This window comes from Monodon monoceros, unplaced genomic scaffold (genome assembly GCF_005190385.1).
Source record: "Monodon monoceros isolate NGI ecotype Baffin Bay Population unplaced genomic scaffold, NGI_Narwhal_1 Super_Scaffold_9, whole genome shotgun sequence".
Taxonomy (NCBI): Eukaryota; Metazoa; Chordata; class Mammalia; order Artiodactyla; family Monodontidae; genus Monodon; species Monodon monoceros.
In genome coordinates this window covers 27,820,241-27,880,344 of record NW_021703786.1, presented here as the reverse complement: position 1 = coordinate 27,880,344, position 60,104 = coordinate 27,820,241, and the positions used below count along the sequence as shown (strand labels likewise).

The 60,104-nt window shown below is 51.2% G+C and overlaps 2 protein-coding genes across 2 annotated transcripts in view; both read right to left on the bottom strand.

Annotated features, from left to right (window-relative positions):
* The window catches only part of CYTH1 (cytohesin 1), a 78,485-nt gene extending 72,885 nt beyond the window's left edge, over positions 1–5,600 (bottom strand). The window contains exon 1 of the mRNA XM_029210808.1: positions 5,494–5,600. Coding sequence (XP_029066641.1) covers positions 5,494–5,515 — 22 coding nt within the window. The 5' untranslated portion in view covers positions 5,516–5,600. The remainder of the gene's footprint in view (positions 1–5,493) is intronic.
* A 10,023-nt stretch (positions 5,601–15,623) lies between these two features.
* USP36 (ubiquitin specific peptidase 36) lies at positions 15,624–50,301 on the bottom strand. The gene is made up of 21 exons (XM_029212258.1): positions 50,115–50,301; positions 47,680–47,842; positions 45,827–46,088; positions 45,115–45,336; positions 38,109–38,219; positions 37,349–37,451; positions 34,126–34,193; positions 33,592–33,662; positions 32,880–32,962; positions 31,596–31,707; positions 29,525–29,665; positions 28,826–28,926; positions 27,731–27,869; positions 24,663–25,328; positions 23,932–24,062; positions 21,777–22,364; positions 21,169–21,362; positions 19,343–19,444; positions 18,519–18,634; positions 18,002–18,153; positions 15,624–17,775 (listed from the first exon to the last, which is right to left on the bottom strand). Exons 3-20 carry the CDS (start codon positions 46,077–46,079, stop codon positions 18,022–18,024), a joined length of 3,333 nt encoding a protein of 1,110 aa, XP_029068091.1. The 5' UTR covers positions 46,080–46,088; positions 47,680–47,842; positions 50,115–50,301; the 3' UTR covers positions 15,624–17,775; positions 18,002–18,021.
* Positions 50,302–60,104: the final 9,803 nt, after the last annotated feature.

Here is a 60,104-nt window from a genome sequence, read left to right as displayed (position 1 = left end):
ACACACACACACACACACACACACACACACACACACACACACACACACACGTCCCCACCCTCCTCCACCACCAAGTAACCTCTATGTTTGCTCTCACATTGGAATAAGAAGGCGCTCTCCTTCTAGTTCTTACTGGAGAACTACCTAATCTTAAAGGCATGAAATACATAAGAAAAAACTCTATTTGGCAAGATGGTTTTTGACTAACACCCAGGACATTCAGAAAGGGGCAGGCTGGTATGAACGCTAAGATTCCACAGACTGAACCCAAACCAATAAAAGCCACTTAACTCGCAATTTCTCCCCTAAAGGAAACATTTTGTATCTGGCCAGAAGACAATATATGGGTTGAGAGATCTTCAATCTTTAAGACAAAAACTAAGGAAAGGTAAATAAGTGACTCTACAAATGGTCAAAATCTGACCCAAATCCCAATCAGAACAAATATATATTTTCCCCACGCTTAAAATATCAGAGTGAGAAAAATGTATATCAGCTGATTTAACAGAGGCCTTAAAGAAGGAGTTAATCTCAGGTAAATAAATAAAGAAACCATCATCTCATGTGAATAGCCAGGTCATAATACACAAATATGCAAAAGAAATTTTTTTTAACCTAGCTAGTAATTAACAGATATAATGAGGTGCTATTTGTAACCATTAAATTAGTTTAAAAAAAAAAAAGCTTTCATATGCTAATCCTCACCGGTGGCACATTTGCAGTGATACTGGAACACATACCCCCATACGTGGCTAAGAACAGGGTAGACTGATACAGCCCTTTTGGAAAGCAAATTGGCACCACGCATCAAGAATTCTCAAAATCGGGCTTCCCTGGTGGCGCAGTGGTTGAAAGTCCGCCTGCCGATGCAGGGGACGCGGGTTCGTGCCCCGGTCCGGGAAGATCCCACATGCCGCGGAGCGGCTGGGCCCGTGAGCCGTGGCCGCTGAGCCTGCGCGTCCGGAGCCTGTGCTCCGCAACGGGAGAGGCCACAGCGGTGAGAGGCCCGCGTACCGCAAAAAAAAAAAAAAAAGAATTCTCAAAATGTTTATATCCTCTGACATATTAATGTCACCCCTGGAAATCTACCCTAAAGACCACAAAACGTATAATTATGGTAACCTTATGTTCCAGATTTTCTAAGAAAGCCCTGACGTCATGTAATTGTATTCTTTTCAATTAACGCAAATCACTAAGAGTGGAACTACCCTGGAAACAATGAAAGTCATCAATATCATAGAAAAATGAAGAAAACTGGTTTGGCACAGGGTCAATCAGCAAAGTGTTCTAGTTTCTGTTTGGGATGGAGGGTTGAAGACAAAAATTCAAGCTCAATGAATGTTAACTTTTGCCACATGGAACCTGGTTCAATCTGTTATTCCCTCAACAGTTGCTGAGCTGCTTCTATTGGGTACCGGGCCCCAGGCTTGTTCTGGAGGCACAAAGACGAAACAGCAAATCTCTCTAGACGCCACGGGCTCCCATGCACCATCCTGCGGCAGCGCCCATGCGTGTCACTGCCCACACCCCACTTTAATCTTCTGAGGACGGCTGGTGTGCCTGGTTAAGATCAACATCTCCACTCTCTCAAGAGGCTTATTTCTTAAAGACCTCTTCTCCCTCGTGCTGCAGGATAGGGATCAGCCTGAAGCTAATAAAAGCCGAGAGGAGTTAAGATCCGTGTTTGAGAAGTAAAAGCCTTGAACGGCCCGCTGAGTTTAACGATCTTAAGAACCCATGCTCAGAAATTTCATTATTTTGTCAGAGTCATCACCACGAACATTTCCGATGTTACTACTAGATGGACCCCGCCCATCTCTACCTCGCGACCTGTCCTAAGAGAGAGGCAGGCAAACACACAGGCAACCTCTGGAGCAGCAATTCCCAGAGTCAGAGTCGTCTGAGAACCGGATTAAAGCTAAAGACTCTCCAAAAATGCACATTCACAGAAACTCTCACATAGAATCTCAGAGGGGCCTGAAAGCCCATTAAGGGGCAGGTTGCAGGTTAAAAATGTCTGCTCAAGTTCAGAGGTCACAAAGAGGAACAGAGTCACTGAGTCTTTTCTTGGGCAGGGAACCCTATGAAGGCAAAAATACCTCTTCCTTTTGCAAATGAGAATTGTGACATCCAGGAAGTACAGTCATCTAATAAGAAGGCAAAATGACCGGAAAAAAACACCTCCCAATTATTTCACAGTGTTTAGAAAGAAGCTGCCGGGGGATAAAGACCAGCCAGCCACAAGCATTATGAACATCTTTCTTAAAGTGTCAATTAAGCATTCAGAAAACCCCTAATTCCACTTTTTTCCAAAAAACAAAATAAGCTTTGAAAGGACTTTTGTTTATCCTTCCCACCCCCCCACCCCACATAGGTCTTCAGAGTACAGTTTATCATACCACATGTGTAGTGTGAACCACGCTGCGCTGGTCTAGTGAGTTAAGACCCTCCGAATAAACAATTCAGGATCACGGGGAGTATACAGGAGAGAGGGCTGACAAACTCAGTGGTGTGGTCTCTGGGTCCGTAAAGGACACCAAAGAGTATGCAGTCAAGAAAGGCCTTCTGGGGCTTCCCTGGTGGCGCAGTGGTTGGGAGTCCGCCTGCTGATGCAGGGGACGCAGGTTCGTGCCCCGGTCTGGGAGGATCCCGCATGTCGCAGAGCGGCTGGGCCCATGGGCCATGGCCGTTGAGCCTGCGCGTCCGAAGCCTGTGCTCCGCAAACGGGAGAGGCCACAACAGTGAGAGGCCCGCGTACCGCAAAAAAAAAAAAAAAGAAAGGCCTTCTGGTGAGTTTTCGAAATTCTCTTTCACTGAACAGAGAAACTCTAAGACTAATTCTCTTTCTTTAGCTTATTATAAATGAGCTATGTTTCAAAGGTTTTTTATACGAAGGTGGTAGCTTGGAAATCATAACCCATTTCCCCAAAGATACAATGTTAAAAACAGTACTAGTGTCCCAGGCTGACTCGTGAACCACCAGTGGAGGTTCTGAGGGAACCCCTGGACCTGGCATTCTATGTGCTTTATGAGTCCATAGCATGCACTTCCTTTTGAAATGTGGAATCTGAATAGTTGTCTTATCTTTTGAGGTAAATTCTCTGTAAAGCCTAGGAGAGAAATGGACAGTTCTGGAGACTAAGGCAAACCCTTAAAGAACTGGGAGCCTTATTCTTCAAATGATCATCTTGAGCTATTAGGTACTTTTTGTGTGGTAAACCCTATGGGTGGGGAAATCTTCTTTAAGTCAACATTTCTGGCTCCTCCAAAATACAAAGAACATGATTTTTTTTAATTGCATAAAGAGAAAGAAAGGAAGAACTTCTTCCTCATCTTTATGAGTGGTCAGCAGAATAACGGAGCCCAGAGATGTCCCTGTCCCAATCCCAGAACCTGCGAACATGTTACCCCTACATATGGTAAAAGGGGGATTACCACTGCAGAATCAAGGTTGCTGATCCTCATCCATATCCAGGTGGGTCCAATGGAACCACACGGTCCTAATTAGAAGAGGCAGAGGTCAGAGAGAAATGAGAAGATGCTACCTGCTGGCTTTGAAGATGGAAGGTGGCCACCAGCCAAGGAATGTGGGCAGCCTTCAGAAGCTGGAAAAGGTAAGGAGACGGACGTTCCCTTAGGACCTCCAGAAAGGAACACTGACCAGTAAACACCTTGATTTTAGCTCAGTGAGAGCAAATCTGGACTTCTGACCTCCAGAACTATAAGATAATAAATGTATGTTCTTTTGAGCCACCAAGTTTGCACTAACCTGTCACAGCCACCACAGGAAACAAATATCCCCTGCTTCCATTCACCCCGTCCAAGCACAAATTCATGCCACTGGTGGCAAAGCAGTCACTGTGTTAAAAGCAACCAGACCAACAGCTTCCTGCCTCGCCCGGTGGGTAAGAACACCAGAAGAGGGCACAAAGAAAGCCTGGCAGAACACTGGGATCTGCAAGAGATTAAACAGCAAGAGAAGGCACAGCGGCTGGCAAAGCTGGAGAAGGCTTCTCCCGGGTGGGCAGAAAGTCAGAAGCCTGGAGGAGCCAGAAAATCCTTCGGGACCAGCCAGGAGGTGATTTGTTTTCAATCACAGAAGAAAAGCACACACTACTTTTACTTGGAAGGTAGCAAGGGGACATCTGATGGGTACCCATCCCTCACATGCTCTGGACTTCAGGCCACAAGTGGTGGCCCTTCCCCTGTCTGCCACTCAGGGTTGTGGGTCATTAACCCACCTTTTCTGCGGTCAGTGGTTCCTCAATGACTTACTCATAAATAACAGAAAACCATAACAACATGCTTCACCTGTCTGCTTTTAACATACTCCATGACAAAGCTTGTTCGCTCAGAACTTAAGAAACAAACACCACCTATGTCAATTCGTCAATAAAGCAGGATTCGGTTCCCTTTAGCCACACAAGCATTTTTAACTGTGCTCTCTGTACTCTGCTACCAAACCACAAAAGTTCACCACTTGTTCTATCTGCCATTCTTTCATCTCTCAGGAATAAAACGTTAAATTAACTAAAGCATGTCACAGAACCTTCTAAAACCCCGGCGATCTGAAGCTATTTGAGGGAGGAAATGCCCTGCCGATGGCCAACAGTTCCCAGGATAAGGTTAGCTGGTGGAGGATTTGGAAACTGGTAGTTTTGTCAAGTTTTCCCTGTTTGTGTGATGTGATGACTATGCCGCGTCTCTGTGCACAGATGAGAAAGCAAACTTGCGTTTCTCCGCGTCCCTCGGGCTTCACCCGCAGGCGTTTTGGACCAGCAGCCCGTTCACACGGAACGGCGGGCAGCGATCGTCAACCCGGGCCTTGGAGTGGACGTTGGCCGAGGTCCTGGTCCCGATGGCACCCCCTGGTCGCAGCCTGTCCACTTCGGGTTCGCTGCCTGTGTTTTCTCATTTTCGTTTCTGAACAAAGACATGGACCCGGGCACACAACTTGCCAACACCTAAGGGGCCGGAAACTACGGAGAATGCCCGGGGGGAACTTAAGCATTCGCGGGGGCCCGCGGCGAGGCTGTGGGGCGACCGGGCCTGCGCCGGACAGAGGCCCGCGACCCCCTCCCGAGACCCTGGCCCCGAATTCGCGGCCCCGAGACCCTCTCCTCGCGAAACCCGCCCGAGACCCCGGCCTCGAGACCCTCGCGCCGGAGACCCCCGCCCCGGAGCCCCAGGCCCTGAGACCCCAGTCCTACGAACCCGGCCCCAGAGACCCGAGCCCGGCGACCCCCGGCGCCGACCCCGGAGACATGGGCACTCCGACGCCGGCCTCTCAGCGCCCCTCAGCCTTCAGCCTCAGGGCCCCGGGTGACCCCTGCCCTGCGGAGGTCCCCGCCCGGCCCGGCCGCCCTAGGCTCGCGTCCGGCACCACAGTCCCCGGGAAACGCGAGCCGCCAGAGGAGCGGCAGGACGCCGGGCCGGAGAAGGGAGGAAGCGAAGGAGAGGGCGTCCGCCGGCCGGGCCGCGAGCCGTACTGACCGTAGCTGTCGTCCTCGTCCATGGTGCCGGCGCCGCGTTCCGCGCCGGGTTCGCCGCTCGCCCCTGGACCCTTAGCTCCTGGCCCTGCTCGCCCAGCGCGTCTCGGAGCCCCGCCCCCGGCTCCGCGCCCGCCACCCGCCCCTTGCCTCCCGCGGGGCGCCCCGCCCGCCGCCTGCGCGCCCCGCCCGCCGCCTGCGCGCGCGCACACACACACCCCAGCACGCGGCTGCCTCCTGGCCCGCGCCTGCGCACGCGCCCGGCCAGGCCCGCGGCCCCGCCCTCGCCGCCCGCGCGCCCACCCTTCGGGCTGCGTCCTGTAGCCTGCCCGCGCCTGCGTACGCGCTCCCGCTCAGGCCCCGCCCCTCCGACTGGCCCCTCGACCCGAGGCCCCGCCTCATACCACGCCCAAGCCCGAGGCCCCGCCCCGGCCGCCTACAGGGGCGCATCGGGTTTCGGATTTTTCAAGGACGGCAGAGGCGTAGGGTACAGCACGGAGTCTGGCTGCCCACCAAAGCCCAAGGTCGTGTCCGGCCACTGAAGGGCAGGGTGGTCCTCGCTGACGTCAACCTCGCAGGTCCGGCCCTCCCCAGACTGCCAGAGACGGCCGGTCCTTGGTCAGAGACCAGAGCATTTGAATTCATTATTTCTGAGGTCTGAACCTTAGCACCGTGAATGTCATGAGCTCACTGCCTTTATACTTCCTTTTATTTGTCCTCTGAATTTACCCAGATCAAATTTTAAAGAGAGGCACCTCATCTCCCAGCATTTCAGGATTTGGGTGACCTTGATTCCTGGGGCTCTTAAATTTACACGTTTCTAGACTCTGCCTTACATGTTTTATTTGTCTGCCCTGGGCGGACCAAGCCCCTCCCACTGGTAAACTGAGCTGCCCTTCGGGGAGCATGAGCAATAGCTCTTCACCGGGAGGTGGGCACCTCTCCAATTTTTAATTTAGAAAAATCAAGGAAAATGCCACTTTTTCTAGCCACTTCTGGATGCATACACTCTTTCTTGGTTTGGTGCTACCCCTAAAAATTATAAGTGCCTCAGTTGGAAGGAATCTCAGGATCACACATCACACAGGGATGGTCCAAGACCCCCCTGGGGGGTCATAACCCTGGACACCTAGCCAACGTGCTGTACCCAGGGGCTGCTGGAGAAGAGCTCAGCCCAAGGACCTGGCAATGTGCCTGGCAATGTCTCCATCAGGGGGAGTTGTGACCCTCCTCAGCAGCCTGTTGGGTGAGCCCTAAAATATGTCTCCCAAGAGACAACAAAGAAAAGTAATTTCCCCTCATGGAAAAGGAATAAATGAATGATGAAACTCTAGGCTTTCTTTCCAGATCTGCTTCCTATTAGCCTTGTGACCTGGGCAAACAGCTCAGTGCCCTGGACCTGTTTCCCACCCACACAATGGAGCCTCTGCCTATAAAATCCAGGCTTCTACCCAATATTGATCTCTGAAGTGACAGATCTGTCGTTGTCTTCCTCTTGACCTCTGCACATGGATGGATGGATGGATGGATTTCAACATATCACCCTAAGGGATCCTAATCTTTACATTCCATCAGGGTGCAGCTCTGGCCCACCCTTCTGGTGGCTAAGAATATTGTACATTCACAAACAAATATCCCTCTTACTCCGCTGAGCTGTCTGACCCAGCCTTTGGTGGAGAAGCTTGATGTCTCCGGAAAGTCTAAGAAGATGGTCTCCATTTCCTTAGGCAGGTGTTTCTTTCGAACAGTTCCAGGAATTAGACACTTCTCCTGTATAGATTGTTATCTTACTCCTAAAAGGTTGATTCTGGTGGACCTAGCCGTTTAATCTTCACTGATTTCACCTAACTCTTGCTCAATGACCAAAACTTGGGAAGAAAAGCAATTGAGGCCACAGGTTAATTCTCACTATGATCTGAACTCCCAAACCCAGTACCTTTGGATGGGAAGGAATACGGGTGTGAATGCTAATCACTTCAATTAGCCTGGTACTTAACTGTTTACAAATTCCCCTAACTTACATTATTTCATTACAGCAGTGTTTTCCAATGGCAGGCCCTGACTCTGAATGGATGAGAAACCAATCACCATTGGATGAAAGGAAGATAGAATAAGATAGAATCAGTGTCCATCACATACCATAAGGATAATGTTTGTTTTGGTTGTAGATGAATGCACTGGGTAGGGATGTAAAATGTACTTGACTGCAAGTCACTGTCAAAGACCCTCTGTTAGCTCACACTCCTGGCTCCGGGGCTTTGGTGAGCTGTTATCTCCATATTGCAGATTTGGAAACTGAGGCCCACAGAGGTCACAGTGTAGAATGGGAGCCACCAGGTCAGCTTCACTTGCTACTTGTGTCCTCAGCCCCTGGAGCATAGCGAGACCTCAAAGGGAGAGCCAGAGGCAGGGAGCAGAGGAGCTGAGAGGGCACTGGCCGTGGGTCTGGAATCTGCTGGTCTGCTACTTACCCCCAGACCTCTTCCCCCACGTCAAGAACTTTGAAAATGGGTCAGGGACTTCCCTGGAGGTCCAGTGGTTAAGACTTCGCCTTCCAATGCAGGGGGTGTGGGTTCGATCCCTGGTCAGGGAGCTAAAGATCCCACATGCCTTGTGGCCAAAACACCAAAACATAAAACAGAAGGAGTATTGTAACAAATTCAATAAAGACTCTTAAAAAATTGTCCACGTCAAAAAAAAAAATTGAAAAGAAAAAGAAAATGAGTCGGGGCTCCCTGCAGGCCTCTCACTGTGGTCTGTTGTTTTTAGTGGTTGATCCGCCTGACGAACTTTTTTTTTTTAAGTTAGTGCCTCCCTTCTGTCATCCTTGCCTTACATAATAATTTCAAAAATTAGAATGAATTAGGAAGGTTTTTGAGCAGAGGTAACCCAAAATATATTTTTTCTCCTGTGCTTATACTGTGATGTTTAAAACTTTTTCAGAAACAGTATTCAAAAAGGGACAGGTTACTGGGGTCCTGTCCCTTTCCTACAAGGGAGCACCCACAGGCTTTTAAAAGATTGAGCCTGGGCTTCCCTGGTGGCGCAGTGGTTGAGAGTCCGCCTGCCGATGCAGGGGACACGGGTTCGTTCCCCGGTCCAGGAAGATCCCACATGCCGCGGAGCGGCTGGGCCCGTGAGCCATGGCCGCTGAGCCTGCGCGTCCGGAGCCTGTGCTCCGCAATGGGAGAGGCCACAACAGTGAGAGGCCCGCGTACCACGAAACAAAACAAAACAAAAGATTGAGGCTTATTTCCGCATTTACCAATGTGAGACTATTCCCAAGCTGTATGAAGTGGAAAAACCAAGGACAGAACAGGGGTATATAATATATTTCCATTTCTAACAAAAATACATCAACATGTGATGTACATTTACATTGTACGTTCAGCCATTTGATAAATATTTGTCGGGGGCAGGGTGCAGTGCCGTGCCATGCGCTGTTCAAGATGCTGAGGACACAGCAGCGAAGAGAGCAGCTGGAAAGCCATGCCTTCTCGGGACTCCCAAACTAGTGGGCAAGCGTGGACTGTGGCTAACAGGGCACACAGGAGACTGGGGGCCTCCCTGCCTCTGGGAGGAGAGCCAGTTGCCAGGGAAACAGGAGTGGGAGACTCTTCATTAAATACCCATCAATACTCAAAGGGGTTGAATTGTGAACCCAAAAACCTAACCTCCAGTACCTGTGAATTGTGATCTTATTTGGAAGTAAGGTCTTTGCAGATGTAATCAGGTTAAGATGAGATCATTAGGGTGGCCCAAATCCAATAACTGGTGTCCTTCTAGGAAGAGGAGATTAGGACACAGAGACACATAGAGAAGGCCATGTGAAGATGGAGGCAGACACTGGAGAGGCCGAGCAATGCCTGGGTCACCAGAAGCTGGAAGAGGCAAAGAAGGATTCTTCAGAGAGAGTGCAGCCCTGCCAATACCTTGATTCCAGACCTCCGGCCTCCAGACGTGAGAGAACAAATTTCTGTTGTTTTAAGCCCCCCAGCCCATGGGACTTTGTTATAGCAGTCCTGGGAAATACACAGCTTTTGAATTAAACACAATATGCATGTATTACCTATTTTATTTTTTTAATTGAAGTATAGTTGATTTACAATGTTGTGTTAGTTTTGGGTGTACAGCAAAGTTCAGTTATTTATATATATATATATAATGTATATATTCTTTTTCATATTATTTTCCATTATGGTTTATTATAGGATATTGAATACAGTTCCCTGTGATATACAGTAAGCCCTTGTTGTTTATCTATTTTATATATAGTAGCGTGTATCTGCTAATCCCCAAACTCCTAATTTATCCCTCCCCCAAGCCCTTTCCCCTTTGTTAACCATAAGTTTGTTTTCTATGCCTGTGAGTCTGTTTCTGTTTTGATAAGTTCATCTGTGTCATATTTTAAATTCTACATATAAGTGATATCATATGATATTATTACCTATTTTAAATTAATGTTTTAAATAAGAATTTTAGAGGGGGCTTAGATATAAGATACCATGGTAAGGGACTTTACTATTACCTCTCTGTTCTTCCTTGTGCCCATATTTCATCTGGTTTCTTTTTCTAAAACAAATGATTCTGCTTCCTTGCCTTTCTCTTCTCCCATCAAGATGAGTGAGACAGCAGGGGGCCAAGTGGGCAGCGCAAACTGGAGGGTCTCGTGAGAAAGGGGAGGACGGTGTCCCCTCACTGCATGAGCACTGACACCCCCTCCATGTGCAAAAGGAGCAACTCACCCCGCACATGCTGAAGGAACACGGTCCCCTGAGGCCAACAGAACCACAGGAAGCACCACGTCCTAAGGCCTCCCATCCATACAGAATTATAAATGGCTACCCGACACCCCACTACTCAGAGCTCCACCAAGGCCAGGGCCGGGGAGGGAGGGACAGTTACCTCAGACAACACCTGCTTCACAGAAGAGGAATGGGCTCAGCTGGGCCTGCCAGCCTCACCCTCCAACTGCTACGTGAACCCTTCATTCTCCCTGAGACCAAGGTGAGAGGCTGACGAGGCTGACCAGCGGCGCTTCCGGAAGCCAGCCTCTGAGCCCTCCCCATGCAGGTTTAGACAGGTGTCCTCAGTAATACAAGACAGGGCCTGGGGGCAGCCCCTGCCAGCCCCGACAGCCTCTCCAGCCTGCACTCGGGAGGGAGGTGGTGCTGGGGAAGGAAGCGCGCTTGCAGACGCAAACCGAGCCGCTCACACGGGCCGAGGCTGGGGCATTGTCTTGCTTTGAAAACCCCCAGATTTTATTCTGCTAAAGCTTGCAATTTCTTCTGTGTGTGAATGGCACTTGAAATCTGTTTGTAATGGATCTTGATTGTGTCCAGCTGTCACAAACGGTTCCCCTGCCGCCCGACAAGACAGCTGGCCACGTGCCACACAGTCCAGGCTTTCACTTCAAATAGAGGAGCTAATGCTCCAGTTCCCGCCAGACCTGCCAAAATATTTTCACTTGTGAAAACAACAAAGGTGGGGGGGATGGGGGGTGGGGGCAGGGGCTCAGAGACAGAAGCGTCGGGAGGACGGCGCAAGGAGGCTTCTGGGCCAAGGACATCAACGGAGGTGGGCTGGCCGCGTTCTGAGAGGAGTCCAAGGGCACGGTCACCAACCACACCCCTGTCGGGCTTACCCCTTCAACCAAGACTTCCTGGGGGCCTGGAATTCGGGACTGACAGAAGGCAACACCCACCGGTCTCTGCCAAGGGGAAGTGCCTAACCGAGGCCATGTAAGGCAGGAAACAGCAGATCAGTACACGTAAGAAGGGAGAATAAAGTACATGAACCACGGATCATTTCTATGACTGTAAGAGCAAAAAACCACATCAAGGTGCATTTTAATAGTCCCAACAGTCAGCGCGGGATGATGAAGGCTGACACATCCTTTCAACAACACAGTTGTGACAGGTGCTGGGAAACCTGAGGATGGGAATGATTTGATTAGGGCTTTTTCTTTTTTGCGGTACGCAGGCCTCTCACTGTTGTGGCCTCTCCCGTTGCGGAGCAACAGGCTCCGGACGCGCAGGCTCAGCGGCCATGGCTCACGGGCCCAGCCGCTCCACGGCATGTGGGATCTTCCCAGACCGGGGCACGAACCCGTGTCCCCTGCATCGGCAGGCGGACTCTCAACCACTGCGCCACCAGGGAAGCCTGGGCTTCTTGTCTTGAAGGACTATCCTGGGGGCCAGGAAGGCAGACCAGGAAGCAGGTCCACTGGAGGTTGGAGCACTGGTTAGAAGACAATTTGAGTCCAACAGAAAAGTGGTGGCGACTCAAGCTGAGAGCCAGGCAGTGGGGACGGGAAAGAGAGGACTTTCCGGCAGCCAGGTGGAAAGATCAGAATTCTGTCACTGATGTGTGGGAGTAATGTGAAGGAGGTGCCGAGCGTGGCGGGCACGTTTCTGGCTTTGGCATCAGGGTGGATGGTGGGCCCCCAGCCATGGGAGGGACACAGGTGGAGCAGGACACAGGTAAGAGGAGGGCAGACAAAACAATGAACTCTGTCTGGGCCACAAATTTGCCAGTAGGATATCCAGGAAAAGATGCTCCTCGGGCTATATTGAGTACACAATGGGGAATATTGATCGGAGTGGATTGATTCTGGCTACATCTAGGTATCCAGGGCTCACCAGATCCAACAGATTTAACACTGAAGGGACAGAAAAAGAAGAGCTCTTCAGGGAGACGGGGGTGAATAGTGTCCAATCCTGAAAAGAAGTTGTGGCAAAGGCTCATCAGATTTGGGAACTGGGTCACTGAGCGGAGTGATGCGGGCAGAAGGCAGACTGAGGACCGTGGAGAAGGAAGCAGAGGGCAAATCGAAGCTTAGGTGAGGGAGAGGGTGGCTGGGAGGGGACACGGAAAAAACGGGCCTTTTTTGGGATGGCTGACACTTGAACATGTTCACGAGAGAAGGAAGGGGGAAGAGCGAGACACAGGAGGCAGACGGGAAAATCACTGAGGTGAGGTCCCCAAGGGGTGGAAGAGGTCAGTCTGGAGAGCACATTGAGGACCCCACAGGGGCTCCTACAGACCATCCCATGTAAGAACCATTAGATCAGAGCTGTGAGTGTGGTCCCCACCCAGCAGTGGGTTCAGCATCCCCTAGGAACGTGTTAGAAATGCAAATTCTCAGACCTCACCCCAGACCTGCTGAATCAGAATGTCGGGGGATGGGGCCCAGCAACCTGTGTTTTAACAACCCCCTGGTGATTCTGACCCTCTCTCAAACCCGGGACTAGCACAGCAGTTCTCAACGCCGGCCGGCCGCCCGGCAGAATCACTCAGGAAGGGTTTGCCCAAGCCTCACTCTCGAGAGTCTCATTTCCTTCACATTTGTATTAAATTAAATTAGTATTAAATAACTCTCCCAGGTGATTCTGGGCTCCGTGAGTGTTGGGACCGCTAGGTTAGAGAGAGGATAGACCACGTGGAGAGGGAGAGAAGTTGCTTATGGTTTTGGTTTCCTCGTGTTTCACTGTTTATTTTGCAGTGGGAGGGAACTCCTGCAGTGGGATGAAAATCATTTGCCAAGAGTAAGGGGCACACAGGCGGTGGGAGGGCACAAACGTGCAACAGCCACTAATGGGATGGGAGAGAGGGGCCCCCTGAGACAGAGCCTAATGAAGCATGGCAACCAGCTTTGGGCAGCTGGATGGTCCTCCCTGACGGTACCAGCCGGTCCTGATGCAGGAGCGGGGAAGGAAGGAGCCGGACGCAGCTGGGCTAAGCAGAGTCTGGGCAGCAGGGGCTCCTCCAGGCACGAGCCTGGGCTAAAGGGAGGAGCCAGTGCAGGTGACCAGCCATGAGGCCCGGAAGGCAGAGAGAGAACCACACCGCTGAGCTCCCACCAGGTGTCACATGACACATCCTCAAGCTGCCTGGGATTACCAGAACCTAGCTTCACCTAGGTCCCATCTACATGGAGGCTGTCCACGCTACCAAGACTGGGCAGGATTCGAACCCTGGCCTTCCTCACTCCATTGTACCAGCCAGCCTTTCACTGCTCGCTCCTGACTCCCGAGGTCGGCCAAGCTTCTAATGGATGGTCACCTGGTTTCCCAGGTTTCCTGCACTCTTTCTTAATCGGGAGACTCCATGCTCCCTGGTCACCTCCTTCTCACACCTGTGGTTCTCCCCATTCTGTTCTGATAACGCAGGCTTGGCTGCATCACAGCCTTGGAATCTGTCACCCACCTGCCTCTCTGGTATGACATGCCCTACCACTCAACTGACTTCCCAAGCCAGAGGTCTTCCCCCAGCCCTGAACCTTCCACCTTATGTTACCTTTGCTCTTGATTCCACCTCTGAATACCGAAGTGGCCCCACCTCTTCTGTTCCTACCATGTCATAGTTGCAGACATGAGCACTTCTTGGCCAGCCTGTTGGACTGGTCATCTTCACCTGTCTTCTCCACCCCCGCCCCTGGCCTGCACGCACACTGCCATCAGCCTTGGGTGTGTAAAGAGCGAATCAGACCTTGTAGACCCTTGCTGACGACACCGCAGGCACTCACTGTAATCCGAAAGACACACAAAGACACGCAAAGAAAGGCTGGCATGAAAGGTTCCTACCGAAATTATCAATGGAGAAACATCCTGTGCTTTTGCCTTGCCACCTGACAGGGTCGTTCAAGCAAGCCCAACCAGCTGGAGCCTACTCACCTGTCAACCCCCCATTCACAGCCTCCCCTCCTCCCCGAGGCCACACCAGGCAGAGCTGGCACGCCCTCCTCCTGGTTCCCACTGGAGCCGGCAGCTCTGTGCTTGAGACCATGGGCTGCCAGTGGGAAACTTGGCCTTATTCATCTTCTACGCAGCCAGAACCATGTTGCTACTGATGGGAACCAGTAACGACACGCAAAAGCTATGGTCTTGCTTGTATGACCCCTGTGCCCAGATTTGTAGTGGATCAACTCCAGCTGCCTCCCAGCCGGTGATGCAGAACCTCTGGACACAAGTTCCGCTGGTGAGACAGGCCCATGAACTACATCAGTCACCCCAAACTCTCTCCCACCTGCCGAGCACCCCCTCTGGTTTGGGTCCAGCAGATGTCTCACCTCACCTGTTCTTACTCTGCTGTCCTCATTTTGAGCTGTCTGGCCAACCACCCCCCCCACCCCCCCGCAGTGACTGGAATAGAGAGTCCCCGTGCCTGAGGAGCATGTTTGGGTGGGGCACTGTGGGGTGTCACTGAAGGGAAGGAAGGGGTAAGGAGCCGCGGAGCTCGGGCACCAGAACCCACTCAACGGAAACCTGCCTTTGCCTGGGACGACACTAGTTCCTGTCACCCACTCACAGGCACTGCTCCTGCCACCTGCAACCTGCAGATCATGGAGCGCTCTGCAGACACCTGTGCCCCCTCCTGGCCTTACCCCACTTCCAGGATGTGCGGTATCAGCCAGACCCTGCCCCTCCTGCTCCCGTCAAGCCTGACAAGAGCTGCAATGTCCACGTGAGTCCAAATTACACTCTGTACCAACACTGAATTCCAGTCCACACAGGAGACGAGTTTTCCTCACCGCGGCCTCCGGTATGTGGCCGGAGCAGCAGCTGGGCGTGCCCACTCGGGTCAGGGGAGACTGAACAGGCACTGACCACATCGCCGTGCCCTACCCACCGCTGTGCACAAGCCAGGCTCAGGAGGGGGTCCCCAAACCGGAGGCCTCGGTCATCCCTGCCAACTGTGAGGAAAACTCAGTTTAGCAAAACCTATGATTTCTCCCTCATCTTTCCCTGCAGAAGTCCAACCATTTGGTTCAAAAAATTTTCAAACAAACCTCAGTGGAATGATACTGTTTCCAAGTTTCAAGCTGGTGCTCACTGAAAATCACCCTCCAAGCTCAAGGAGTCACTTCAAAGGATTTCTCCCTTCTTAAATTCAAATAATGTATTAAGACATTCAAATAAACCTCTTTATTCCCCCTTTATTCTTAACAAAGACCTGTTCTAAGCTTTGCTGCACAGACTGCTAAAGGCACCTGACTCCCACTCACGGACAGGTGACCAGAAAGTGCCTGAGGCCAACCTCACACGCAAACTGGGACAGCAGACTGGGGTCGGGGTGAACCTTTTAAAAGTCAAAGGGGAAAAAAAACAAAGACACAGGCAGGACTCACAAAAACTCCTTGTTTTATTGCACCGAGATCTTGACAACATCTGGGGCCCCTCAGCCCCTGGAGCGGAGGTGCAGGTCATGTGCCGTGGACTTGACGCGCACACGGGGCCAAGGTGTGAGCAGGGCCCCAGCCGAGGGTCAGGGAGTGACAGGACCCAGGACCACTGGGAAGGGTGAGTTAAATTAGACCCATGTTCTAAGTCAACAAAGTCTAAGACTGCCACTATAGAAGCTTTATACACGGACACCTAGGATCTGGACTCGTTTTCTGGGCCTATCCTTTCCCTCCCAGTTTGGCCGATGATTCTCCGTGGGATGGGAGGACTTGTCTACTTAACAGTGATACTTAAATGCTGCAGGGTCAGGCCAGTGCTCATCCCTGCCCAGGAGAAAACGGGTACGTTCTCCTCAGGAAAAGCCTTTATAATTATATAGTGGAGAAAGGAAGAGACTTGTTTGGAGAAGAGGAAGAGAGAGAAAGGAGATCAATTCTGTGCTAGCAAACAACTGAATTTTTCTTTTTTCAGCTACAGAACATGTTAAAAATATGGTCGGGGAAATAGTTCACGCAGGAATGGATGTCAACATCTCAAGAGAGAAAAAAACCCTGCCCACGGAGGCACCTGCCTTCCCTCCTGAGATGACAAATGACAGAGCCACAGGGCACTGGGGTGGGCCCCTCAGCTTTGAGCAAGGTGTGGTTGACATGCAGGAATCAGTCCTCTGAAAAAGACAAAAAGGCTCCCAGGCCAGTCCAGGCAGAGCCCGGTTCCCATCTGCTGGGACCAGAGCAGCCCCAGCGCAGGCCACTGGTATTATTCTCCCCAACTTTTTAAAGAGAAATACAAAAACAGGAAGAAAAAAACATAAAGATCGACCCACATGAAAAAATTAACATAGCTCCCCGTATAAAAAATGTAACGCTTTTTCGATACCACCAGGATCCCCCAGGCCCCAGAACGAGCAGCAGAGCAAAGGGCAAGGCTCCGTGAGGAAGAAAGTGGGGGCCAGACAAGTGCATCGGGCCTCAGGCCAAGGAGACCACTCGAAGGACAGGACCAGGTATTGGTCCACTCCCACCCGAAGCGGTACCAAGAGGAGAGGAAGCATGGACATGCGCTGAGGGATAATCTTCAGATTTACTTCCATACCTTCTACCACTGGGACATGCGTCCTTTTTCTGGACAGTATCACCTCACTGAGGATTTTCCGTATTTATTAAATTATAAGTTCGCAGGCACAGCTTGAACAAGGTAAAAGAGTGATCATGATCTTCTCGAGTAATACAATCATCTAAATTCAAAAAGCACTCACAAAATTGAGCAAACAAAGCCAGTATTTGCATATTAGGGAGAGGAAACATATTGCTGATGGAAGCCACAGGCCTGGTCAAAAATAAATGTTTTATATCAAGTAGTAAAATAAACAGAGAATCTACCCCAAGACCACCACCTCAGTAAGGACCCCCGGGTTACTGCAGCTGCAAGGGAGGGTCCAGCAAAGCCACCTCGGAACAAGTAGCAGCCTGAGAAGCAGATGTGTTGGCACATCTTTTCGGCCCCCAACCTGCCCCACTACAGCCACCTGCTCTCCAGAGAGGGTCTAGAGTTTCTTGCAAGAGAGAGATGCACTGGCAGGGCTGCCCGCCCCGCAATTCCATAAAAGGGAGAGGCAGCGGCGTGGGGCCGGCCCGGGGCGCCGCCGACTCTCTGAGGCTGAACAGGTAAGGCATACAGAGCCCCCCCCCCCGAGGAAGCGGGAGGCGCAGGATGAGCTAGCAGTGCCAGCCGCCCGGAGTGGGGGATGGAGGGCCCGTCGAGAAGAGCAACTGGCTGCACGCCGTCATCTCTGGAGCTCGAGGTCACACTGGGAAGGCGCAGCCGTCGTCCTCCCTGCCGTCCCCCGCAGCCCCAGGACAGCATCACAGGGCGCTCAGCCCCATCTCAGGTCCCAGTTGCTGTGCTGCCCCCTGCTCTAAGAGTCCCCGTGTCTGTCACAGTGCGTGTTGTGTCACCAGAGGTCCTGATCCACAGAAGCCCGGGGCCTCTGCGGGCCGTCCCCCATGGCAGGCTTGGAGCCGACAGAGACAGCAAGTCCTCGGCAAGTGGCTCTTCAGTCCAGATAGACGGTCCCCAGGAAGGGACCGTGTCTCTGGAGGCTGTGAGGCAAAGAACATCATTCTTGAGGGAGAGAAACGAGACCCTAGGAGTCCCACCACCACCCCGGGAGAGCGCGTCCAACACAGGCAACGCCACTGACACGAGATGGAGCCTGGAAACAGCCTGGTCCTCAATCTGCGAGTGACCGGTGTGTGCACACCACACTCCACACCGTACACACCACAGCCCATGCACGACTGCACACACACACACGCACAAACTGACCCATCTTGACAGCTCCAAATTCAGCGGCGATAGCTGAGACTGGAAGCCTTAGCTGGATGAGTCACAGACCAAAAGTTCCGTCTACTCTGAAGTTTCTGGAAGGCGTTGAAGTTTCTTTTCTTCTCTCTCTTGAATTTTTTCAATTTCTTTTCCTATGTCAAGAATCACAGTGTCACAATTCCCAAAAAGGGCTCCCCCGGGTCCCGGGGGCTCCTTTCCAAGTGCTTACTTACGTGCTAGCACGAGTCTCAACGTGCGACCTAAACTAACAGATTGACACTCCAGTGACCCACGGAAGGTGTCCCCACGACCCCCACTTCACTGACGGAGGAGCAGGAGTGACTGGAGGACACAGGCTTCCTGAACCCGGGCAGCGTGGCTCCAGTCTCACCCTCGGCCACTCTGCAGTGCTGCTGCCCCTTCAAACAGCCCTGAAAATCCAAGTCCTCCCCAGCGCCCCCCGAGCTGAGCTACTCCGCAGCGCTCCGCCCCCGCCAGGCGCCACCACGCATCACACCTTCCCTCGGTCGAACTCTTCGTCCCAGTCGTCAATGACTGTGGCCATGCGGGCCAGCCTGCTGTCCTGAATGGCGTCCTGACTGACAGCTGACACCTCGCCGTCCCACGTCAAAACTGCAAGACAGACACTGGCATTGCGACCTGTGTGGGTACCTGGCTGCCCTGTGGATTTACTTCAAGGGTGAAGTTTACAAACTAGGCTGGTCTACTCCTAATTATTCAAAAAGTTTTGAGTGCCACCTTTTGGTGAAAATGGATACACAGAGAAGGAAAAGGGGAGGAACAGAGTGGTCTCCGGTGTGTAGGCCAGTCAGTGATCCCCTCACTTAAAAGCAAACACTGTTAACCCCGAATATTTAGTTCTTTTTAAGCCCATGCCCTCATTTGAGAAACAAAGATCTTGCATTCTTTCTCCGAGTCCGAATTAGAAAAATAATGTTCTAAATAAAAACTTACAGCATGAGTGCTGGATGAGTTTTTCGGTCTGTTGCCTGCCCCGACTCTGGAATTCTAACGCTTTCCCTGGCTGGCCTGCCCTGCCCTGCCCAAACACCCACGCTCTGCCCTCTCCCCGGCTCCCAGAGCCCAGCAGGAAGCTGCTCTGGATCCCCACCGCAGACAAAACCCGCCTGCAGGGCTCTTGATCCGCATACAATGTCAATGGGGTCAGAGAGGGTACAATAGACATGTACATTCCTCTTCCCATCTTCAGAGCCAAGCAATTCCTATGCACAAGGCTCAACACAGGAGGTCTTTTTCAGGCCTCTCTAGCTCCTCATAAGCCAACTGCAGAAGACAGAAGTCAAGTCTCAAAACCAGTACCTCTTCTCCCATAAGCTTTATCAGATGAATATTTGAGCAATTCCTGGACCACATCGGATTCTCTCTCTCTGTCCCAGGATACAAGGGGAGCCTGTCCCAGCCCTGCAATCAGAATAACATTTACATACATTAAAAATAAACCACCGAGGAAACACTCGTACACCTTTTATTTACAACAGAATTGCAGAACTTACTAATGACAAATTCTTTAGAGAATGTGTAAAAGCAAGCTCTTCCTGCCTGCCTGCCTGCCTGCCTGTGACAAGGGAGTTAACGATTATTCTTTCTCAAGAGAAGAGGTTATTGGTCCAAATCAACTCTGCAAAAGATGAAAACCTAAACACCGAAAACAAAACAAAAAACCTACAGGCAGCAGTGAGCCCTCGGTCTGACGGAGGAAGGGATAGGAGCTCCCAATGGAAGCTCCTCGCCTGCAGGGAAGGGGCAGAAACCCAGAGCAGTGCGAACTGGAGGGACAAGGTGCCGCCGCCACCACCACCACCGCAGCTTCGCAGGGCAGCTCCCACCTCCCTGCCCGCAGAGAGCCTGGCCAGCAAGGACATCTGCACAGACAGCACTGACCACCCCTTATCAGGGCTCTAGAAACGACGTCTTAGCTGCTCCTGGCCTCTGCCCAGTCCCCCTAACCACCCACAACTGTCAGAATAGACAGACTCACCTCCCTAAACACAAGCCTGACCTCATCTGTCTGCTCCGCCAATTTGGCAATGACCTGGTGCCCTTCAGGCTCAGTGCTCTGAGCAGGACAGCGTCCACTGTCTGCCCCCGGCCTGTCCCCCACCCCCTCTCCAGCCGCTCCTCAGCACAGCTCGGGCCCGGTGGTCACGCGGAGCCACCCGCAACCCGGGCTCTGGCCTCTTTAGGGTCACAAATGCCTGCCCCAATTTTGGGATCATGAACAAACACACGGGGTGCTGGGTGTGCCCGCCGCGCACTTCCTGCTCTGCACTGGGCGGAGAGCCCTGGGGCCCGGCAGCACCTCCCGCTTAGCTGACGTGCTCACAAAGTGACCCCGTCTGACGACAGCCGGTCTCTGCAGCCTTTTCTCCAATGACACACGGGCTGCCTGAAGTGGCCATTCCTCACTGCCTAGCGGTTAGTGCTTTTGCCGTGTAATTAATGGAATTCCGTGTTTATTCATGAATTCGTTTCTCCGGAGTTTGATAAACTACAAACCCATCCCCGGGAACCAGTGTGCCCCCAAAGCACAAACAGCAGAACCCAGACGATCCTTCACCTGGGGGCCCCTTCCTGAGGCGCTGAGGACCTTCTCTCCCCTCATTTAACAGACACATTCCACCAGGAGAGCCTGGTGAAACGAGCTGGCCCACTAAGGAAAAAGAAAACACAACGTGGACGAGGCGCTTGGTGGAGGCCTCAGCCCAGGCACGGCCACAGCACACAGAACCCCACTGCAAAAGGCCACACGATCTTCAGGAAGGCCGGCTACAAAGAGAGGCAGAGGGAGGTGAGCTTCTGAACCCAATGCTGCAAGTTCAAGTGGCAAAGAAAAACGCCAGGCTGGGCGGCCCAGGAGTAACTCCAGTGGGAAGGTTTAGATGGGAACACTGCGCTCACAGAACGTGTAAAGTTTACACGTACCCCATCTTTTCCTACGGGGTAGTTTGGGCTGAACGATCTGCCAGGTCAGGAGATCCGAGTGGGCAGACAGCTGGCACGAGGGCAGAGGTAAGAGGTCTTCCAGCGGGCCCCCTCCCAATGTACCGCACCTGCCTCTAGACGCACAGGGCAGGCTGGCTCCCACCCCCTGCTCCCCTGGCGTCCCCTCCCGGCCCAGTGCACACCTGTGGGGCCTCCGGGAGCCTGGCCATTCACAGCTGTCCCTGGCCTGCTCCCAGGGACTACAGAGCCCCTCTGGCCCTCAGGCTCATTCTCTTCTACTTCCTGCTGTGACTCCTGCTTCCTTTTTTTCTTTCTCTTTTTCCTTGGTGATGCTGCAATAGCCTCTGGCTGGACGACATCGGAGGAAGAGCAGCTCCTAGGAAGTCAGAGTTGACAGTCAGCTCCTAGCAAACTGAGGCCCAGATACCCCGTGAACTTTGGTGCATGTGCCTCAGCCCTCCAGAAGAGCCCCAGGAGACTCCACCCGAACCTGACCAGGACCTGCCCACGGCCACAGTCCAGAAAAGCACACAAGTGCGTTTTTAATCCGAGGCAAGTCCCACAAGGTGGACGACAGGACCCCAGCGCAGCGCGGCCCGGCCCGGGTCACGGGACCTCCCAGCACCTATGGGGCTGGCCAGGTCCGGAACGCTGTTTCCACTCGCCACCCGCCTGGGACACCTGACGATACAGTCAGGTCCCAGAGGGCCGGGCAGCGCCTGTATTTCCAGACAGCACCCACTGGGAGTGGGCTGTGTGTGAGCGGAGGCGCAGGGCTCCCTGCTCTCACCCACGCCGAGGTGGGTGGTCCCGGCGGAGGCCGTCTTCTCCGCCAAGGCCCTCAGCTCCCTGCCTCCTCCTCTTCCTGCGGCTCACGCGGTGGCCGTCGCTCACGCATCCCACGGGCCAGCCGTTCCCCGGCTGCTGTCCGCCCTCTTCCTCCGGTCTGCCCGCCGGCGGCTCCGCCCGACCCTCCTTTCTATGCACGGGGCTCCAGGGTGGCCCCGGCGTGCGCCCCGCCTGCAGAGCGGAGGCATCCGTGTCCCGCGTGTGCTTCCTCTTCCTCTTCCTCCTCTTCCTGGGAGGCCCTGGAGGGGCCGCCACAGCCGTGCAGGCCTCTGAGCCCTGGCCCTGGATCTCTCCCACGCGGGTCTTCTTCCTCTTCTTACAGAGACCCTGGGGGGGCTCGCTGGCCTCTGGCAGCTGGTGTGAGGGGGCCCGGAAGCCCCCGTTGACCTGAGGCAGGGGCGCAGAGGCGGGCGAGTGGCTCTGTGGGTCTGCTGTCCCGAGAGGTGGGGGGCTGCTGGACAGTGACAGGGAGTGGGGGCCAAGGGGGGGCTTCAGATGGCTGGATGGTCTCGGAGCAGGTGACACAGCCCTGTAGGGACAGTCAGGTAGTGAGGACAGGCTGAGCTCTCCCTGCCTGCCCTCCCTCGGCCCCTTCCCTCGCAGGTCAGGATTTTAAAAGACTTTCGCCCGTAAACCTCAGATATATGTACATTTCAGTGAACATTAGAAAATACATGCTAACAAATTCAAATCTTAAGATCAAAGTTAATAAAAATCGTTACATATCTCTTAGTTTCTTGTCACCAGGCAGTTCAAAGTACTTTTGCAAACCCTAATGTTTCAGATTCTCAGTACAAATGTGTTGGGAGGAAACCTCCACTAAGCAATAAATGTCCAGCCTCCACAAGTATCAGGTGTCTGAGCACAGGCAGTGAGTCTTATAAGAAAGGCGGCTATGAGCCTACGCCTCTTCCACTATTACCCTTCAAGGATTCTCCTCTGAAACTTGGGGTTCAGGAAAATCAGGGAAACAGACTTTTCAGTCAGATGATACAGCAAGACAAGTAAAGGGCAGGATCTAGAGCAAATCAAGTGAGACTCTTGGATCTCCTCCTGCCAGCTATGCGACCTTGGAAAAGTCAACTTTCCACTCTGGGCCACACTTTTCTCATCTGTGAATGTGTGACAATAAACCCATCTCCAAGGGTTGCTAATTAAACAGGACTGTCTCAACATCCTCTAAACTAGACAACAAGCTCTGATGGCAACACACAAACTGCACTACTACATCACGCTGCTCTGCGTTTTCTGGAATTAAAAAAAAGTTAAATGTCAAAGAAGCAAAGAAAAAGATACCCAATAAATGTCCTGGACGTTTAAGGACCTAGCATGTGCAAAACTCCCATGCCAGGACTGAGAGCGGGAGCAGGGCTGGACAAAGGGAACAGCGGGGCCCCGAACGAGGAGGGCAGGGAGGGCACGTTGGCGCCGCAGCAACGCCAAGCCCGCCCAAACCACCCCATGGCCTCGCGCCCCATCTTCCTTCCCTCCTTCCTCCCTCCCCAGCTGCCAAAGGCCTTGATAGCCCCTCAGCCTTCAAACAAGCCGTTTATCGGTAATTCTGGGCCTTTGGCCCTGGACTCACAAAGGAACACGAGCACCCCTGTACGGAGCGGGCCAGGAGGCGACAGCCCAAACCTCCAGGGGGGCATCTCCGCAGGAGCCTGAAAAGCTCCCAAAGAACCTCGCCTCCCGCAGCAGCCTCCGCAGCGCATGGGGGGCGCCGGCGTCCACTCGGGAGGCCCTCAGGGCCAGGGTGACAGACCCCACCCCACCCGAGATAAGCCAGGGAGCACGGCTGGGAGACACAACCAGTGCACAGGACCCTGAGCTCACGCATGGTCTGTTCAAACGCCCCCCCCTCCACTTCAGGGTCCTGTCACGGGGCTGGGGGGCCATAGGCAGATCAGCTCACAACACACGCATCACCACGAGCCCGTGGCAGACGACGGAAGATGAAGACAGAGTAAAAAAGCCAGGGCCTGAGAGACCAAGCCACCTCTGCCCCACTGAAGCCCCTTCAGCAGGAGGACAGAGGAGACACCGGGCAGACCTGTGTGCTGTCCCCACGGGGGAGGAGCGGCCGCCCTGCTTACCGGATTGTACTGACAGGCCAGGTGGAGGCGACGACGGGGTGAGTGGGTTTCCGGGGGGAGGTGAGGTCGGAGGATGGAGAGAGGGGAGGTGGACGGAGGTCATTGCCGGTTGCCCTCCGCAGGGTGCTGGCCTGTAGTTATTGACATAAATAAAAACTTGGTGCTCTAAAAAAGGTTGCCGTGAGTGAAGAGAAAAAGTAAAAATAAAATAAAAATAAAATAAAAAATAAAAGAGCCCAGAAAGAAAGATGAGAGGACAGAAGAACAAAAAAGGGGGTGTGAGGGGTGGGAGAATGGTAGAAGAAGAATCAGAAGTGTTTTTGGTTAGAAACAAAAAGGAAAAAACGAAGGAAGTTTAAACAAAAATCTCAGTACAACAATTACATCACGGAGCTTCGAGGTGCACACAGAGGTGCCAGCCAGCCCGTGTCCCGCGCGTCCCCGTGCTCAGAGCTCCCTGCCGGGGCCCGTTCCCAGAGGCTCCCTTAGGACATCTGTCCACAGATGGAGACAGAAGACAGCTGTGTGGCCCTGACCCTCTATCGGCCACTGGCCTCATCCAATGACAGAGATGCCACAACCTGCCTGCGCCTGGACAGCCCTCTGCCACCTAGGGACGCCCGACGTCTCAGCTCCTCGGGCGGCCAAATGCCCCTGTGCTGCCGCCCCACCCCCCAAACTACAATCGAACCCGCTCCCCAACCCCGACCGACACCCTCCCACACACCCACCTTCCTGGCAGAAAGGGCCAGCTTTTTGGCCGGTGGAGGAGACATGGTGTTGGCGGGCTCGGGGGAGGCGCTGCTCAGGTCGGGGCACTTGGCCTTCACCAGCTCCGCATCCGCTCGGGCCGGCAGCACCTTGGCGGGGCCGGCAGAGTGGGTTCCCTGAGAATCGCCAAGAGGGGCGGCTCCACTCTGGGGTGCCGGGGGGGGCCTGGCGGGGCCACCGCCAGCAGGGTGCTCAGGGCTGGAGCCCCTCCTCTCGGCGGCTGGGCCCTCATCACCCACCTTGGGCCCGAGCCCGTTGGCGGTCCTGGCGGCCGGGGGCCGAGGTGAGGTAGAGAGGGTGGCCCTGCCGTCCCAGGAGCTGGGCCTGCGGCCCTCACACCTGCTGCCGCCCAGCTCGCCGGCGCCGGGGGGCCCCGGGGAGGTTTTGAGCGGTGGGGAGAAGTGCTGCAGGGGGGCTGGTTTCTTGACTTTCTTTCCAGGCTCATCCAAAACAGTCGGCACGTGGGTAGGCGTTTTGCAGAGTTTGGGGGAAGGGGACCCCAGGGGTGGCTTGGGAGGAGTGTATCCATTCTGAGACTTCAGGCCCGACACAGAGCCATTCCTGGCAACGGGCACCCCGAGCTCTTCAGGGGTCTGAGGCTTCTTCATTGTCACAGGGTCTGGTCTCTAAAGGGGAGCAAAGCAGAGGAGGCGGTCAAAGCAGGAGGGAGCACAGCCGGCTGGCGGGGGCCCCACAAGGAGGCAGCAGGCAGGGGCTCTGAGGGGCAACTCTAGACAAATTATTTATACGGACACACGATACAGATACTGTTACTTCTTTTCAGTATCTTTTGAGTTGTGCACGTATGGGTGTGCCTCTTTATAATTATCTTTACTACGAAAGCAGTACATTTTCATCAAGATTTGAGAAATACAAAAAAATAAAAAGGGAAAAAATTTACCAAGTTCCATCACCTAAACATAACCCTCCATTAATAGGCTGGTGTCTTCTCCCTTTGGTCTTTTCTTCTGACACAGGTGCACAGGAGCATCTCAGTTTCACCATATGCCATTATCACCTTTGTACTCTGGCCCATCAACAAAGGTCTTTAATGCTTGACTAGCGACCATCTCATTGCATGAAGAGTTTATAAACCAGACTGGCTCCAGGTCTCCTTGACATGACCACTAAGGTGCTAAGTGCCCCATCCTTCTCCATAGCACCATCACAACTGGGTCTATGCCACTCACTCACCGAAATGCTCCCCGAGGCCTGCGTCGGTGCTGTTTACCACGACATGTCACCTCCACCCCCAACCAGATCAGGGTCTTAGAGACTATGTGCTGAAGGAATGGTCAAAAGACTGAATCTGGGGGCTTCCCTGGTGGCGCAGTGGTTGAGAGTCCGCCTGCCGATGCAGGGGACACGGGTTCGTGCCCCGGTCCGGGAAGATCCCATATGCCGCGGAGCGGCTGGGCCCGTGAGCCATGGCCGCTGAGCCTGCGCGTCCGGAGCCTGTGCTCCGCAACGGGAGAGGCCACAGCGGTAAGAGGCCCGCGTACCGCCAAAGGAAAAAAAAAAAAAAAAAAGACTGAATCTTCTTCTGTACTTAGTACCCCACGCTAATGTTCTAGAAGTGGCATTACTAGGCTGTTAATATTTTCATAAATTAGGATGCATACTGCCACACTGCATTTACGGTACTCTTGCCGGCAACAATTTTTTCCCAAAATACTTGCTAATTTGATACTATTTTGAATCACTTAAGCGTCCATAGCCTCTGCACAGGCAACAGACTGGTTTTACGTCACTTAGGTCATTATTTCTTCATTAGCATTCTTCCTAAAAGGAATACATCTTCCCACTGTGCTGCAAAACTGTCCACTTGTTGAGCATTTAAGTACATGGAACTTACACAATGTTACTTAGAGTAAAATAACTTTTGTGCAACTGCAGTGTATGTGGGAAGTTATTTTCATGATGAAAACACGCAGGGTCAGTGAAGAGGCCTTGCGGTGGCCTGACCAGGGGGTGGGGTGGGGGGCAGGGCGGGGGGGGGGTGCCGTGCTCGCCCTCAGGCACCCCCATGCCCGTCGCTGTTCCTCTGAGCAGCACCCAAGGCTTCTGGCTTTCCTGCTCTAGCCACAGTGACCACCACGTTTGCAACCAGGTCATGGCATGTCATTGCTACGTCAACTCTAATGCTTCTATTTCAGCTTCTATTTTCTTGAATGTTGGAAAGGAAACAGATTTGCATAAATGACTAAAACCCCTGTAGACATGTTTAGGCCCCGGCAGCCTGTGTTTGGATTTGATCTTCAGACTGAAGGGAAAGGATCACAGAAGTAGTCAACAGAGAGGGCCGTTCTATTTTTGAATTATGAATTATGTTATAAGGAAACTGCTATTATCTTATTAATAAAACTGAGTTCTTAACTTTTTTTAGTATAAAATTTCAAATACATACGAAAATAACTTCAAGGGTATTCCTTAATTGTTAACACTTTACCACATTAGCTTTCCTGCTCTCTCTCCTTCTGCCTATATATGTGTGTATGTCTGTACATATACATTTTCCTAACTATATGAGTTAAATTTCAGACACGACGTCCTTTTACCTCCATACACACCCACGAGTATTCCTAAAAACAAAGGACGTTCTCTTAGCATAACCACAGTATAATTATCAAAATCAGAAAATTAACACTGGTACAAACTACTCACATTTTTAGTATTAAAATGTGGGGATAAAATATTTTTTTCCCAGATGCTTAAGGCCAGAGGTTTGCTTGGGAAACCTGTCACTGCACTTCCGCGTGGCAGCTGCTCTAAGGTGGGGACACACTGGGAGCTCTAAGTCTTGATTTGCTGAGTCAGGTTTTCTCATCACTGTCCCCCTCTTCCTTCTCACCATTGTTGGCTCCGTGACCCACTTCAGAAAGAACGTGGAATACAGCAGGACTGCTGTCTGCACCCTCCTTCCATCGGGCCGAGCTCCCCAGCATGAAGAGGTCTGGGGGCTCCACGATCCCGAGAGGCACAGGCACGAAGAACGGCAATGATTACATCGATCCTCTTAAACAAGTACCTTTCCAGTCACTGATGAGGACGTGGTCCCATTGCTGATATTCTTCCTGGTGTGGTCTGGAACCACCCTGGGGTGGCTGGGAAGGGAGGAGGCTGTCCTGCAGATGGAGCCCTCAGGACTCTTCTTAGAGCCTGGAATCCTGTCAAAGGAAGAGAACAAAGTCAGGGAGTGTCTTACTAAAGCTGCAGAGGCTTTACCGAAACTGAGTGTGAGAAGGAATCAGAATACAGAAGTCAAGGTTACAATTCCATTCCAAAAAAAAAGGGCAGGCAGGGAGTTCCCTGGTGGCCTAGTGGTTAGGATTCCAGGCTTTCACTGCAGTGGCCCGGGTTCAATCCCTGGTCTGGGAACTGAGATCCCGCAAGCCACGCTGCACAGATAAATAAAAAAAGACAGGCAAAGGCAGAAAAACAGCCAGAGGGAACCATGACTGTCCCAACGTGCTTCTCTGAAGCTGACTTCGCCCTTAAACCATGAGAACTTACTACGCAGGCTGAGATTCTGCTCAATGTAAGCAAAGAGCAGATTACTCAGCTCTTCCGAGATTATTAGAGTCTCAGTCTATCAGAAAGCCATCCTGGAGCAGCAAAACACCTCCCTGCTCCACACCCTCATCTTCCAGGTCGGTGACAATCAGTCCCAAGAAGAGGCACCTTCCAAAGGCCTATACCCTCTGACTACTTAGCCTCTACCCCCTGACAACTACCTCACTGCCCACCGTGATCACTTTCCCCACAGAGGAAGGTCTGTACGCCAGCCGATAGCCAGATGGAACGCATCTAATTTGGGGCAATAATGTAACAGACAACCTTCCAATTTACATTCAAAGCCACCTCACTGTGGGGCAGATGGACTCCTGCTCTGACCTTCCCACAGGCTCTGGCTTTGACTCAACAGCCAAGTGGACGTGATCTAAGTGCCCTTCCCAGTGGCCGCTCTCCACTACACCTGACTGGCAGGAGGAGAGCTGCTCCAAGAGCTTCCCTCCTGCAGAATTCCAGTCACTTTCACGCAGGGAAAGGCTAGGGAGGCCGGTCAGGGCGAGAGCAGAGTGAAGACGAGTGCTCTGGGGGGTGGGGGTGGGGAGCCGGTTACCGCAGGTAGAAGAGGACGTAGGCCTGCTGGTTCAGAACCACCTTGATGTTGCTGGAGTGGACAAAGGAGTCGTTCATCTGGTACCACTGTCCATTGCTTGCCTGAGCAGCGCAGGGTGTGGACGAAACAAAACACAACGATCAACACTTCTGCGATCCTTACTTTTAACAAGGGAAGGAAAAAATCTTTTAGCTGCCACACGTACCCAGTGCTGATGAACTAACTAGCATTTTACGATTTCATAAAATGTCAAGTATCCCTCTAACTTTGAATGTGCCCCTGAGTGTGCTGGAGTCCCCCTTCCTCCCTGGCACCCCAAAAGATGCGAGCCTTCCTTGTGGAAGGCTATTTTGACAGGTCTGCTCAGCACAGCCTCTCCCACCAATATCTGGCCTTCTGAGACTTCTCCAGGGGGTCTAAGGACAGGGCACTGGCAGCAGCCCCCCTCCAGTGTCTCATCACAAGGCCAAGAGTGGGACAGATCCTGGTGAGGCAGGTTTAAAACACGTCTTTGCACTCCACGAAGAAACAACAACAGGACCTGGACACAACCACAAAACACGGCCACTTTCCACAGAATAAACATTCTGCAGAGGTCACATCTGGACTTGTGCAAACAGGCACCGCAAACCTGCCCCCCGGAGGTAGCACGCATACCACCACCTAAGACAGCCTGACACCAACACAGGAGCCACTGACCTTCACGTAGCAGTAATAGTGCCCGGCGTGGCAGCTATAGCCCGAGTGGACCAGGACAGCATACAGTCCGTACATGACAGGCTCACCATTACTCTGGGACATATACGGACGGATGTTCAGGAATTCCGGATATCCCACATCCTGTTTGAAAAGCCAAGGAAAAGGCAATTACAATTCATCATTGGGAGTAAGGGTCACCTTGCCCTCTCCATCAGCTGGTCTTTAACAATGTGGGGCAATGGGCACACAGCAAGGCTGAGGCGGGGGCCTCCTTTAGTCAGTGATTAAAAAAGCAGCAGAAAAGTGCAGTCTTTCTATGGGAGTTTCTATGAGAAACTCTTACTTTATTGTCTTGACAAGTGGTTTATGGTCTCCTGTCTTAGCCGTGCATCCCAATTAGTTCTCTCACTACCTGGGTCCCACATGTGAAAGGAGAAGAGTTGTTCATTCTCCTCCCTGCCACCATGCAGGAACACTGCAAGGGGAGTACAGGGGGACAGCGCTGGGAGTCAGGGCTTCAGGAAAACAGGTGCTGACTCCACACGGCTAATTGAAACAGCAGGTTAAAATTTTAATGGAGTAGCTCAGGATGAAGGTCATGCCATTATTTATTTTAGAAATCAACGATTTTTCGTAAGAAAATATTACCAAACATGACCTTTGAATGATACAGATATAACATACTTGCATTTCTGCCTGTGCACATACAGACTTTTAAAAAAATGAAGTACAGTGACTTCCCTGGCAGTCCAGTGGATAACACTCCACACTTCCACTGCAGGGGGCACAGGTTCAATCCCTGGTCTGGGAACTAAGATCCTCCATGCCGCACAGTGCGGCCAAAAAAAGAAGTACGGTTTACACAGAGTGAAAATAGGAGTACAGTTTGGTGAGTTCTGACCAGTGTACACTGATGGTAACCTACACTCCATTCAAGAGACAGACAGAGACCCAGAAAACCCCCTTCTGTCCAGTAAGTGCCCCCATCTCAAGCACCCACTGCTCCAAGTCCTACGGCAAGCGGTTACTTCTGCCTGTTCTTGGGCTTCATACAGCTGGTACCTGTTTGTCTGGATCAACAGAATGTCATGATATTAACCGACATATCTTTTCCTGTCTATTGACAATCTCAAAATCTCAAAAGCCAACACATCCAATAGGCTCAGGAGCCCCAGTCCAATCTTGCTAGACATGGGGCCGAAATCAAACAGACCAGTTTCTCAAACTGTGTCCTAATGGAAAACTAGTTCCAGGAGATTTTATGGCGGAACGTGAGATCCTCAGGGCAGAAGCAACACGACCTCATTCAGCACTGATTATCTCCCACTGATTTCCCAGTGCCTCACACGGCACGGTGCAATGTAAGCCCAAGTGTTAGAACGGAGGAATGAGTGACTCCCTCAGTAACTGAGTTTAGTAAATTCCCCTTGGAGATTCAAAATACGACACAGCTTAATAAAAGCTCTGAGAAGGTCTGCAATTAAAAAGAACTATTTTAACTTGGGCTTGGCGTTTCCCAAACTCGGCTGAACACAGAACACGGAACACTTTTTTTCAGGGTACCATACTACCGTTCTGCAGAACACCAGTTTGGGAAATGCTGACCTAACCACTACCACTGCCAGTGAGAAGGCTGAAAGCTCAGACAAGTGCCTCGCCCCAAACCACACAGCTAGGCTCTGCCAACCGAGAACACATCTCCAGGCCCTTATGAGACAAGGCATCTTCTATTAAAACACCACTGTGCAAAAAAGTAAATTATTACACTCCACAAAAAGGCACAGCCTGCAGCTGCACCTGCTTTAGAGACTAACAGGACATGGAGCACAGTGTTCATCACATTGATTCCTGGGCCACCCAGACCTTCTATAGCAGGAGCACCCCAAGCACAGGAAGATGCTGGGGAAAAAATGTTCTTGAACTTGACTGCATAATGATCCTTTAGGGATTTTGCAAAAATGCGGACTCCTGGGCCCTGTCTTCCAGGGATCTGAATCCACTCAATCTGGAGTAGAGCCTGGAATCTTTCAGAAAGCGCTGACCAAGCAGCGTGGGCGCTGTGAGTGCTCACCTTGGTGATCTTTCCCCCACTGAAGTTGGCAAAGCGCTTGAGTGAGAGTGTCAGGACGTTGGACGTCCTGTGGATGGTGAACCGCTTGCTGGCCGGAACCTTCTTCTTGCATCTGCGAGGAAGGGGAGAGGAAGAGCTATCAGCTCGTGCTCTGAGGACTGCTGTCCTCACACTAGGTCAGTATCAGAATATCAGGAACTGCACTTTAAATAAGGGGTCTTCTTAAATGAGACTGTGCCCTCTGCACCCCTAAAAACCAATCAACACCACTTAAGGAAAGGAAAGCTACGGCAGGGCCACCAGGACTAGAGAAAAGGTGGAGATTCTAAAGCAAAAACAAAGTACTTTCCCAATGAGGAGACTAAAGAAGATGCATGGAAAAGTAACTTTGGGCTATAACACAGGAAAAGCAAATTCGAGCAGATGTGGCCAAAAGATAAACAGGCAGGCAGGAAATCACCGAAAGCAAAGCCAGAAGACAAGGAAATGAAGGGGGAGAAGACAGAGGCAAAAGTGAACAGCTTCTAGAGCCAAAGGAAGTGAACTGAGAGGGAGAAAAAGCAGGGTTCAGGCACAGAATCATCCCCCTGAAAAGCATAGTGAGAAAACTTTCATTAGTGATTTACAGCTCTTAAATGACCTGGATATAAAGTAACACACCCACACACTGAGACTGCACAACCCTAAAGAGGACGAGGTCAGTCACAACTGCTGAAATGGAAAAATGCCGAGGACAACTCAAGTCAGAAACGGAAGCCACAGAACACGGCTTTTCGAGGAGGCAGGACGGCCTCCAGAGCAGACGGCCATGTCCAGTCACTCCACTTCTGTGCCTCAGTTTTCTCCTCCTGTGAAATGGGGGTAATAACAGTCCCTGCTTCACGAGTGAGTGCACGCGAGGCCCTCAGAACAGGGCCCAGCACGGAGTAAGCGCCACATAATAAACAGCAGCTAGGACAACCACAGCTATCCCTCCATCTGTATTGTTTAAAGGTTTTCAGTTTTAAGACACATCTACACCACTCAAGAATGTGGACAGTGATTGGGAGTTCCCTGGTGGTCCAGGGTTAGGACTCGGTGCTTTCACTGCCGCGGCCTGGGTTCAATCCCTGGTCGAGTACTAAGATCCTGCAAGCCGTGAGCCGCGGCCAAAAAAAAGAAATGTGGACAGTGGTCACCTCTGAGGGCGAGAGGGAGGGAGGGGACGGCAGCCGTGTCGGGTTAGGTGACATATTTTCTTTCTGGCCGGCTTGATCTTTTTGCCGCGAGCAAAACGAAACTTACTTCGCACACATATAGGCATTCTCTCCACTTAGGACATCGGGTTTCACAAAAAGTTCCAGGGCACGCACGATATTTGCAGCTTGCTGAGAAGGACAAAAACAGGGAATAGAACAAAGAGCGGAAGAAATAGGCTGACTCTCCAGAAATGCCGAATGTAAGGTCTTCTTCAGGCTGACGCAGCAAATCACAACATTTCACTTGCATAAGAACTGGCCTGCTAGCTGCCACCTTCTGGGAGTCAGAACATGGCAAAGGAACAGGGAGCCAGGCTGTTACCCCTCCTCTGTTGACGAGGATCACAGCCCCAGGGGTTCATCAAGGCCTCAGAGGGTCCAGTCCAGACCTCAGGCTGAGGTGAGCTCACCTCCTGCAGAGTTCGAGCAGGGAGAAAGGAAGGCCACTCCGAAATGCGCAGCCTCTGTGTGAAAGCTGCCCGCAGCACACCGGACCTCCCTGCTCAAGCCCTGCACTCAGTGTGGCCACTATTCATGCCTCAGGGCACAAAACTGCATTATTTTCCCCCTTCTTTTTGAAAAAAATAGAGCTCGCACAGGGAAATGGCTAGGAAGAAATACACGAAAATGTAGGACTCCAAGTATTTCTTTCCTGATCTCCCTGGATCACATGCCCTCATAGGTTTTTGTTCTTTGGGGTCTTTGCCCTCTGGCCTCCCTGTCCTAATGCAAACGAAACAGCATGACAGGGTCTATACCCGAATCTCCAGCGCCACATCCAAGTAGGGATCGTAGGTGTCTGAGACGCTCTTGCACACGGAGCACTTCACTGCGAGAGAACAAGGGGGGCAGTGGGGTGGGTGCAGGGCCTCCAGGGCACCACCCCCGTTTCCAAGTCTGAGAACTGGAGGCAGACCACCAGCTCACCAGCCCCCTGAAATCTTGGGATGGGAAGTGCTCAGGAGGAGACGAGGGCAAACCCCGAGGTGCCTTCCCAGCCTGGCCAGCTGCCCCGGGGTGCTCACTCCCACCCCAAGGGCAGCGGCCACATCTGAGCAACTACGGAGTCTGAGGAAAAGGAACACCACCCGCATCCACAGGCTCCTGATGCTTTGCTCCAAACCCCCTCCCAGGAACGGGGCCCCCAGCAAAGCAGCAGGCAGGGCTGCGGTGCACAAACCAGGCTGCAGGCCTCCTGGGCCTGGCGGGTCAGCCTGGGTACCAATACCAAGCCTTTCTGGTTAATACTCTAATCCCCAACAAGAAGGGGCAGAGAACATTTCTCCACTTACCTCGCGATCGGAGATAGCCTCCAAAAATCTGATGGACCAAAGTCGTAGCCTGCGTCTGACGATCCAACCTGCAGAAAGGCCATGACCTTCAGGGGGAGGACAGGGGCCAAGAAGCAGGCCGGCAGCCCCACCAGCCCCTGTGCCGTTACCCGCTCAGCGCGAGGATGGGAAAGGTCCCACCCGGTCAGCGGCAGCTCTGCCCCGAGGCCTCCGCACGCACTGACCCGCATGGCCTGCTCCCCACAGCAGCCGCCTCACCCCCCACGGCACGGGGAGCAAGAGGCTGGATGCACCTGTGCGCCACCCACCCCCGGCCCACCCCTCCCCGCACCAGCTCAGCCCCACAGTCCCTCGTGGGCACCGCACACGCGCACCTCTGGGAAAGGGAGCGCAGGGTGAGCAGGGACAAGCTCCCCCTCTGAACCCTCTCAGCAGGACAGCAGTGGGCACGGGCGTGGGCTTTAGGGTCCGGCAGACCTACATTCAAACCCCCAGCCCCGGAGCCGCGAAGCAGAGCTCCAGAGAGCACCTAGCGCAGCACCTGCACCCACAGCGACTCACGCAGCGAAGATTCTGGAAACAATACCCTACGCCTAGCCTCTGCTCCTGGTTTTGCTTGCAACCCACCGAATCTGACCCACTCCTCTGCAACTGTCCTGAGTCCCCGAGACCTCCGGGACACAAACGCAGCCACCCTTTTGGTCTTTTGGGCCACAAAAGCACTACATGGCAAGGCCCATTCCCTGCCGGGAAGAGCTTCCCCGTGTCCACCCAGGCCCCAGTCTCCTGCCCACCACCTCCTGCAGGTGCTTCTGCCTCCCAGGCGGGGGTGGGCGGCGGCGTGCGTGCTGCTAACCCAGCACCTCCCTCCGCAGGCGGCCACCTCCCACCACCGGCAGAGCGAGCCAGGCGCCCTGGTCTCAGCCTCCTGTTCAGGCCACACGACTATTCATGGCTGCGCTGCCCAGACGCATTGAGGAGTATAGCTCCAAAACACGTGGGGGACAAACAAAGGGTCAGCAGATCTTTATTCTGCACGTTAGGAAAAGAAAAATCACCTGCCACCTTCTATACTGTCACCACCACTCATCAAAGAAGGGACATTTTAGGTCCCCAAACCAGCAAGGACACAACCTCAGAGCAGACTGAAAGCCTCTGGGCGTCACGCAGCTGCTGAACTCCAGGTCGCCCCCGGGTCACCTGAAGCCCGTCAGGACAGGAGCCCAGAGGACCACACAGGACGCACCCTCATTCAGCCGGAAGCAGGGACAGCGCAGACATTCAATCACCCAGAAGCAGGAAAATAAAGCCAGATCAAAAAGTTATCCCAGACGCTCCCACCCAGCGCCCCAGAGGAAGGGAGGGAAAGGAGAAGGGACGAGGGGACCTGAGGCCTGTGCAGCACCTCCTGCAAGGTGAGGCTCCCAAGCGTCCTGGCAACAGGATGTGGCTGGGAGGCAGTCCCCAAGGCAGCAACTCGGCAGGAGGAGGCAGACAGCCTCCTTGGGGAGCAGGGGGTTCAGGGCAGGAGAACAAAGGGGAAAACCAGGGTCCTGAACAAGAAACATAAAAATACTGAGGCCACAAGCCCCTTTCTGCCCCCAGAGGAAAAGCTGCCCACTCCAGCGTGTGCTTCGCTGTGTGGCCAGAAGGGGGCGCCCGAAGCAAGAGCCGAGCGAATCGCCAAATCCTCGTGATACGGAAGCAAAGGTGGTTCCGGTAGAAAATGGTGAAGGAGACTTGACACCCTACCTGACGAGAATCAGCCCCCCGGAAGCAACATGAAGCAGGAGAAGACAGCGACACAAACTCCAGGCTGAACTGAAGACCCCAAACAAGCATGTGGGGGAGACGGAAGAACACCGTGAACACGCCTTAAAACTAAGATAAAATGACCAAAAGGAGGGAAAGTTCACTAAACTCAGGAAAGACTGAACTTCGAGGGACACATGGAGGAGGGACTCAAAGGAGATGGAGTGAGGGGCACAGGAAGCAGGGGTGGGGGGGTGTGCGGTGTGGCCGCGAGGAGGGGGCGGCTGAGACATGAGAACACCAACAACCCGGCACCCGAAAGGGCACCGTACCATCAAACACATAAAGCAGAACACGAGAAACATTCCCAGGCGTTAAGGGGAAAAAAGGGCCTTTAACACAAGCAAAAGCCATGCCATCGTGTGTTCCTGAGGGGAGAGTCACTTCCCAACCAGTGCAGGGTCACCAAAGACAGACCACTTTACCGGGCTACGGGTCAGGTTTAATGACATCAGAGTTTCATCCGCTGAAACAGAGGTTTCCCATCCTCATGGCTACAACTCAACTAACTTTCCCAAAGGATGTTCCAGATATGACTCCTGAGTTGTATTTCCAGAGTCCAGGACTCAGTTCTATTCCAAGCCTCGGCAGCACTTCCTGCCTCCTTTCTTCTCTCTGAACCCAAAAACCCAAGAATGATACAAAAACACTGTTGACAGTAGCTGTTTTACAAAAGGGAAGACTAAGCAACCAACCATAAATCCATCATGTGCATTTGTCTATGCTCTCAAATTTGGGCAGAGTGAAACCTCAAAAATCATAATCTCCTTACCCTCAAGTTTTCCTGCAGCCTTTCAAGTTCTTCCATAAAGACATTATAATTCCTACCATCCCCATCCTCAGTACCAAAATAATGAGGTGATTTTTAAAAGATGGGACAAGTCCCTGTCAGTAGCGTAAGATCCTCGAAGAGATCTATTAAAGCATTTCCCAGGACTTCCCTGGTGGCGCAGTGGTTAAGAATCCGCCTGCCAATGCAGGGGACACGGGTTCAAGCCCTGGTCCGGGAAGATCCCACATGCCACGGAGCAACTAAGCCCGCGAGCCACAACTACTGAGCCCACGTGCCACAACTACTGAAGCCCGCGCGCCTAGAGCCCATGCTCCACAACAAAGAGAAGCCACCACAATGAGAAGCCTGCGCACCACAACGAAGAGTAGCCCCCGCAACTAGAGAAAAGCCTGCACACAGCAACGAAGACCCAACGCAGCCAAAAATAAATAAATAAACATTAAAAAAAAAAAAGGCATTTCCCTCCATGAGTTGCTGGGACAGAGATGGCCACCACCTGCCCTGCAGCAGGAGAAGCCCTTTCCTGGGAAGCAGTGCGACCCCTTGCTGGAGCTTCAGCTCAGGGCCACGGGGCTAAGGTCCACAGAGGCAGCCTGGGGTGGGGGGAGGAGCGCGTACTTGGCACAGCCGCTCAAGCAGGCCTTCTGCATGGCGTCAATGGTGTACCGCAGAAACTCGTGTGCGTCCTCTTGGTTCCCAAAGCGGAAATGCCGGGCGATCTCTAAGGAGGAAAGGAAGAAGCATCAGGCCGGAAGGGAAGAGCTCCTGCCTGCTCTCCAAACGTCCCACTCCTGTCGGTCTCATCACCAACTCCTAGCAGACCCAGGACTAAACCCAAGCGAGGAAAAGGAGTCTGCCTGGCTTCCTACATCCCAGGTACCACCCTCACGGCAGTTATCTTCTCAGTGAGAAGACCTAAGGGCTTAAACCCTCTACACTTAACAGAAAGCACGAATGAACACCAAGCATTAAGGATATGAGATCCATTGATGAACTAAAGCTGGTTTTCCAGGAGCCAATACAGACCATGGCAGATTATCACCATGTCATCGCAATACAACTTACACCGGCTTCAAAAACCAATGAGCCCATCTTTTCTGCTAAGGGAGATATCTGACTGTCACAGCACATGGACACTGGTCTCTCTGACGTTGAGAAAAGGCCCCGCAGCCCTTCCTTACCTGCTCCCCACCTCCAGGCCCCTGACACACAGCTCCCGGCCTGGCCAAAGCCACCTGATCTTCAGGGCGGGGACCACCACCACCTGGTGTGGACTCCTCCACATCCAGCCCCAGGGCTCGCTTAGTCTGCTACACTCTGTGCGTGCAGCCTCCCGAGCCCTCCCTTCTGCCCCCCGCCAGAAGGAAGCTGCTCTTACTTCTGAGGTCTCGGATGAAGGACACGGGCTTGATGGCGTTGCCACTGTTGGCGAAGGCCTGGATGATGTGGTTCTGCATGACACATAGCATGCAGAAGCTTCCCTGGTGACCTGCGGGCACGGACAGGCGGTCGTGGTAAGGCGAGAGCTCCCAGGAGAGCTGACGACATGGCCTCCCGCCCGGCAGAGACAGCAGGAGCCCGACAGCCCGACCCAAGCCCCCACGCCGCCTGCAGCACCCGGGACCCGGTCTCTCCACAGTTGCGGGCTCGGCTGCAACCCAGACCGAGGAGTCTGAGTTTTCGAGCACCGTTTAGAACAATGTTTTCTCTGACTTCCGAACTGCATCACATAGTCAACAGGCTAGAATATTTTGGGCTTCCCGACACCCGCTTCATGTGCTCTTCAGTGTAGGAACCTCTGCTCTGGTTTCCAGGAGACACAGGGGCTCGGCCAGCTCTGGGGAGACCCTGGGCACGTGCTCCCCCAGCCTAATGGCCCGACTCTGCAGCTCTGGCGCCCCAAGCGGCCCCAGGCGACACCTACATGGTGGGGACGGGTCCATAAAGACCGGCGGTGGGCCACACAGAGCCCCCAGGCTGCGATGGGGCCCCCAGGCTGCGGCCAGTCCCCGTGCTCTGGATAAACTATTTGTCCCCCAGGAATTAAGCGAGATAGCATTATGCTTCTACCTCTACTTACAATTATGATCTTAAATACATAGAGAAGAGCAAAGGCTACACCCCATTTTAGGTGATTTTTAAGTCAAGTACTGGTGTGATAGTTGAACTCCCCTCTCAACCTCTCACAACCCTGTTCCCCACATGCTTCATCCTTCTCCCCAGCCAGGTCACCGCTGTTCCCATTCACGGATTCACTGTATTCCACACGTGGCACTCACTCACCAGGATACTGCAGCTTCATGTTTAAGCTCACTCTCTATAAACTAACAAACTGCTCTCTAACCCCTGCTCCAGACCACAGTTCATCCACACGACCCCCCTTTTCCTGCAAGCCAACCTCCCCGCCTTTTCCTGCTATCACAAATGCTGTGGTGAATGGTCCTTGTGCGCATGTCAGTTTCTCTAAGGCATATACCTACAAGATACATTTCTGGGTCCAAGGGCAAGCACATCTTTAGTTCTACAAGATACTGTAGTCGTGTATATAGCGCACGGCCTTCCTCAACAGACCCAGCGCCTAACACAAAATTCACACCAATCCGTTATTCTCCCCCTGAACACCTCCAATCACCCAGTTACTTAGACCTATCTCAAATTAAAAACTGAAACAGCATGCAGCCTGTTTACCATATACATACAAAAAAATCCTAGTATCTACAAACGAAAAGGGCACATGTTGCTAAAGATGTTGAGAAACTGGAACCCCTGTACACTGTTGCTGGGAATGTCAAATGGTACAGCCACTGTGGAAAACAGTATGGTAGTTCCTCAAAAAATTAAAAGTAGAATTCCCATATAATCCAGTAATTCCTCTTCCAGGTATTTACCCAAAAGAAGGGAAAGCAGAGTCTCAGAGATACTCGTACACCCACATTTATAGTATTATTCACAAGAACCAAAATGTAGAAGCAATCTGAGCGTCCATTGACAGACGAATGGATAAAGAATGTGGTCTATACATAAAGTGGAATATTACTCAGCCTTAAAAAGAAAAGGAAGTCTGACACCTGCTACAACAAAGAGAAACCTTGAGAACATTATACTAAGTAAGCCAGTCCTAGAAGGACAAGCACTTGTGTTTGTGTTACATGAAGTACCTGGAGCAGTGAGAGTCACCAAGACAAAAAGTAGGATGGAGGGTACCAAGGACGGGGGCTGGCGGGGGGGGGGGGGGGGGGGGGGGGGGTGGTGTTTTTAATGGGGACAGACTTCCAGTTTGAAAAAGTTCTGGAGATGGATGGTGGTGATGGTTGCATGACAGTGTGAATGTACTTAATGCTACTGAACTGTACACTTAAAATGGTAAATTTTATGTTATATGCACTTACCATAATGCAAAAAAGTTTAATTTTTTTAAAAAATGCTAGTATTTACACAAAAAATTCTTCTTGGAGGGAAATCAAAAAACCATTCATGTGATTAATGCCTTTACATGAAGGAGAGGCTTTTATTTTTCATTTTAGAGTTTTCTCAACTCTATATCCATTCATTACTTTTATTTTTTAAAGGGCAATAATTGTGGAGAAGGCTCAAATTGAGGCAAATAACCTAATGTTATTTAAGATAACAAACATAACAAACGTTAAGCAAACAAAAAGAGCTCCCATTTACAAAATCTGATTCATGTTAAGATACTCCTATGAAAGTCGTGTGGAAATTAAGCCTCTAATCATTATCTAAAACGCTGAGACTTTTAGACTAATAAATCATCGCTCTTAAATAGGGCAACTGGGAACTCCCTGGTGGTCCAGTGGTCAGGACTCGATGCTTTCACCGCCAAGGGTTCAATCCCTGGTCCGGGAACTAAGATCCCGCAAGCCTTGTGACTCAGCACAAAAAAAAAAAAAAAAAAAAAAAAAAAATAGGGCAAGTAACAATTTCACCCAGAAATACCTGAAACAGGATTTCCCAAATCCCTGGTAATGCGCAAGTTTAATTTTAAAAGCCCGTGGACACTTTGTTCAGGTAATTTAGGAAAATATATCATAAAAGTTGTATCCATGATTTGGGGGACACTACTACTTAAATTTGGGGAAGAGGGTACGAAACAGTAGGATTTAATCCTGGATATTTTACAGTGTTTATTTTGTGGATAGATCCTGAAGTGGTCCAGGCACGTTGCAGGACTGGGGCTCCATGCAAGCAGCCCCTTGTCATGTTCAAGCCATACTTCCCTGGACCCTTGAGAATCTTCAAACAGTGAATTCGAGGAAGAGAGGACAGCCCAAGCCCACTTAGGGGTCACCTGGGGATCCAGTCGGGTGCCAGGAAAAAAATATTAAAACTTCTCTTAATACATTTTACATTCTACATTACATATTACATTAATACATTCTAAAAAAGCCAAGAAATTAAGGCTTACTGACATTTCATAGTGACATGGAGGGACGCTGGCACTTTCCCCAGGTCTGCTTGCGTTGCTCACAGGAGGAGGGGCTGCTCCCAACTCAAGCCCTTGCCCCCATATACCACAGTTTACTTGTGCCAGGTTACACGGACTTACAGATGTGACCTACTTTTAACTGTATTAACCCTTGCAAAGTTGACAATAGCTCAAAGATTCCTGCAGAGAAACCAACAGCAAAAGCACAGGGAACACGAAAACGGCAGAGCGACCTACAGGCTCAGGAGAGAGGCTCTCACCGCCAACGGCATGAGATAAAAACAAAGATAGCCCAGTCAAACCTTAGTAAAGTCCACCCAAAACAACCTCAGCCATCACCATCACTGGAAACAGAGATTTATAATCAACTTCATCTTAGAAGTGTGCACCGTGCCTTGGTATAGTAGCTAGTGCTGCCGTGAACCACTGCAAGACATTTAAATACTACAGTAGTCCCATAGCCTGGCCTTCTTCCATTCTTTTTTAATAATATAACTAATATCCCTGAACACGTCATGCAATCCCAAACTTTTATCATAACGATGTTCCTCCCACACTCCCATGTCCCTGCCTCTGGTTCTGCCCTGATTTCTAATTATTTCCCTACTTTTAAAAATCACTTTTATTTATTTAAGTTTTATCACATATACGTACACCTAAACAACAAATTGTCTGCTTTTCAATTATATAAATAGGAATTCATGCTGCATGCAGCCTTCTGGGGCTTTTTCTTCACTCGACACTATGCTATTGGGACTCATTCATGGAGCGAATCCATTCTTCTGCACTGCTGTATAATATTCTACCACGTGCCTATATAATTCAGGTACCCATTGTGTTGATGGGCACCTGAGTTGCTTACAGTTTTTTGCTGTAGGTTTCCTGGTGCACAGATACCAGAGCTCTTCTGTAGAATTGCTAAGTGTAGATTATATGACAGAGAACACCAGATTGTTTTCCAAAGCAGTTATGCCAACTCAGACCAGGAGTTTACAAAGAATCTCACTGACCTCCATCCCCTGTGACCTTCAGTACCGTCAGACTTCCGAATCCTCATCGACCACAAAGGTGTAAAGCGTCTCCCAGGTTACGCGGTTACTAGCCATCTCCTCCTCTGCCCCGTGACGTGAGCTTCCTCTCCTATAAAATGCCTGCTCCTAATGTTTATCTATTTAATATGTTATTCTCTTTTCTTTGTTGATTTGTGGTTTTGTACATATTCTTGGTCCCAACCCTTCGTTGGTTATGCATCCCAGGTGTCATCTCCTCGTTTGTAGCTCCCTGTCTTTTAATTTTGTTTTTTCATGAACAAAAGTTCTTAATTTTAATGCAGCCGAATTCATCAATTTTTTTAATGGTTAGTGCTTTCTCCCAACCCAACGTCAGAAAGATACTTGCTCACGTCTGTTATAAAAGCATTGTTTTTACTTTTGAGAAGTTTTTTTTTTTAAATAAATTTATTTATTTTATTTATTTTTGGCTGCGTTAGGTCTTCGTTGCTGTGCGCGGGCTTTCTCTAGTCGCGGTAAGTGGGGGCTACTCTTCGTGGCAGTGCACGGGCTTCTCATTGCAGTGGCTTCTCTTGTTGCAGAGCACCGGCTCTAGGCATGTGAGTTTTAGTAGTTGTGGCACGCGGGCTCAGTAGTTGTGGCTCTCGGGCTCTAGAGTGCAGGCTCAGTAGTTGTGGCGCATGGACTTAGTTGCTCCGCGGTATGCAGGATTTTCCCAGATCAGAGCTTGAACCCGTGTCCCCTGCGTTGGCAGGAGGATTCTTAACCACTGTGCCACCAGGGAAGCCCTTTTGAGAAGTTTTAAATCCATTTTTTGGTGTGAGTATGCTGTGAAATGGGGATTCTATTTCATTTTTTCCATATGTAAACCCTAATTATTTTTAAGTTCCATTTATTTAAAACAGGAGACACATGTATATGTGAAAAAATGGTGTGTAATGCCACACGTCCACGCATTCATGGCTCTGTTTCTGGGTTGTCTCTCCATCGGTCAGTACCTCCCTCCCTGACTCAACTCTGCCGCTTTAACGTCTCTTAACTTTACAGAAAGACTTTACAGCTGCTAGAGTATACCGCGTCTCATATTCTTCACAGGTGTCTTGGTGATTTTGGTCCTTTGCTTTTCTTTTCCATATAAATTTTAGAATCAGCTGAAGCTACAATAATCTCTAGGTTAATTTGGGAGAGAACCAACATTTTTATAATACTGAGGCTTCCCTCTGTGAAGGCAGCGATCTCCATGTGTGTAGGTTATCATAAAATGCCCTTAAATTCCCAGGAAAGGTTTTCCACGTATATCTTGGTAATTTGGGTCTCCACACTTTATCATTTTTGTTGCTGTTATACAATTTTTTATAATAGCAAATTTTTTTTTTAACAATTTCTTGTTTGGTGTAGAGAAATTCAAGTAACTTTTTGTATATTGATGTTATATCTAGTCATAGTGCCAAATTTCTTTCTTATTCCCCCGAATTTCTGATTTGTCTATGGATTCCTTTGTTTTTCTACGCAGGAATATCATTTTCAACCAACAAGAGTGTTACTCCCTCCTCTTGTCTCCTGGGTCACTGCTCTGGCCAGGACCAGCATATCAAACACAAGTATAGAGAGTGGCCACCCTGGCTCCTCTCCTTATTTTTAAAAGGTGTGCTTCTACTATTTCCTAATTGGAATGCTTTTTTGTAGTTGTTGCTAGATACCTTTTATCAATATTAGTAAAAAAAATCCCTCTGTTGCTACTTTGCTAAGAGTTTTCTTTATAATAATTTTTTGGGGCATCTACTTTCAGGTGACCTTTCTCTCTTAATCTGTTAATAAAGTGACGGCAACTAAGGTAGCAAGATTAGCAGTCACGGATGTAGAACTTACTGTGTGCCAAGTACTATTCTAAGCACTCTACATAATTCATGTAAGCTTTACAAAAACGCTATGAAGGAAATATTATTTTTACTTTGCAGATAAGAACAGGTCAGGTAATTCTCCAGGACTCAGTCGCCGGGTGGCAGAACCAGGATGTAAACCCAGCAGGCCAGTCTCCAGAGTGGTGCTTTTAACTGCTGTGCTATACTGGCTCCACAATTACATCTGGAGGTTTTCTGATATCAGAACATCCTTGTGTTACTAGGATGAACACAAGTTGCTCACAGTGTTTAAAAGACTATTGAATTTGCTAGTATTTTATCTAGAATTCTTACATGTATATCCATGAACAAGAGGGAACTGTAGTATTTCTTTCTCACATTGTGCTTGTTTAATTTTGTTATCCAAGTTAAGAGAACCTCATTGAACGAGCTAGGGAGCTTTCTCTCTTTTTCTTTTCTCTGAAAGAGTTCAGGAAGCATTGAAATGATCTGTTTCTTAAAAGTTTCATAAAACTTACCCACAAATTGTCTCAGCCTGGTGTTTTCTTCATGCGAAAAATTTTAACGACTGATTTAATTTTGTTAATGGTTGAAAGGCTATTCAGACTTTCTGTTTTCTTTAGTTTGGGTAAGTTATATTTTCTTTCATCTTTTTTTTACCCACATTCAATTTCCACTTTGGAGGATGTTTTATGATGTACATAAAACATTGCTACAAAAACAGGTGTATGAAACAACCGAATACACGTATTTCGCAGGTATCTTTTGAAAACCCTTTTCTCTCTTTAGGTAATTACTTTCAGCCCAGTTTAGAGACCATTACTCTACCCTGATTCTCTTTCACGGCCCATCCTGCAGCTGGCACAATTCAAATGTAGGATTTATCAGTTACTATAAAGCGTTACTATTTACCAGTTACTACTTCACTCCTGAATTGGACCCGGGCTGAACTGGCAGCACCGTGAGCACACGGGTTTGTCCACTTAGGAGACCATCTGGCCCCGAGGACCCAGGGCCACCCCACAGCCATGCGTGTGCACAGCACCCCCCCCCACAGCGCTCACTTACAGCCTCGCGTGTGCTCCTTGGAGAGCAGGTAGTTGGCCAGGGGCGGCGTGTAGGTCAAGCACTGCACGGTGGAGTTGAGGAAGCAGGTGTTGCCGAGGTTGTGCAGCCCCGCGCCCACACGGTAGACGCGCCCCCAGCGCAGCGACAGCCGCTCCACGGGGAAGAGCACCTTCTGGGGCGCGGGGACGCCGTCACCGCAGCTCTCGTATGCGCGCTCGCTGCCTGGAGGGGGAGGGATGGGAGAGAGGAGGCCGTCTGACTCCGTGCCCAGGCAGACCACCCAGAGCAAGTGCCGTGGCGCACTCGGTGGGCACGTGCTTAGAACGCAGCATCCGGGGGTGACTGGGTTCCCGCTGCGGAAGGCCAGGAGAACACCTGTCACCCCACGGCTCTCCCTGACGGCGTCGGTCTAGCGCCCCAGGACCCCTCTGTGGGCGAGAGGACGAGGTTGTGAGAATGAGCAGCTGGAAGAACTGGGCCCTGGCACTCTGAGCCCACCCCACTTCTCCGTCTGGTTTCCAAGGCCTGCTCCTGAACCTCTAAGGACACAGATCTCTTTCTGACCAACCCTGTACCGTTACTTCCATAACTAAAATCTACTGACCCCATGCACGACATTCACAAGTGACCACACTCTGTTTCTGGTCCTACTAAGCAGTCAACGCTTCGTCCCTCCACTTGGTCGGCACAGAGCGAGGCCCTCTCCCAGTACCCTGTGTCCTGGCCTGCGGCTCATCCCCGCTCCTGTGGCAGCCGGCTCCCTCTGTCCTGGGGTTCAGCAGCACATATTTGCTCTTCAGCGACTCCAGCTGGTAGGAGAAACTCTTGCTGGCGGGCTCAAACTCCAGCTTCTGCAGAAGGACCTTCCTGGCAGAGGAGGCCAGGAGCTTCCCCAGCTCCCCATCGTCAGCCGAGTCCCTGCGGCCAGGCTTGAGGGCTTCCTTCAACTTGTCGACTATGGGCATGGTGCATCACTGTGGGGACAGGAAAGAACACGGAGCGGTGGGTAGGCGGGTCCCAGGAACAGAGCATCCCTTCCCTGACAACCCCCTCCTGGGCCTTACAGATGTGACCCACCATAAAAGCGGCTCTGGATCGGCTGCCAACGTTACAAAGGAAGGGTGACACGAGACGTAGTACTGACCACGTGGACACAGCGACGCCCACGCTTCTCCTCTCAAAAAGACAAAGTGCCTCCGCAAACAGCACTAAACGGACTGACACGGCCCGGAGGAGGCGAGACTACCTTCTCGGCGTCTTCTCTTCAACAAGTACCATGAAGTGACTTTGGACGGCATACTTGGTGCAATTTCCCTCAAGAGGTGACCGTGTCCTCCTAACGTCTGCTCAAAACCAGGAGAACACTAATTCTCCCAAGACACTCTGGTCACACACACAAATCCATGCAATAAAGGAATCTGCATGGAGAGTGAGATGAGCTCACTCATCTGTTTAGAACCACACTCTTCAAAACAAAGGCCACGAGCCTCATGGGGCCACTGAACAGGAGAAATGAGGCTGGGCCAAACTGGGACGTGCTGTAAGTGTAGAACACACACTGGATTTCGAAGACTCAGTTTGCAAGTGTAAAACATCTCAGTAATTTTAAGACTAGTTATATGCCGAAATGATTATATTTTACATATACTGGGTTAAGTAAGTTATATTGTGACAATTCATTTCACCTGCTTCTTTTTATTTTTCAATGTGGTCACTGTAAAACTCAGTTATACTTGTGGCTTGTGTTACTGGATAGTGCTTGTACAGACTATCTTTTTAAAAGTGATGGAGAAAAGATAGTAATAGGACTAGAATGGTGTACACAAAAACGCCTAAACTTAAGGGGGGGGTGGGGCGGAGCAGGCAGGGGCCGTGGCGGCAACTCAGGCTCTGGAAGGCGGCAGGCCTGGGTTATTCCATCATGGATTAGCTACAGCCTCCAGGGACAATCACTGGGACTGCCGGAGACCGTTCTTTGTAAAATAGGAAAAAAAACAAGTGTCAAAGGTGCCTGTGAGCTTAATGGGGAGAAACACACTGGGTGAGAGCTGAGCGCTGGCTGCGGAACAGTCCCTAAAGCCGCAGTGTAGAAACTGTAACAAACCCGAAATCCCCATCACCTCTAACTGCACACACTACCTGTCAACTCAACCACCCTGGCCAAAGCTCAAGGACTATTTGAGTCACAGTTAGAAAAATAGTTCCTTACACAGCTTACTCCCATCAGAAAAATGATGACCTCCCCCAGGTATGTGGTCGCTAGCCTGAGCCAGGAGACCCAACTAGTCAGGTGGATCCAAAACTCTGCTTGAGTGAAAGGACCCCGTCCAGCACCTCTTGGTAAACCGTCCAGATTTATGGTTATAGGGCACCTAATTCTGTATGTGGATCGAATTTCTTTTTCTATAAAAATTTCTGTAAAGAACAGAAACGTAAGACCATTATTTAAAAAAACGCAAGCACAAGTTCTTTGACATGAAAAAAATAAAAGAAGCTTTCCTAAGGGGAATTATCTAAGCGTTCTCACCAACTGAACAATGGCTGCTGGACCACATGTGGGCTTACCTGGGGTGTCTGAACTTGGGTGTGCTATTCCTGCAGCATGGAGTCAGGTGCTTGGCCAGACTAGGCAGGTGTGGTGCTGGGCCCTCAAAATCACGTGCTCCCAGGCTTTGGCCTGTTCAATCACCAGAGCCACAAGCGTGTCGTCCAGAATGGGTGTCAGAGTCTGTGGGATGAACACAGCATCACATGAGGCCAGCTCTCTTCCCGCTGTCTCATCAGCTCCATTCCCTGGACACGGAGTAGGAAGGCCAACCATCTACCAGGAACAGTCAGCCTTAAGGCGGAAGGAATATGGATAGTGCGGGACTTAGGAAGAATGAAGAGCTGAGCTAACTAACTACAAACGATTTCGATGGACATGACATGAAAACACTGCCCTTTGTTCCATACCTTAACCTTCACGCCAGTGACAAGCCCAGTGAACAAAAATCTCCCCACACGTCAGTCAATTCCAGACTCCATCACATTTGCAAAGACTAAGAGATAACAGATAATCATCTCCAACTTTCAGATTTCATGAGCCAGTAAGAGTTCCCAAAAAAATGGCGCAATGAGAGTTGCCAAATTTTCACTCTGCTAAGTTTGTTTTTTTTTCTTAATTACCAACCACAATCACTGTGATTACAGAAAATTAAGGTACTTAAAAACTTTTTACTGTGAAAACATTCATTTACAATGTAGAGAGAACATCACAGGGAACCGCCACGCTCCCCTAATTCAGCGTCAATAATTATTGTGTAGGACCAGTCGATTCTTCTCCTGAGCCCACATTACTTTACAGCAAGTTTCAGATATACCATGTCTGATGTCCATAAGTAAAAGCATATTAACAGCAAAAAAAAAAAAAGAAAGAAAAACAAAAGAGCATAATAAACATGATATCAGAATGAAGTCAATCTGTAAAGATTTCTGTTTCATGAAAACTCCCTACAATGTCCCTCTTCTTGTCAAGATCACACGTTGCTAAGGACTCTTGTCATGGGCGGATATGGGTTTGGGAACCTCTCGAAGCTAGAGAATAAAACAGAACTTGGAAGATTTAACCCAATTTAATTCGAGATAAATAACTTAAAGAACACCCACCCATTCCACATAGCCCACTCCTCGATGTGGAGTCAAGAGATTTTGAACAAACAGAATTTTTTAAGTTTCAACAGGAAGATCAAACCTCTACATCACCAATTCAACCCGAAACATTAAGCAACAACCTAAAAATGATTTATTTCTGAGGTGCAGCGACCCAGAGAAAAATGTCCCTGCAACCATCACAAGCCCTCTGATGTACACATTTGCTTCAAAACTCAGGGAGGATGCTCTCTCCAGTGCATGTTCCTCACGGTCCAGGAACAGCTCACACTTATCTATGCACATTTCTACCTCTACTCAAATAAAGCTTCCTTAAATCAATCACCATTCAAGAACGTTTTCTCTCCCTCCTCCCTTTAAATGCATTTTTCCAGCATAAAATGCACTGGAGACTCACAGGGTCAACCACGTGCTGGCGGGGAGGAGCCCCAGACAGCACAGGGCTGGGGCCTCCCTGGGGCGCTTTTAGAGGGGGCTCTTCTGCAGAGCAAGCATCGGTCCCCAGCCAGGAAAGAGCAAACTGAGCGCCCCTCTCCTTGGAGGCCTGATTCTCCCCATCCCTTACAGACAGTGGACTGTGTCACAGCCAGGATGTTTTCCTCTCTCATCCATCCCTGTTTTAAGACGCTGCTCTAGCTCCTAGAACCCCAGGGGAGACCCAATACTACCCGCCCAAAGAAATAGGTATTTTAAAAACTCATATCTTGTACCCATCCCCTCACCAGGACCATGACCACGACCAAGACCATAAGGAATGTTACCCTCTCCAGGGGTGAGCTTTCCCACATATCTTACTAAAAAAGAACAAACAAGATATCAACTCTGCTGCCAAACTGAACGCCCTCCCCTTTATTTGGACTTAAGCCATTCCAAAGAAAGTCTGAATTCTGCATAAATGATGCTTCTGTGCGTAACACCGCCACGGGCTGCTGCCTTCTCCCCTGCATGGGCTCCTGGCCGGGTCAGCTCTCCCCTGCACCGCGGGTCGCTCCCGGTGTGTGGAGAAGAGCAGAGAGCAGACCCGAGGCAGCCCGGACGGAGAACACACTTCCAGGGCCTCCCCGTGCACCCCCGAACCCTCGGGGACGGCGCAGCCCTAGTACCTCCCCGTGGACCCCGGAGCCCCCCGTGGACGCGCAGCCCGGGGCCTCCCCGTGGACTCCGAAGCCCCTTGCGGACGGTGCAGCCCTAGTGCCTCTCCGTGGACCCCAAGCCCCTCGCAAACAAACACCCGTGTCTCCCCGGAGGGTTCGCCGGTGCGCCCAGCGTCGGGAGTCACATTCCCACGCCCCGCGGGGCGGAAGCTCTCCACCCGGCCCTCGCGCCGCCCCAACCCGGCCCTAGCCTACCAGGCCCTCAGCTGCCTCCGCCGCTGGCCCGGCTGCAGGCCCGCAGAGCTGGCGTCTGCTCGGCACGGGCCCCGCACACGCACCATCCGGGCCTCCGCCGCCTCACACACGTGTCACGGCGACGCTTAAAGGAGCCGCGGTCCACAGTCCTCAAGGCGGCACACCGAAAGGCCCCGGCAACTTTAAGAGGCGGTGCTAGCTTCCGCCCTATTCCCTGGACCCGCCCACAGCCACTTTACGTGCCCTATACGTCACCTCCCCATCCCGCGGCCCCGCCAGCCTACGCGATGACGAAAGCACGCAGAGCCTGAGACGCCCCGCCCCCTTGGCCGGCGGCCCCCGAGTTCCCGCAGAGCACGTGAGGTGCCCGTTTCCGGGTCTGGCGAACCGGCGCGCCTAGGACGGCGTGTGGGCGCACTTCTTTCTCACCTGCAGTAGGGGCGGTGGCGCGGGATGCTTGATCGCACCCTCTAGGGCATTTAGTGACCAAGACACAGGCCGGGCGAGAAGAGGGCAGCGGGCCCAGTGAAGCCCGGAGGGCGGAGCAAAATGCTCTTGGGATTAAGGGATCGGGAGCGATGGTATTTGACCTTTGCAGTGTCCCGGGCCCTGTGCAATTCCCTGACCCCACTCCCTTCCTTCAAAAGCGTCATCCCGTGATGACTACGTTAAAGTTTTGGTTGAATGTTTGCAAATGCGCTTTGCTTTTGCGGTACTTTTAAAAATGTCTTTCACCTAATCCACTTGGTTGCCTTCCGTCCCGTTCCGCAGGGTAGGTGGAGAGAGTGCAGTCCCAGACCTGACCTCCAGATACTCTCACATAAGCAAAGGAATATTGTTACTCCACAAAAAACGACTTTTCCTAAAAGGGAACACTTGGAGTATACAACACAATCTGCTGTGTCCTTGGCAGACAAGTGTGAAGGGCAGGCTGGGCGATCCTGGGTGAAGCAACTAGAAACCTGGAGCTAGTCGTTATATTCCCCGCACAGTCCTTCAAGGAGGGACTGGCAATGGAGAGAGAGAATGGGTTTAATTAGAACAAAATTCACCTGTAGTTATCACTTGGAGAGTGCTGGTTTTTGAAAAAGCAAACAAGTATAAACAGACCCGCAGGAGCCTGAGGTTGAGCTCTGCCCTGTCTGTGAGAATGTCCACTACAGAGATTCAGATTGGGATTTGTCCCGGAGTCGCGCCCTAAATTTAGCAATGATTCAGACAAAGACCTTCTCACTCTTCCAGGTCTGATACAATGTATAAATGAGTGGTTAAAAGGGTGGGAGCGGGCTTCCCTGGTGGCGCGGTGGTTGCGATTCCGCCTGCCAATGCAGGGGAAATGGGTTCGTGTCCCGGTCCGCGAAGATCCCGCATGCCGTGGAGTGGCTGGGCCCGTGAGCCACGGCCGCTGAGCCTGCACGTCCGGAGCCTGTGCTCCGCAACGAGAGAGGCCGCGGCAGTGAGAGGCCCGCCTACCGCAAAAAAAAAAAAAAAAGTGTGGGAGCAGGTGGGAGGCGGAGGGCTGGCAAGTAGCCCAGGAATGAGGAGACCTCAGTTTTATCCCAGCTCTGCCCTAGTTAGCACGTTGCTTTGGACACTTCTTTTGGGCCTCCATGTGATCATCTGTGAAATAAAGATGATCTCCAGCAGATCTTTGATTCTAATAACAATACTGATGACATTTGTTCCCGTTGCTGAGTTCATATGATGTGCCAGATACCAAGCTGGCCACTTGCCCACACTATCTGATTTAATCCTCACGACAACCCTACAAAAAGATATTGTTTCCATTTTACAGATGATAAAACTGAGTGTGCAAGATCCCAGCAAGCAAGTGGTGGTTTAAACCCAGGTTTCTCAGGCTCCAAGTTCACATCTTTAGCTCAGGCCCTCAGAGGTAACCCCGAACATTTTCTTAGATGACAAAGCTATTGCCCGAAAAGGCCCGCATGCCACTTGAGAACGTGATCTGAGACCTGGAAGTCGAGAGGAGCCTTTGGCCACCCACACTCCCACCCTACTCCCCTTTCAAATTCCCTCCTAGAAGGCTTCCAAGTGGAATCTCCTAGAGGTGTGTTCACATGGCCCATAGGAAAGTCTTTTCTAAAATGCTCCATCTTGGGCTTCCCTGGTGGTGCAGCGGTTATGAATCCGCCTGCCAATGCAGGGGACACGGGTTCGAGCCCTGGTCCGGGAAGATCCCACATGCTGCAGAGCAACTAAGCCCGGGCGCTACAACTACTGAGCCTGCGCTCTAGGGCCCGCAAGCCACAGCTCCTGAGCCCACGCACCACAACTACTAAAGCCTGCGCGCCTAGAGCCCGTGCTCCACAACAAGAGAAGCCAGCGCAATGAGAAGCCCATCGACACAACTAGAGAAAGCCCGCGCGCAGCAACGAAGACCCAACGCAGCCCAAAATAAATAAATAAAATAAATAAAATTTTAAAACATGCTCCATCTCAAACGTCACCAGAGAAATGCAAATTAATACCACAATGAGTTGACGTTCCACACTCTGTGGAACTGCTAGAAGCTAAAAGACTACACATTGGAAACAATGTGTAAGCAAATAGATTGTAAAACTGCAGGGAATGTAAAATGATGCAATCATTTGGGAAAATAATTTGAATGTTTCTTTTATGTAACATACTTAACCTATGAGTACATCCATTGCTGTCACCACTGCAACTAACTACTTCCTGTAGGCTGGTAAATTCCAAATGTGCCAACACAGACCTCTCCTCCTAATCTTTGGAAAGGTGGGTCCAGTGCCTCCTGGACACCCCTTCCCCAGAAGGGGGTGTCCTTTCGAGGTGTCCCACCTCGAAATTCACCATGCCCGGAAACGCCCCCCCCCCCCCCCCCGCCAAACTGCCTCTCCTTTCTGCCCTGTTGCCTACTTGGGCTGCTGTGCTAGAGCTCAGACCAAATCCTTGCCCTTTTCAGCTGGTTTCCCAGTGGGTCCAGCCACTTGGGGGCACTGCTGAGACTGGTGGGCAGACGAAAGGAGAAGCAGGCCTTTCTTCCCCTCCCTCTCTGCTTTGAGTGGAGTTTCCAGCAGCGGCTTCAACTCCATCCAGAGAGACATACTGTGGTTGCAGCCTCCCACCTGGCCTCTCCCTGGGCTCTTGTAGGGCAGCCTACAAGAGCTGCCCCTCCCTCTGCCCCTCCACCCTCGAGCTGCTGACAGCTTCCTGCTGTTCCCTTCTTGGCTTCCCAGGGAGTTTCTTCCATCAGGCTGTCACCAATCCCTACCTTAATCCCTGCTGTTTTAAAGGCTGTGCAGAGTGGTTTTGGTGCTCCTGGTTGGACCTGGAATGATGCAGACAGTAACCCCAACGATCACCTGCCTGGCCGCATCCCGGACTCCCCCTCTCTCCCTCACCGCGTGTAAATTCTCAACAAATTTTGCTAATTTTACTTTCCAAATATTCCTCAAGCCATTCCCTCCCCTCAGCCCAATTGCCCAAGTAAAGCCGCTCTCCGCTCTCTCCTGCGTTACTGGAATAGAGCCAAGTCCATTGCTCAAGCTGCCAAACAGAATAATATATTTAAAAGGCCGACCTGAACCCATTTCACTCCTGTCTGAAACCCTTTCCCCTCCACCCCTCCCCCTGCCTCCTGCTGATGGGAAAGCCAAGCTCCTTCGCATGGTCTCTGATAGCCTCCCAGGGGCTGGCTTTTGCCTGCCTTTCCCCCTCCTCCCCAGCCATTCCCTGCCCTGCATCCTTCAGCAGAGCTAAATCCAAGTGCCCCCCAGGCCCCAATCAGGCTGTCTCTACTCCAGGCTCAGGTTGGTCTTTGGCCTAAAATTCCCTTTCCCACTTGTCCTTCAACCACCTCCTCTGATGCCACTTCCACCAAGAGGTCTTCCTGGATTCCCTCCATCCCTGCCATTAGGTTGGTGTTGCCTTGGGCTGGTGGCACATTCCACTTATACATTCAATTGGAATGTTCTCGGGACTTCTCCTCCCTCCCTCATCAAGTCCCATTTCATTGGTGTGTCCCTGGACCGGTGTGCTGGAGGTACACTGGATAAATGTGAAATCCAACTAAATGGCAAATAATATGCTGGAAATGAGGGCTTCCCTGGTGGCGCAGCGGTCGAGAGTCCGCCTGCCGATGCAGGGGACACGGGTTCGTGCCCCGGTCCGGGAAGATCCCACGTGCCGCGGAGCGGCTGGGCCCGTGAGCCATGGCCGCTGAGCCTGCGCGTCCGGAGCCTGTGCTCGGCAACGGGAGAGGCCACAACAGTGAGAGGCCCGCGTACCACAAAAAAAAAAAAAATGCTAGAGATGAGACAATTGAATAATCTCTAAATCCTGAAAGAGAAAACTGGCAAACACTGTAGATGAAAGAATAAAGTATTCTCAATTAAAAAAAAAATAAAGCTGTAACCAAAATGAATCAAATTAGAACTTACCTTAAAAAAGGTGCATTAACAAAGTAACAGTATTGTTGCCCAGAAGTCACCTGGGGGCTCCTTACTTTGGAGGTTGACGTAAAAGGGACTGGACCCCTCCCCCGGTTTCACAGCCTGTAGATGACCAAAGATTTAAGCTAATTTCTGGAAAGACCTACGTCATATTTCTAACTGTAAAGTAATCATTGTTCTTCTGACCTTTACGTCAGTCACTGTGAGTTTTGGTTCCTGTGAGCCGCTGCTGCTGGGCCTACACAACCCTAACAATTTCCAGTTTCTAGAGACTGCCAAGTTACATCCAAACCTGGGTCTGGTTGAACTCACCAAGAAAAAGCCACGTGGCAGGGCTCCCAGAGTTTTGTTTTAGGCCTTTTTTCCCCTGCACGCAGATGGGCTGCAATGGAATTGGGCCTGTGTTTGGTGGTTTGGCCAAAAAGTAGCCAGTGGACCTTAAATCCCTGTGTCGGCTGTGGCCACTCGCCTGCCTCTTCCTTCCGCTCCCAGACAAAGCTTCCTCTCTAAGAAAACTCACCCAGCGTAAATGCCACAGGTGTGTACTTTCCCTGTGTGTTTGAGGGCAGCTTTCCCCACCTGCTAATACTGAAATCCTGCTTGAATCCTTACGGAAGCCGTTGAGATCCCCCATCCCCACGGCTCTCGTAACACCCCTCTGCACACCCGCCTGCCTCCCCCAAACTCCCCCATAAGGCCTCTCACTTGATCCGTCTGGGTGTTGCTCCCGCTGCTGGGCTTGGTTTGATCTGCTCCTTTGCCCTCAGGTGGCTCTGGTTTTTCTTTGTAGCACAGGGGCACTTTGCACAGCTCTGTTACTGTCCTCAAAGCACTGCTTGCATCTTTTTGGCCTCAGGACTAGATTATACAAACTTTGCAAGAGTGTTCAAGACCCTGCCTTTTAAAATTTATTTTTATTAAATTAAATTAATTAATTCATTTATTTTTTATTTATTTATTTTTTTTGTGGTACGCGGGCCTCTCACTGCTGTGGCCTCTCCCGCTGCTGAGCACAGGCTCCGGACGCGCAGGCCCAGCGGCCATGGCCCACGGGCCCAGCTGCTCCGCGGCACGCGGGATCCTCCCGGACCGGGGCACGAACCCGTGCCCCCCGCATCGGCAGGCGGACACTCAACCACTGCGCCACCAGGGAAGCCCAAGACCCTGCCTTTTAAGTCCTGGCACCACCTTGCTTTTGAGCCCGCCGCTCCCAGCACTGCCCAGGGAACACATAGTAGGCCCACCTAGACTTCTCCTTGCCGTGTCTGGGCCCGCCTGGGAAGCAGGTGGGTAGAGGCAGAGGGGCCATGGCCCGAAGCTGCCTGTTGAATGGTGTTGAATGGTTGAATGGCGACCCAGTCTGTCTAGTACCTGGGAGAAGAGGTGGTAGATGTCACCCCCAAGCCAGAGAGGCTAAGAATCTATGGTGCCTCCTCTCCCCTCCTCTTTCTGGCTGAAAACCAAGGACTCCGAGGCTCCAGAAGGTGGTGAAGGACACTGAGGGAAAGAACCCAGGTCCTGAATCAGCCTTGGAGGGCACCCACCAAACATCCCCATTGGTCTTGGCAAGAAATAAACTCCTTTGTGTTAGTCCCTGGGATACTGGGCTCATTTGCTACGGTATCCAGAGCTGCCTTAGCTGGTACACCTTCGCTCTCAGATCACGGGAAGGTAGGATAAGGCTTTCGGGCCCCAGGGTTGTGGGCGCACTGCATCTGAGGATGAGCTCTAGCAACTGGGGATACAGCAGAGGGGGCTTGATATACCTTGTGTGTTTGGAAGGTGTCCCATAATGACAGGGTGACACTGCATAGCAGTTTGCCCAGGACAGTGCTTCTGGACACCTCTTGATACTACTAATTGTTAATAGCACCCGCTTTCTCGCTCAGAAGTGTCCTGGTTTGGAAGAGAAAGCACATAGGGATGAATTTCCCAGATAATTGAATTTTATTCTTTTTTTCAGTTTAGAAATTACAACTTGGAACAAGGTATCTTGGTGTGATCAAGTGTCTTCACTGAGACTAGGATTTTGCTGTCATTGTTTCAAAATTCAGAAAAAGGGAGAGAAATTTGCCTTTGTCCTGGGGGGAAAAAACACATAAAAACAAACCACTACAAGGCTCTTCCTGCAAGTGGAAGGAAAGGGTCCCCACCTGCTGCTGGGTGGGCGTCGATCTGTGGAGGATAACCTGCTTCCACCTGAGCCATGTCCTTGTTGGAGTCTCCGTCCGTGGTCCTTAGAGAGGCTGGGGAAGTAGGGCAGGCATATGTCCTACTGAAGAGCTGGGCCCAGGATTCTGACTCTGCCTGGGTTCAAATCCCAGCTCCAGCGCTGAATGGCTGGGTGACTGGTAACTCAAGCTTCCCAGGCCCCGGTTTCCCTATCTATCCAATGGGAAGGTGAGAGGACCACCCCTCAGAGTTGGCAGATGTTAAATGAGATCATGTACGTGAAACCTTTAGCACAAGTCCTGGCGTGGGATAAACGTTAGCTATGACTGGAATTATTAGGTTTATCAGAATGATTTCCCAAGCAGTTGCCCCTGGGAGTTTAGGAGCGGAGTCTCCTGAACTGGGGACAGATCATGAGGAAGATGGAAAGGACTCATACGCGAAAAAGAGTTATCACGGCAGGCCCGAGACCTCTCTCCCCCTGGAAGGTCTGCTTCCGAGGTCTGGGAGCGTGGATTTCTAATAAGAGTGGCTCCCGTGCCCCAACTGTTTGTGGATGTTGAAACCTGCTTCTGCTCTGGGAGTCTGGGGTTTTGCTACACGCTGGGCAGAGGGCGCCAACCTGACCAGCACCCAATACAAACGCTGGGGGCTAAGTCTCCAGGGAGCCTCTCTGGTTGGAATCTCGTTCCTGCTGCCCACCCGCCCAGCCCTACCACCAAACTTCACTTCAAAGGACAAAGCAAGGACACGTTGATTGGCCTAAAAATAAAAATGAAACTTTCAGCTTTCTTTCTAGGTGATGTATGCAGCCTTCCCTCTGCATCCCATCCTGGATCCTGTCCTCAGATCCTCTATAACACTCGCCCTTTCTCTGATTTTGACCCCCACGTGACACCCCACCATTCTGCAGACTCCGACTTGGATTTGGTTCACGCTTCTGTTTCATTTAATTAGAAAGAAACATTCCTCCAAGTTGTTACTGAATGAAAACAAGCAGAATTCTCTCCTGTTTCTGAATGTCTTTTTTTTCTTTTCCCCACAATTTGTTTCTTGGAGGAAGAAAGCTATTAGAGCTAAATGATTCCCCAAATCAAAGCACTGCCTTTCACTGCAAGATGATTCAAGGCAACTGCCTGTGACAGGGTGAGCTATGGGTCGGCTTGAAGCTTGAACCCAAGGCCAGAGATAGATCTGTCCGTGAACTTGAAAGTCTTAATGTAAAACCATGGCAACAGCACGTCGCTGTTAGGATAAAGCTGACCCTACTGAAATATTGCAGCTCCACCATCTTGGTTTGATTTTAAGTTAGATCAGATAAACAGATCCGGAATAATTAGGAGGGAAAAGATAGTGCCCCTCAAACGTCTGAAGGATTTTCACCAGCCCTGATGGTTCTTCCACTGCCGCCCTGTCCCCCACCCCACCCCCACCCCCGATCATGGTCTCGCGAACTGGATCCTGCAGAGGCTGCTTCTGTGTTTCCACTTGGAACCCACATGTGTCTGTTGGGGGCTCCGACCAGAGAGCAGGTTGTCCTCAGTTGCCCCCATTGCTTTTCTTTCACAGAATGAGCAAGGCTGAGGGGGAAACAGTGGTGTCTGGTAGAATCCCTAACAATCTGGTTACCCCATACGTGGGTCTTCAGGCTGATTTAAAACTGCCTGCAAAGATCAAGAAAACTGGGAAAATTGTTGAAACCGGATCATGAGTGCATGGAGTTCGTTTTGTCATTCTGTGTTTCTGTCTATGTTGGAAAATTTCCACAAGAAGTGTTTTTAAAAAGTCACATTTGACCTAAATACATAAAATGAATGAAGAAGCGTTTGTGTTAAGACCCCCAATGTGGTCTGCAGGTTGGGACGGGCGCCAACGCCAAGTAAGGTCATTTGTATGACACAGAAAGTGTTTGTATTATTCAATATTATTCTAATATGCCTCTGAACCATTTCCCCCATAGATCTCATCACATGGAAAGAACAATCCAGATATTCCTGCAGTGGATGGCATTTAACGCTTGGTCTCGCTAACTCTTCACTGCCTCACGGGGCAGCTATGAGTTTGTTCTTGCTGATGAGGGATCTGCTACAGAAAATGGCCAACATGAATCTTCCGGCTTGTCCCTGGAATAACAAATTCTACAAGTGGGCCAGAGGGTGGTCATGTGTTCGAACATACCATGAACGGACTTTCATATGGTGACTCGCAGTGATATGAGACTCGGTTAAAGTTTAAATGATGATGGGGGGACTTCCCTGGTGGCGCAGTGGTTAAGAATCCGCCTGCCAATGCAGGGGACACGGGTTTGATCCCTGGTCCGGGAAGATGCCACATGCTGCGGAGCAACTAAGCCCACGCGCCACAACTACTGAAGCCCCTGTGCCTAGAGCCCGTGCTCCGCAACACGAGAAGCCACCGCAATGAGAAGCCCGTGTACCGCAACGAAGAGTAGCCCCCACTCACAGCAACTAGAGAAAGCCCGCGGGCAGCAACGAAGACCCAACACAGCCAAAAATAAATAAGTAAATAAGTTAACAAAAAGAATGATGATGGGACCATTTTTCCCAGCTTGAGGGGGAGAGAAGGGAGGCAGGGCAGGGGGGCAGGGGAAGGGACTTGAGGGAGCGACTGCAATGTAGGGACCTTATTTGGATCCTGATTCAAAACAACAAACTATAAAAAAGCATTTACGAGACCATCAGAGATGTCTGAACACTGACTAGATCTTCCATGACATTCATGGATTCTAATTATGTTTTCAAGGTGTGATAAAAGTATTTCGGAAATGTTTTTAAAATAGTTTTTGTTTTGGGACTTCCCTGGTGGTTCAGTGGCTAAGACTCTATGCTCCCAATGCAGGGGGCCCAGGTTCAATCCCTGGTCAGGGAACTAGATCCCACACGCCACAACTAAAGATCCCATGTGCCGCAACTAAGACCCGGCGCAGCCAAATCAAAAAATAAATATTAAAAGGATAGTTCTTGTTTTTTTAGAGATATGTACTGAAACATTTACAGATAAAACTGTTTGACATCTGGAATCTTCCCTTACCGATAATCTCGGGCAGGGTGGTTGGGGGAGTGGGTGCAGGAAGAGAAGAAAGACGGTGGGTTCATCGTGGACGATGCAAGATGGTTGCAGGGCTCTGCTTTCATGTGTGAGTGTGTGTGTGTGTGTGTGTGTGTGTGTGTGTGTGTGTGTGTGTGTGAAGTGCTCCGTAACAGAAAGGGAGAAGTATGTGCTGAATGAAGGGGCCCCGTCCTGCCTCTTGGCCAGTTTAAGAAACCATATTCACTGTCGTCTGCCCCACTGTCTGTCACATCCCACATAGGCCTCTAAGCACCCAGGCCTGCTTCTCAGGGGATAAACCAACCCGCACCCCCCC

Excerpts from the sequence above, each read along its gene's own strand:
- USP36 (XM_029212258.1), bottom strand. The coding sequence starts at position 46,079 with ATGCCCATAGTCGACAAGTTGAAGGAAGCCCTCAAGCCTGGCCGCAGG. Across the intron at positions 45,337-45,826 it reads GCCGCAGGCCAGGACACAGG|GCAGCGAGCGCGCATACGAG; the intron begins GTACTGGGAGAG and ends CTCCCCCTCCAG. Across the intron at positions 19,445-21,168 it reads GGCTCCCGGAGGCCCCACAG|GGCTGGGACAGGCTCCCCTT; the intron begins GTGTGCACTGGG and ends TTCTGATTGCAG.